Here is a 72,089-nt window from a genome sequence, read left to right as displayed (position 1 = left end):
CAAATACTACCCAAGGTGGATGAAAGGAACTAGCTATGTTTTATCTTCAAAGAGGCCATATAATTGGGGTCAGGGGTTATATGGGGTGGGCATAATATGTCTGCTAAGCTCACACTTCTGTTGAGTAGCAATCTGAATCCTAATGGCATTTAACCTGATTCAGGCAACCCTGGCTCCCAGCTCATGCCTATTATCCTGTAGTTTTTAACAGCATGCCCTTTCACTCTCAAAAGTGCCCTAAGTTAGCAGTCAAATTATACCACCATGGTAGTAACTCAAGAAGGGAAAGTCAAGCCCCATATCCATTCCCCACGGAGAAGTATGACCAAAATATGTTTGTTATTAAAATCTTTCATGTTAACATTTTGCTTCTGTGGGAAGTTGTAAATCTGCTGGAACTATGCAGTTCAACAAACATTGTTTCTGCAGGGCTTGTGTGAAGAGAGCAAAGGAGACAGAAAAATGAGTTGGATAGAGGCCTGCTCCAGAAGAGATTATGGACTGACAGAGGTGACACATAAAGAATAATGTGTGCTTGAGACACTAAAGGTTTACATCCTTGGAACTAAAATGCTGGAGCAGGAAGGGACCTGGGGCTAGTCTTACCTCCTCACTTTACAACTGAGGATGCTGTTTGCTCGGGTTCACATAGCCTTTAGGTGTGAAAACAGTCTTTGCCTGGGACTGTCCCTGTTTATGCCTATTGTCCTGCCATACCTACTAATAGTAGTCACTCAGTCATGTCTGACTCTGTGCAACCCCATGGACTGTAGTCTACCAGGCTCCTCCGTTCATGGGATTTTCCAGGCAAGAGTACTGGAGTGGGTTGCCAGTTCCTTCTCCAGGGTATCTTCCCAACCCAGGGATCAAACCTGGGTCTTCCACATTGCAGGCAGACGCTTTACCATCTGAGCCACCAGGGAAGCTCCTACTAATAGTATCCCCCTTCAATTCAGCAATGTCCTGGTTTAGATGATAAATGATATGGTTCCTCTACTCTAGGGAGTGGGGTCTCTTGACTCTGAACAGTATTTCTCCACTATGGCACTATTGACATTTGGCGCTAGATAGCTCTTCATTTTGAAGAAGGCAATGGCAACCCACTCCAGTACTCTTGCCTGGAAAATCCCATGGATGGAGGAGCCTGGTAGGCTGCAGTCCGTGGGGTCGCCAAGAGTCAGGCACGACTGAGCGACTTCACTTTCACTTTTCACTTTCATGCATTGGAGAAGGAAATGGCAACCCACTCCAGTGTTCTTGCCTGGAGAATCCCAGAGACGGGGGAGCCTGGTGGGTTGCCATCCATGGGGTCGCACAGAGTCGGACACGACTGAAGCGACTTAGCAGCAGCAGCAGCAGCTCTTCATTTTCAGGCGCTGTGTCCTGTGCACTGAAGGATAGTAAGCAGAATCCCACTCAAGGCCAGTAGCAGCTTCTATCCCAGCAATGACATTAAAATTGCCTCGAGACATTGCCAGATGTCCCCTGGGAGGCATAATCACCCTTGCTCTTCTCAAACAAGAATAGTTTATTGAGTCAAGCAATATATACTAAGTAGTTGCATGACAGGCTGCTCCAGTGCTGGAGATGCATTGGTGATCCCTAGTCACTATCCTTGAGATGCCCAATGTCTAATGGGAACTCCTTCATGGCTAGGTGGACAGCATTGATAACATTTAGCACATGGTGGTTCTCAGACATACACACAAGCAGCAAACAAACAGCCATCTGTAAAATGAGGGTGTGATTGTAAAGGCACCTTCAAGTTCTGATCTTTTATGATGATTTAAGCAAATCCAGGGTCTGGGTAAATCTTGCTGAAGTATCAGGATTGTCCTCTCTCTTGTTTAAATGCTAATGATACTTAGAAGACCCTGCCACCAGCATCATCACCATTTTCTTCATACCTATCAGTTGGCGAGAGGGTCAAACATGTATCCACCCTTCTACTTACTGGGATTATGAAAATTAATCTAAACATGGAAGTATGTACAGAACGAAAAACTTTAAATGACATCTTGACTTAAGGACTATTATTAAAGTTAAGTCCTCTCACATTCAGAGTGACTCAGTTCAGTTCAGTCATGTCCGACTCTTTGCGACCCCATGAATCACAGCACGCCAGGCCTCCCTGTCCATCACCAACTCCTGGAGTTCACTCAGACTCACCTCCATCGAGTCAGTGATGCCATCCAGCCATCTCATCCTCTTTTGTCCCCTTCTCCTCCTGCCCCCAATCCCTCCCAGCATCAGAGTCCTTTCCAATGAGTCAACTCTTCGCATGAGGTGGCCAAAGTACTGGAGTTTCAGCTTTAGCATCATTCCTTCCAAAGAACACCCAGGACTGATCTCCTTTAGAATGGACTGGTTGGATCTCCTTGCAGTCCAAGGGACTCTCAAGAGTCTTCTCCAACACCACAGTTCAAAAGCATCAATTCTTCCATGCTCAGCTTTCTTCACAGTCCAACTCTCACATCCATACATGACCACTGGAAAAACCATAGCCTTGACTAGACGGACCTTTGTTGGCAAAGTAATGTCTCTGCTTTTCAATATGCTATCTAGGTTGGTCATAACTTCCTTCCAAGGAGTAAGCGTCATTGTTGCAATCACCATTAAGCTGAATAGTTGGATCTGAATCCCAATTAGAACAGTGAGTAGAAAATAACATATGTGTGAGTTTTGTGACCACTGAATTTGAGGAATAAGAAGGAAGGGAAAAAAGCAAATGCTTTTCTCTCTAGAAAAGAGTGGCACAGGCAGAAATTGTCTTACTCTCTCCCATTACTTTACTTCCACTCTAAGGAGAAGCAGAGAGGAGCTTTGGTGACAAGGGGATAGAAAGGAAAGGAGGAAGACAATTTCTGCCTGGCATGGATATTATGTTTCAGGAAAGATATTTGTCTATTACTCTGCATTTCCCCTTCATATTTAAAAAAATCCTACCTACTCATCCTCTTAGTATCTGACCATTCTAGAAGCCTGATACACAATGATGATGCAGACTTAGCATCCTGATGAAAGCAGTACTAGGTACAGGTTCTAAACATGTTATTGGTAGCCTTATCATGCTCTGAAACTGTTAGCAAAGTTACCAGATATTTAAAGGGGGATGAACTGTCCAATCAGAATGAGTTGAAGTATCCTAGAACAATAATGGTAATAATATCAGCTGCAGATTATAAGACTTCACTGTGTATTCCTTTTTTGATAAGTGCCTTTTTTTACCCCTTTGGTTCCTCGGAGTATTACAGTGAAATATTGTAATATATAGCAAGGCTGAAAGCATAGTGAGTATACCATTTAAGACTACATTGACTACACTTAACAAAACTCAACTTCTAAACACCAGGTAAAGTGTGAAATCCTTTTCAAATATTGTTTTTTATCTCTACAGCAGCCCTGCAAGATAGTTTTGGGTTTTTTTTCCCCCAATAAGCACAGAGTAATTAACTAACTTGCCCAAGGATACCACCTTAAAATAATAACTTTGCCTGATACTTTTCAAATCATCAAAAGTTATAACATTGCTTAAGAATACAAAATTTCTAAATCAATACAGAAAATTCAGGACTAATTTCTATGTGGCCTAAAGAAAAGCTCAGACAGGCAAGTTCCTAAGTGGAACAGAGGCTCAGGGACAAGGTTATTGTTTAGTTAGGAGTACCCAGGGGATGAGTATTTTGTACTTATTACAAATAGATTCCTGAAGGTAAGGATTACTTAGAGATGGGGAGGGCTGGGTATAGGGATCACCTGTGTCCCTCTGTGGTATATAACGTAGATTGTCTCAACACCCCTTTCCAGTAGCTTTCACCCTTGCCTTCTTTTGTTATCAAGGCTATAGAGCTTGAAATCATCTTTTCTAATGAGCTATAAGTGGACATCTACTTAGGGTGGTTCTGGGAAAGCTTTGCTTTCTGAACATAAGAGGAGACCATCAGCTGCCATGGTCCTCTATCCTTTCTTCCTGCCAGGAATGTAGACTTGACATATGAAGCTGCACCAGCCATCTTACAACCATGAAGAGACTAACAGTCATGGAGTGGAGAAAGGTAAGAGCTGGGACTTTGGTGATGCCATCTGCCTTACATTGCCTACCTTGAACTGCTTGTCACATGAGAAAGATGAACTCCTGTTTGTTTCAGAAACTGTAAGTTGAGTTTCATGTTATTTACTATTGAATGCATTCCAAGTTGACATCCCATCCATGGGATAAGCCTCACCTTCCCCCATGATGTTTTAATATAATAGCCTGATGAACCAAAGGAAAAAATATTGTACCTGTCAGAAAAACAATAGAGAGTGAAGCTTTGTAATGTATAATCAGCTTTGTAAATTGTGAAGCACAAGTCATGCTTGCAAATTGTGAAACATAAATTTCTATGTATCCACAACAGTATAAGAATGATAAATGCACAGAAACAGACAAAAAGAAGAGAACGGCCTATAGATTAGACTGTTATTCACCATATATTCATTCTTTCCCACTCCATGTCCCCAAAACTCCATGGAAAAAGCGTATTTCCCTTCCACATTGATGTTAAACTTGGCCATGTGATTTGCTTTGGTCAGCGGGCTGTGGGCAGAAGTGACAGCCATAGTGTAGGCCTTAAAAGATATCAGGTGTTTGTGCTCTACACTCTTGCACTTCTGTCTTCACCATGAGGACATACCTTGAGTAAGCTGCTGATCTAATGAGGATGAGAGATCTGTGGAGCTGAAATGAACTGAACCGAGAGCTAGAGTCAAGCCCAGCCAGATGCTGACTGACTTCAGGACGCATGAGTAAGAAGTAAGTATTTGTTACATCACTGGGTTTTTGAGGGAGGTTGCTATGCAGCATTAGTATTGTAATAACTAACTGATACGCAACCCTGAGAGCATAATCTCACAAAATAAACTATAGTTATTTTAATTTTTAAACAAATATTAGTATTGTCATGACCTATAACAACATTCTATGCGCATGCTAAGTTGCCTCACTCATGTCCAACTCTTTGCGAGCCTGTGGACTGTAGCTCAACAGCCTCCTCTGTCTATGGGATTTCCCAGGCAAGAATACTGGAGTGGGTTGCCATGTCCTCCTCCAGGGGATCTTCCCCAGCCAGGGATCAAACTCACATCTTCTGCAGCTCCTGCTTTGCAGGAGGATTCTTTACCACTAAGCCACCAGGGAAGCCCAACAGCATTGTAAGTGGAATCCTATTTATTAATAAATTAAAAGCCAGTGTTTACAAAGACATATTTTTACTCACTAAATTATTCATTTGCTTAGTCCCATTACTTCAGAAACTAGGTATCTCCCTGAATTTAGCCAGGTAAAGTGTATGTTCTGTTTCTTCCTCACCAAAACTTTAGCTTTATTCTTTTGATCTGCTTTTGTCCTTGTTCTGTTAGTTATGCTGTGATTAATAGTACCTATTCTTTAAATCTTTAACTAGGTGAAAGAAAGCCTCTCTTATAAAACAAACAAAAGCAAACTATTGGACATAGAAATGTTTTCTTTGCTTGAAAGTAGTATTTGTTCTAAATTCTGCTGCTGCTACATCACTTCAGTCGTGTCCGACTCTGTGCAACCCCATAGACGGCAGCCCACCAGGCTCCCCCGTCCCTGGGATTCTCCAGACAAGAACACTGGAGTGGGTTGCCACTTCCTTCTCCAATGCATGAAAGTGAAAAGTGAAAGTGAAGTCAGTCGTGTCCGACTCTTCGCAACCCCATGGATTGCAGCCCACCAGGTTCCTCCGCCCATGGGATTTTCCAGGCAAGAGTACTGGAGTGGGTTACCATTGCCTTCTCCAGTTCTAAATTCTATTCATTTTTATTCAGTTCAGTTCAGTTCAGTCGCTCAGTCATGTCCGACTTTTTGTGACCCCATGAACCACAGCCCGCCAAGCCTCCCTGTCTGTCACCAACTCCCGGAGTCCACCCAAACCCATGTCCATTGAGTCTGTGTAACAAATTATCCTAAAACTTAGAAGATTAAAATAACAATAAACAAGAAGCTGTTTCAGTACATTAGGGATTCAGGAGTGGTTTGCTGGGTGATTCTGGCTCAGGGTCTCTCATGAGGTTGCAGTCAAGATGTCATCCAGGAATGAACTTCCAGGAATAGCTTCACAGGGGCTGGAGGATCCACTTCCACTTACGGTTTACTCATAATGCTCTTGCCATGTGGACCTCACCATAGGGCTACTGAGTGTCCTCATGACATGGCAACTAGTTTCCCCAAAACAAGAAATCTCAGAGCAATGTCTCTTATGACCTAATTTAAAAAATCATTTTGTCTCAGTTCCACAGTATCCTATTGGTTACCCAGTCAGACCTGTTAAGTATGGGAGAGGACTCTGTAAGGGTAGGAATACCAGAAAGCAGGATCATGGGGAGCCATGTTAGAGGCTAGCTACCACACTTTCTAATACATGTTTTTCAACACAGTCTCTCTCAGACTGCTCCAGTCATCTTCTCAAAATAGATTTACAGTTTAAAGTAGAGGTTATCAGTCCCCCTTCTTGGAGACATTTGGCAATGTCTGGGCACATTTTTTTGTCTCCTGGCATCTAGTGAGTAGAAACCAGGGGTGCAGCTAAACATCTTGTGAATGCAAAGGACTTTTCCCCACAACAAAGGATTATTCAACACAAAATATCAATGGAGGTAAGGCAAAGAAACCCTGCATTTAAGCTATTACAGTCTGTTAAAATTTTAAACACTTTCCCATTACAAATCCTCCAATATATCATATAAACACTGCTTTTCATTCCAGTCAGGTATAATCAGATTAAGCAAAATTGAGTTATTGTAGTGTGTGATCAAATTGCAGGTGCACAACCAGAAGGGAATGAACAGGAGAAATGAATTTGGCCAACACACACACACACACACACATACACACACACCTCCCCAGAAAAGCTGGGGTCGAGGGAAGGCTTTCCCTTTCGTGTGATATACTTATTAAATTTTCCAAAAAGAAAAAAAACCCACCAAAGAATTGCTATTTCATTGAGAACTCCCTGCCAACAACTAGAAACAGCCCTAGCTGAGTGACACTGTGAATTCTGAAAGTCAGTAGAGGATTTTAAAGACAAGCAGGAGAAGAATAAGAAAATGAATTTAATAGAGTTTTATTGACAACTTACACCTTATAGAGCTTTTTCTATAACTCTTGATAAGTCTTCTTTGTATCCAAGGTTTGTTTGAGTGCTTAAAAGGGGCTGAGATAATAAATTCACAACACAGTAACTGGTAATGTCTGAGACTGATCTCTTCCTTTCTTAGAAGCCAGGGAGGAGTGATTATTAAGCAAACTGCTAGATTTGGAGACAGCCTGAGGACTTTTTGTGCTCACCAACAATTAGGGAGATAAGAAGATCAGCCTGAACTCTATAATCTTCCTTGAACAAACCATGAAAAACTGAACTGGGTTCTGGGCAATGTTCAGAGCCACTGGGACAATGGGAAAAAGTGTCAGATTACACCAGATCCCCTGAGGGTCCCTAGGCTAGGACATGGGTAATGGTTCTTCAGGAAAGGAAAAATATTCATGTATCTTTGCATTGAAAGTTCCACTGCTTGATGAATATATATGCCTATATTCTTATACTTGTTTTTAAAAATATGACTTCATAAATAACTGTAATATATAATACATATACTCTCTCATATATATATATATATATATATATATATATATAATGATTTTTTCTTTTCCACATTAGAAGCCATGTGAAGCATTGGGAAAAATAAAATAATTCTTAGAGATTCCCCTACAATGAGGGGAAGCCATTATTTCACTCCCCAGTTTGGCATCTGCTTCAGCAGCAGGGGTGGGGGTGGAGAAGAAGAGAGCAGCGTTAACTTGTATGGAGACAGATTGCAGATGTGATTGAGCTAAGGATCTTGACAATATCACTGGGCTGAAATCAAGGTGTCAGCAGAACAAGACTCTAGGGATGGTCCATTCCTCACCTCTTGGAGCTTCTGGAGACTGCTGGCTTCCTTGGTTTGTGGCTGTATCATTCCTGTCACCGCTTTTGTGGTCACATTGCTTCCTCTTCTTTCATCTATCAAATCTCCCTCTACCTCCCTCTACATATGATTGCATTTAGTGCCCACCCTGATAATCCTGAATATCCTATTCAGCTCAAGATTCTTAATTTAATCACATCTGCAAAGATCTTACTATCCTATAAGGTAATATTTACAAGGATCCAGAGATTAGGACCTGACATATTTTGGGGTGGTGGGATTTTTCAGCCTACCACACCCAATATCTTGTCCCATCCCTGTTCCTTCCAGGGTTCAGCCCTCCACCTATTTATCTACACACACACACACACACACACACACACACACACACCCTCTTTCTCCATCTCTTCCCCTTTTCTTTCTTGATAGAGCTGATGACCCAAATCTTTAGCCTTCATCAGCCTGGCAAGCTCAGATCTGTGCATGCATTCTACCTGTAGTGGCAGTGCTGGTGGTGCAGTAGGTTTTGTATATACTTCTAATGCAGCAAAGAAAAGGAGGAAACCAAAGGATAAAGTTAACTTCCTGTATTGAAAGAAGTTAAATAGTGTTGTTTTGCTATGTGAAGAAATTGCATGGTATAGTTGAGAAGTTGTTATAAAAAAAAGTGAGTACAGAGACATCTTACCAGGGTAGAAGCTGAAACTCCAGTACTTTGGCCACCTGATGTGAAGAACTGACTCATTGGAAAAGACCCTGATGCTGGGAAAGATTGGGGGCAGGAGGAGAAGGGGATGACAGTGGGTGAGGTGGTTGGATGACATCACTGACACGATGGACATGAGTTTGAAGAAGCTCTAGGAGTTGGTGATGGACAGGGAAGCCGGGTGTGCTGCAGTCCATGGGGTCACAAAGCGTCGGACACGACTGAGTGACTGAACTGAGCTGAGTGGTGAAAGCACAAGAGAGCAAGTGGATGTGCACAAGGCATTTGAATGTCTGGATTTGGAAATGAAACACTTGTTTCTACCCAAATGTCATTGCCTAAAGTAAGTTACATGGCCAAGCTCAAACTCAAAGGGCAGGGAAATACTCTCTGTCCACAACGAGACCCTGCCAAGGGTATGGATTTAGTGTTGGATGAAGAAATAGGGCCAATCATTTACTCATCCATGCAAAATTTGCCTAAAGTCAAAAAACTACATAATGTCTCAGTTAGAAGACTATAATTCTTCTACACTGCACAACTAGTTATTTATTTGATCTGGATTTTTCTCTTTTCCAGCCACATAATTAAAAGCCATTCATAGATTTCTATACTTATTATCCGCAAAGGCATATGACACATTGATGCATGTTAAACATGGCCCTGTCTTCATTTAATGTCAACCCAAGTATCTCCAGCCTGTGAGTGTTAAACTGGTCACATTAAAAAGAAAAGTCCAAATGTCACTGGTTTTCCAAAATCCCTTTCTGATGGCTCATGAGAGGCCGTCTCGTCTTCTTCCCCTTTACGCCTCAAGAATATCTGGGTTTGGTACTGCTCACTGCTACACCAGCCCCTCTAGGAGAGCTGATGTCTCAGGTGCCCCGGAACTAGGAACCGTCAAGTCGCCCAAGTGACACTGTTCCCTGTAGCCTTCATTCACAGTCCTCAGTAGGGCTGCAGTACAATGTGGCTTAGATCTGCACATTCAGAATCTCTCATAAAAATGAGCTCCTAAGTTTCCTTGTTATCCCATCTCCTCAGAGAGTTCAGACATGAGTACAAAGGGCCAGGCTAGGGACCTATATTCAAAAGATCATTTCTGACTCTAACTTCCTTTTCCTTCAACTAAGGATGTAATCCGTTTATAAATATAAATTCACCAGACATATCTGAACCACAGTTAAAGCCTAAACTAAAAGATGAACTCTCAGATTAACATTAAAAATATTGTAACCCAAAATGAAATTCAGCAAAGGTGTAAGTCAGTCATTTCCATTAGAAAAGGGAAATTAATGATGAATAGCTGATTTTAGTGACTTGCTTTGTAGCTATCTTGTTTTTCCCCCTTAGAAATTACTATTTGACATTTTTAAAATGGTTTCTAAACTGCAGTGTGTAAGAAACTTCTCAGTTTCATGGGGCATAGCTAAATTGAATTGGAACATGGTAAACCCATTTAATTTTACTGAGAATGCATTTAGAAACTGAGTCTTTGTGCTAAATGCTTGTACATATTCCCAAAGGTCACTTTTTTCTTGCTAAGATAAGCTCTCAACTTGGCCCTAAAGATGTAGATGAAATGGGAATTTAAACTTCAGCTTTCCTTTCCAGTTGAGAAATCTGCACGTTGCTTCCTCTGTTTAGAAAAACAAAATGGAAAGCCCATGGTAGCAAACGCTTTCCTCCTTAGGTACTACTTTGCCTAAGATGCTTCTGAGGCTCATCTGTCCCAATGCTGTACTTTGATGCTGAACTGTCTTGAAAAATACTGTCTTCTCTAATATATTCACCAAAGAGATAAAAACAAAAAATATTTTTATTTTCTAAATGTAAAATTATATTAAGTATGGTTTTACAGACTATACATGTCTACCAGATATTCTGATTCACCCTCATAGAAAAGCACGGCCCTCCCACAAATCACTTTATAAATGCTTCCTAGAAGATTCTACTGGTGAAGCAGATGTACCTCACCCATATCTAGTTGGGCCTTACCATTTTAGTGAGCAGATCTGATTTCTAGCTGCAAAAATCTTGTCTCTTTTTCTAAGGATTCTCTCTGGACACTGAAACCCTCTCTGTCTATGTACATTTCAGGCCAAAAATGCCAGGAAATCAATACCTCCTCTCCCAAGAGCTGTCCTTAACCAGCGTCAGATAGGAACAGGTGTGTGAATACCCCAGCTTCCTTGCCCCTCTAGTAGGATAGTTCTGAGCCATGTATTCTACATGGTTCCTTAGTGTGATTGAGTTCCAGTTGCCCACTGTGGAAAGTTGGCTGGTAACATACTTTTTATTCATTCGTTCCCTTCCCTGGCACATTTCCCTACTCACGTGCCAGACTTTTCTGAGTTACCTCACAAATGAATTATTTGCACTAAAATTCATGTCTTAGGGTCTGCTTCTGGGAAATTAAACAGGTCACATAAGATCAACAAAGGCATTACATCCTGAGAATAGCATTGAGTAGGATACTCTGGCCACTAGGAATATACAGATATGTAGGATATGGTTCCTCCTCTTATATTGTTAGTCAAGTAGGGAAACATGGACCAAAGCATTTAAGTACAGTCTTTTGATACGTATTAACAGAGGTGCTGCATAGGATTTAAGGTCAGTTTCATCACTTTCCAGACCTGTGACCTCAGGTTCATCATCTGAAAAATGGAGGTAATAATAGTAATTACCCCACTGTGAGTATTAAATGAAACAATATGTATAAGGTGCCTACGGCAGTGCCACCTGGCAAATGGTAATGGTTGAACACTAAATTCTCAACTCATGCACTGACATACCCCTTGGGCACTCTAGTAAATTCTCAAGGGTGAGGCAGAATATTTTAATGAGGGATAATTGACAAATAAAATTGTATATGACTAAAGTATACAATGTGGTGATTTGATACACATATTCATTGTGGAGCGATCGCCAAGATCATGATAACTGACACATCTATCATCTCCCATAATTAACTTTTTAATGTGTGTTTACATGTGTGTGTGTGGTGAGAATGTTTAATATCTACTCTCCACAACTTTTAAATATACAGTACCATCTTATTAACTTTAGTCACCGTGGTGTACATTAGATCCTTAGAATGTATTCATCTCAGAACTGGAAGTTTGTACCGTTTGACCTGTTTCTCTCTATTTCCCCCTCTGCTCAGCCCCTCATGACCACCATTCTATACTCTGTACTCTCTGTTTCTATGAAATCAGTTTTTTGGTTTTTATTTTTTCCAGATTCCACATGTAAGTGATTCTATACAGTATTTATCTCTCTCTGTCTGGCTAATTTCACTTACTGTAGAACCACCCAGGCTCATTCATGTTGTCACAAATAGTAGGATTTCCATGTTCTATGGCTAAATAATATCTCATTATACATGTTTATGTTGTGTATATATGCAACATTTTCTTCATCTATTCATCCATCAGAGGACATGAAGATTGTTTCCATGGCTTGACTATTGTGAATAATGCTGCAGTGACCACGGGGGCACATCTGTCTCTTTAAGACACTGGTTTCCTTTCCTTTGGATATACCCAGGAGTGGAATCTGCAGGATATTTTAATTTTTTTAGAGAAACATAGGGCTATGCAATGTCCTTTGGACACTGTGCAAACTAATTTCTTGATGTAGTTCACAGTTTCAACATTAGATCTAGTGACAGTACTTTTGATAGCATGATGTCTTTGTGAAACTGGCTGTTCAGCAGCTGCTGTGGTAGAAAACAAATACTAAGTGAAAATCAGTGTAGAACAGAGCATGAGGGTGGTGGTGACCAATCTGACTCCAAGGTTTGAGAAACTATACAGTGCCCAGCAGGTACACCCATCCCATTGGGAAGCAATTGTGATTATTTAAGAATGAAATTCTATGATAAATATATATATTTATATTTTATTTCCATGCATTGTTTTTTTTCACATGACTACTAAGTTGTTAAGATACAAATATTCAGGAAGCCATTTGAACTTAACTATTTAATGAACGGAGTTGTTAGGTGTTTCTTATGGCCCAGTTCAGTTCAGTTCAGTCGCTCAGTCGTGTCGGACTCTTTGCGACCCCATGAATCGCAGCACGCGAGGCCTCCCTGTCCATCACCAACTCCCAGAGTTCACCCAGACTCACGTCCATCGAGTCAGTGATGCCATCCAGCCATCTCATCCTCTGTCGTCCCCTTCTCCTCCTGCCCCCAATCCCTCCCAGCATCAGAGTCTTTTCCAGTGAGTCAACTCTTCACATGAGGTGGCCAAAGTACTGGAGTTTCAGCTTTAGCATCATTCCTTCCAAAGAAACCCCAGGGCTGATCTCCTTCAGAATGGACTGGTTGGATCTCCTTGCAGTCCAAGGGACTTATGGCCCAGGGAGCCCATGAAAAAATTGTATAGACACAGATTGTTGTAAACTGAGAAAGTTTTGAAACCTTGGGTTTAGATATTTTGTCTATTAGATAGCTAATTGAAAGTTGAACTTGATTAAAAATATTTGGCACATGCAACTTTGTATCAGCCTACTACTTAAAAATCTCAGTGTCTTCTCATGCCTACCAAGAAAACACCAAGTTTCCCAGACCATTACTGCAGACCTTTCATGTGTTCTTTCATGATTCTTTTCCCCTCCACCACCAACATACTTTTTAGTGTTTAGTATACTTCTATCACTATCATCTGACTAAAACAGAATATTCATCATTCCCAGAGTTTTAATTTGCCCTCTCTACCAGCCTCTTTCCCAAAAATGCACTCTCTTCTGTTAATGGTATCCTGCCAATTCTTTAAGAATCTACAAAATCCAAAGTATTAATAAATTCTGTCTCTTTCATTGAAGAGGTTTGTCTTTCTCTTCTGTCAGGTATGAGTTCTCATGCTTCGCAAATCTGTAGACATACAACTCTCAGGAGCCTTTCTCATATTTTCTCTTTTCTTTTTTCCCCTATTGAATGGAAATTTCTTATATGGCAAGGACCATTTCTTATATGTGTTTATATGTACTGCAGTGTTACTCCCTAGAGTTCAAGGATTAGTGGAATGGATGGGTGAATAGAAGGATGGATGCATGGGTGAATGAATGGCTGGATAATAAAGTAATGGATGGATAGAAAGATGGATGCATGGATGGAGGATAGATGAAAAATAAATGGATGAGTAGATGAATTAGTACATGGATGAGTGAATAGATGTGTGAATAAATGTTACAGCAGTTTAAAAACCCATTTTTCCCTAATATTTTAGTCCCTCATAGTCATAGATTGCCCAGGAGTTACATTCAATCAATAATTCTTTTGCCATTCCATGCCTTATTAGTACTCTAACACCCCTTCTCATCATATCAAAAATTTGAAAAAAAATTCTCATACTCACCAATAAGCTTTACTTCTCACAGTCAAATGTACATATAAGCTTCCTTATCAAATCATTTGATTTGTGTATTCAAAAGTAACAATAGTGATTATGATATATTTTATCGTATATATAATTTATGTTTCCTGGAGAAGGGAATGGCAACCCACTCCAGTATTCTTGCCTGGAGAATTCCTTGGGCAGATGACTCTAGCAGGCTACAATCCATGGAGTCGCAAAGAGTCGGACATGACTGAGCAATTAACACACAACACATACTTTATATTATATAATCACATAAAGGCAGTGTGTTTATAGATAAAAAATCAAGTCTTCCCATAAAATATAGGAATTAGTTAATTGTATACAATGTGATTCAAGAGACTATAGTGAAGTTGACTGTGAATTTCAAGCACAAAATTTGTCAGTAACCTTGAGAAAGGGAACTAATGTTTATTGAGCATTGCTGTGTGTCATTTAATTCTCACAACTACCTTGTGGGTTAGAAATTATTATTCCTGTTCTGTAAATTGTAAAATAGAACTACGTGGAGGGTTTCAATCTTGCCCAAGTTCACATATCTCATACATAGCAGTAATTCATTGTAGCTCAGACCCATGCTCTTTCCCCCTCATGACAGTGAAATGCAAACATGGGCACCCAGCAGTAAGAACTAAGAAGAAATCACATTGTTCCTATACCAAAGCTTTAAACAGAGAAAAAGTGGCATAGGTGTGTCCTCCACTCTCCAATCTGCAGACCCTTATAACAGTAATTTCTGTTTTCCACTTTACATTTCAAAGAATCAAGGAGTAGAAAGGAGAAGACTGAGGAGAGAGAAAAATAAAGGGAGTAAAAGTTAAGAGGGCCCTGGGAAATATGCAGAATTAACTTTATCAGCGGGAGAAGCAGAGAGTCTTTCCCTCTCACTCTTTCTCCTGCCAGGCCTCTAAAGTATTGCTCAGACTTAATTTCAAGTCATTTACTTCTTAAGAGGAGATGCCTAGGAAAAAACAAGAATAGGACCTGCTATTTCATGGAATAGTTCTCTAAAATCTGGAGCTTGAATTCTAGCCCCATTCCTTTCCAGATATGTGACTTTAACCTCTCTGTGCCTCTGACTCCTCATCTGTAAAATGGGTACAAAAATATTACCTACCTCATTGTGTGGTTGTAAGGATCAAATAGAATATTCAGATGTAGTTCTGGCAATAGGTAGTATTCAATAGATGTCAATAGTGATGATGCATGAGAGTGGTGATGATGCTCTGGGACAGTTCTGCCTGGGGGACTCCAGGCAGGTTTTATAGGACTGATATTCTAGAGGAGAGAATGAAGGGGATTCAGAGCATTTCAAGCAGCATGTTTGAATAATCATAGGGCAGCAAAAGAGCCTACCTAGAGAAGAACAAGAACTTCTCTGTGGTTAAATTCATTGCATTCTTAATTGTTTTAAGAATTTCTTAAGAGGAGAATGTTACGTTAAGAATCACCATGGAAGAGACTGTTGAAAGCACAGTGTTGTAACTTAGTATTGAGAGATCTTACATGTAAGACCAGAGAGAGGAGCAAAGGCAGTATTCAGAACAAAACTCCTTTGATTGTTTTCTTCCACTTACAATGTTGGAAGTATCAAAGAAGTTGATTTGGTTCCTGTTCCTCTTGGGTCCTCCTCAGAAGGTGACAATGAAACAGCATTAGGTGGGGAAGAGATGTGCTGTGGAGGTAATACCTGTGAAAGATACAAGTGGAAGGAAGAGGGAATGACCTGTGAGAGCCTCAGACCATGATGCAGCTCCCACAAAGTCTCCACCAACCCAGTGGGGAGTTCTGGGGCAAAGATTGCCCATTAGAAGAGTCCTTCATTGGGCAGAAATGACAGTTTTAGTGTTCCCACCATGCTGGGTCTTTGGCTGAGGGCTGCTAAGAAGCGCATGGCCTCAGATCAAAAGTTAAGTTGGATCTTGAAGATACTTATCAACTGGAATTTCTCGCTAACTGTATTCCTGGTAGCTGAACAGGGAAGATCAGAGAAATGCATCTCTGTGGATGGATGCCATGGTTCCTTTGATGAAGTGTCTCCTAAGAGAGCACTGTGAATGGGAGGTGGAAGAAGAGAAGTTAGTAAGCTCCCAGAAGACCTAGTTTCTGACCCGCAGTCAACATTAGTTTACTGTCACAGCCTCTTAAATATTGCTGGTTTTAATTTTCTCAGCTAGGAAGGTGAGGAGATTCTGGTTGAAATCTAGAATGTATTTGATTCCAGATAGCAAGAATTCTTAATCCGAAATCCTATGGAAGGAGAAATCCCATGGTATTAAGAACATGGATTGCCTGAATTTGAAATCCGGCTTTAGTTGTGTTATTGTTGTTGTTCAGTTGCTAAGTCGTGTCCAACTCTTTGCAACCCCATGAACTGTAGCACGACGCCAAGCTTCTCTGTCCCCCACTGTCTCTCAGAGTTTGCTTAAATTCATGTCCATTGAGTCAGTGATGCTGTCTAACTAACTCATCCTCTGCCTCCCCCTTCTCCTTTTGCCGTCAATCTTTACCTGCACCAGGGTCTTTTCCAATGAGTCAGCTCTTCGCATCAGATGGCCAAAGTATTAGAGCTTCAGCTTCAATGTCAGTCCTTCCAGTGAATATTCATGGTTGATTTCCTTTAGGATTGACTGGTGTGATCTCCTTGCAGTCCAAGGGACTCTCAAGAGTCTTCTCCAGCACCATAATTCAAAAGCATCAATTCTTTGGCACTCAGCCTTCTTTATGGTCCCACTCTCACATCCATACATGATTACTGGAAAAACCATAGCTTTGACTCTACACACCTTTGTCAGCAAAGTGATGTCTCTGCTTTTTAATACTCTGTCTAGCTTTGTCATAGCTTTCCTTCCAAGGAGCAAGTGTCTTTTAATTTCAAGGCTGAAGTCACTGTCTGCAGTGATTTTGGAGCCCAAGAAAATAAAATCTGTCACTGCTTTCACATTTTCCCCTTCTATTTGCCATGAAGTGATGGGACCAGATGCCACCATCTTAGATTTTTTAATGTTGAGTTTTAAGCCAACTTTTTTCACTCTCCTCTTTTAGTTGTGTAATCTTGGGTGAATTATAAAATCTCTCTGAACCTTGCTTTCCTCATCTTTAAAATGGGAATAATACTAGTAACTACCTAATAGGGTTGAAAATCCAAAAAGAAGAGAGCATTTAGAATAGTGCCTGGCACATGGTGAATGAATGCTCAGCAAATGCTAGTTGGAACTCCAATTCCCTGTTTATACATGTTCCCACATACAGATACTCTTGAAAGGACCCAGACCTTAGAGTGAGAATTTAAGGAGTGAGTGGGTCCAGGTTAAGCCCAGCAGCAGCTAAGTCTGAGGCAAACTTTAGCTCTGCTTTTTTTTTTTTTTTTAATCTCCTTTCTGATAAAGTGTAGAAAGTAGTTTTCTTCCAGAGCGCAGTTTGTGATGCTTCTGGATTGCATAGTAACAAAAGCTTTTCCTCACTCTTTTTCTGATCTGATTGTTTACAACTCAACAATTTTTTCAATGGAAGGTTTTAAAAAAAATTGTTGAGTTCTGCACCCCTGACCATTTGAAGTCACTGCATCTCAAACAAAATGCTTCAGAAGCCCATAAACACCATTGTTTGTTCTAAACTGCTCAGTTATTAACTGTCTATTCTTTTATTTTTTTGGATGCTTGGCAACCAGACTGTCTTTACTGTAGGCATAATGAGATGTCCCCCTTAAGTCAGCCTCGCAACTAGGGGATTGGTAGTGGTGGGGAGGTCTGCTCAATCTCTTCTCAAAGGCAGTCTCCCATACTTTCAGACCTTTGATTGAAGAAAGAGAATGTGCTTGGAGAGTTGATTCCAATAGTAGAAAACCCAAAGAGCAAGACTATTGTCGGTCATAATCATCAAAAAAAGACTTTATACATGAAGGAAGAGAAGTGGATGTTTTTTAATGACTCGAGTGATGTCTTTCTCATCCCAGCAGTACAATTGAAACTGTTCATTTTCAAAGTTGGTGTCCTCACTGTTGGCAAAGGAATGCAGAAGTGGAATTGGTACTATTAGGAGAGTCGGGTATGTGAGAGGGGAATACAGAATGATGTATCAAGCCTTGCTCTGAGCCCACAAGTAGCCTCTTTGCCAGGAGATCAGAAATGGGGGCATGTACACTGTTATGAGTCACCCCAAAGCCTAGCATTGTTTTCAGCAAAGTGGTGCATAATTTGCTTCATGTTTCCATGAGGATGTTTCATCTTGTTTATTAAAAGAGGAAGCACAGTTGAGGTCCTGTCACCGTTGGGAATCAGTGAGTTTCTTTTCTCTATTCTACATCTTAAATTACTTTGATATTAAAGAAATGTGACTGTAGACATGAGACAGGAACTGAGCATCCTGTTTGTTTCCCTAGAGGTAAAAACCCAAAAAACATAAAAACAAAAACACGGGACACTATTGCCGAGGAAGAAATAGAAAGCACAGCTGCTAGCCTCTCTGTGGTTTTTTTCCACTAGTTGTTCAGCTCCCTAATTATCCCTAGTTCTTACTTCCTTGTGTTTCAGCACACATTTCCCCTCTTTCCTATTTGTCTCTTTTACCTCCCATGAGAACTCCAAGGTATGACTGTCTCTCTGCTGCTACCCTTTGTTCCCTGAGAGGCGTGTGGTCTAGTGGTTAAGCACCCAGTTACCGGAACACATTTATTAACTGTGTAAATTTAGGCCGGTTGCTTCCCCCTCCCTACACCTCGTTTCCTCATCTGTAAAAGGGATATTAACAGCGCTATATCATAGGGTGGGTGTAAGAACTCCATGAGGGAACACCTATAAAGCATCTGGAGTCAGTGTTGGTTCTTTCTATTATTGTATCCTCTGTCCTTGCCCCTTCCTATAGATCCTGTACTATTCATTATCTGGCAATTTAAAAGAAAAGGATGAGAAAAGTCGCTAAGAGAAGTAGAAAGGTGAATGCTGATAGTAGCTTTCAAGCAGGGGAAAGTGTTCAGTTGTCATTAAAGTATAGGAAGGTCCTTTTGAGAATTGTAGCATAAGGGTCAAAAACAATCATTTGAGCTGATATAACTCATACAGGAAGATAGGGATATAGTCTTGATAAAAAAAAAACCTAGGTTAGGACACCTTGTCTTAAAAGGAAATTTGGACTAAAAATTGATCTCGCATTTTTGACTTCTGTAGGACACAAGCAGAATTTAAAATACACTAATGTGGCCATGGAGAAGACTAAGAAAGGATGTGTGTGAGAGAGAGAGGGAGAGGGTAGTTAAAAAAAAAAAGGAAATCGATCCATTTCCCCACTGTATCTAAGAGCCGTTTTCCTAGACTGACAGTCCAATAGCCACTCTGAAATCATTCCCATCCCAAATCATGTGTACTCCACGCTGCTTCAATTTTGGGTCTCCAGATTAAGGTGGAAAGAGACAAAATGCATGAATGGCCAGAATGATGCTGCCAGCCTCTGGGAAGCTCCCCTCTATGCCATCCAGCCAAGGTCTTAGAGATATATGTATAGTTAGTTGTTTGGCATTGTTTATCATGTCAATAATAAATTATATTTTTTATACTATTTGAAATAGTGGAGAATTTAAAACATATACAAAATAGACTCACAACATGAATCCCCACCTACCCTCACCTTTCTTCAACAATCATCTACTTGGCCAATCCTATTTCATTTTTGCCCCTACTCACTTCTCCACTTGCCATATGATTTGGAAATCCTGGCTGCCATATCCTTTCACCCATAACAATTTCAAAAGTTTCTCAGAAACAAAGATTGGCAAACTCTGGCCTGTGGATCAACTTCCTGTTTTACAAATACATTTTGTTGTGACACAGCCTCCCCCATTCCTTTACCTGTTTTCTATTGACTGCTTTCCCAGAGACCTGATGGTCCACAAAGCCTAAAATATTTACTGTTTGGGCTTTTTAGAGAAAGCTGGCTGCCCCTGCTCTAAAAGATAAGGACTTTAAAAGTGTATCTATAATACCATTATCACACCTCAGGAATGAGCAATATACACAGTAACTTAAAATTGTTTAGGAATCTATACCTTTTAAATGTCTTCATATTTGTTATCTCATTTGAATCTCACAACAGCTCTCAGAGATAAAGATGGAAAGCCTTAATGCCATGTAAATCCTTTTTATACATGAAGAAAATTGTAAGCACAGAGAATTTAAAAGTGACTTTATCTAAGGTAGGCAGCTAATAAACAATTTGAGTGAGATATTGCCTCTGATATATTGCGGTAAGGCCAAGGGAAGCTTGAATTCTGTGGTATGTGAATGATAAATGCCCTATGTATTTCTCAGTTGTTCCATTTTGAGAGTATTTGACTTGAAGAACCTAGTATAGGATATATATTTCAGACATGACTTGGAGTTAATTTGAGGTGAGTCCGTTTCAAACGGTAAAAATAACAGTTTTTATGTTGAGTGAAAGTTCCCATGGAACCAGTCTGAGTTTGAAGTGCTATAGTGGCATCTAGAGAAAAATCTATGGGTAATCCTATTTCTTAGCATCTTCCTTAGAGAAGAACATGCTGTATTATTTCACAGCCCAAAGAAAAAGGGTGAAGTGTGAGGTGTAGAGATTCACTTTAGTTACATGAGTGCTTAGAGTCTAGGGGTGCATTTCAGCTTTGTTTGTCCCATAAAGCTGTCTGGATACAAAATAAAAGCCAGACTTTCTGATGAGAAGCCTGATGGCATTCTTACTGGTTTTGCCCATGAGATTATACTTCATCTTTGAGAAAATTCAAGAGAGAATATCAAAGTGGAAAATGGTCACAGAATGTCCAAGTGAACTTCAGAAACTACAAGAAAATTAGTTTCCATTTCACATCATGCAAAACTCTCTATACAGTTAAAGGTCATCACCAAAACGGTGTCCAGATTGTTTAAACGAAAAGCTTGTTTATGTTTATAGACTTGCTTTCTTTAAAGAAATTGGAAATGTTGTCCTAGTTAGGCAATTATCTCCTTGAGGGTAGGGACCATTGTTAATTTTTGTATTTCCAAGGTCTAGAATTGGGTCTGGTAGTGAATGGCACTTAATGTAAGTAGTTTTGCATGGTTACATAATGTCAACATCTTTATTTTGGGTGTGAATATAATCATATTTCTGGTAATTAAAAGGAATCTATCCCACCTAAAGAATCACTTTACAGTGGAGAATCTTGGCCAACACAGCCTTAACCAAGGGATCAAGATTAACAGGGCCAACTGATAAATCACATGAATATCAGCATTGGCTGAGTTATGGCCCTCAGTGATATCCAGGTCCTGATCCCTGAAACCTGTGACTATGTTATTTGGCAAAAAGGACTTTGCAGATTCAGTTGAGATGGGGAGATTATTCTGGATTATCTAGGTGGGCTCAGTGTAATCACAAGAGTCTGTAAGAGTGAGGCAAAAAAGATTTGCCTATGGAAGAAGGGAAGGTAATGTGATGAGGTAAACATAGATTGGAGTGATATGGCCACCAGCCAAGGAATGGTGGGAGCCTTTAGAGCCTTCAGAAGGAACCAGGCCTGTAAAATGTATTTCAGACTTTCATCCTTCAGAATTGTGAAAGAATACATTTCTGTTGTTCTAAGCAAATAAATTCATAGTAATTTGTTATAGGAGCAACTAATACATACTCCCTGATATAATGTGATGAGAAGAGCACCTCACTTCTATGCTTTTTCTCCCCCAAATTCATATCCTTAGTCTCAAAATGAAAAGATATCACTCAAACCCAACTGGAGGAATATTCTACAAAATTCCTGACCAGTACTCTTCAGAAGTGTCAAGATCAGGAAAAATAGGACTGTCTGAGAAACTGTCACAGAAGAGAGGAAATTAAGGAATCGTGGTGTTTAAATACAGTGTGGTGTCTTGGATTGGGTCATGGAACAGAAAATGACTGGCAGGAAAACTGGTGAAATCTGAATAAAGTCTGTAGTTTAGGTAACAGTCTTGTGCCCATGCCAATTTCTTAGTTTTATAGATGTTAACAATAGAGGAAGCTTTGAGAAGGGCATCCCAGCAACATGTTGGTTTGTGAGACATCTATTCGTGGATACAGGCATAACACAGTGATGTGTTTCAGGGGGCCTGCCGTCTCACTGATTGGATCCTTCCACAAGAGAGAAAGAGCTAGAAAGAGAGATGGCTGAGGGCAGAGGGGAAGGTGCCACTTTACATTGCCTTAGGTGCCACTGGGTGATACTGATGCCTCAAGTTGTTCTGAAGCATAGGCCAGGGGAAAATGCCCTGTATTTTATGGAGGAGGAATCTATGGCACAGAACAGTTCAGTGGCAAATACTGTTCACTGAATTGATTTGACTTGCCCAAGCTCACTTAGCAGATGGAAAAATGGGATATAAGTAATCTAATTTCCCGGTACATGTTGGCTAGTCAAGAAAGTTCAGCTTATTTATATTTTTTTTAAATACATCTGTTTTATCCAGGTAAGAAAATTTGGTGGTACTGAATAACATGTGGATTTGTCTCCTTAACTTTTCTAGATTTGACCATTCTTTGCTTCACACTCTATTCAAGATTCAACCAGTTTATAGTACTTGCCTTTTCTGATATTCTTGTTCTATTTTCTTTTGTCATTTTGGTGGTCCCCGCCCCTGCCCTGGCCCCTTCATCCATTCTGTTTGCCAGGTGTTATGTACTACTGTGTAACGAGCTGCCATAACTTACAGTCTCTGTGGATCAAGAATTCAAGAGTGTTGTGACTGGATGGTTCTGGCTTGGAGTATCTCTTGAGCTCATAGTCAAGAAGTTGGCTGGGCCTGCAGTCATCTGAAGGCTGGACTGGGGCTGGAGGAACCATTTCCAAAATGACTCACAGAGCTGTGGATGGGAGTCCTCCATTTTTCAGCCTGTGGTCCATTGAGTCTCCTAACAACATGATGGCTGACTTCCTTCAGAGACAGTGCACAGAGGGAGCTGCAGTGTCCTTTGTCTTTTAATCTTGGAAGTTACACACTATCACTGCTGCCTCACTCTGTTAGAAGCCAGTCACTGAGTTCAGCTCACATTCAAAGGGAGGGAAACTTATCTCCACCTTTTGAAGGAAACAGTACCAGGAACTGGTGGAATATGTTAAAAACACCATGTGAGGTGTCCTCTCAGCCTTGAGTCTGACTGAGGGGCTGGTCTTCCACTTCCAGGCCTTCTCTGAGCATCAACCTGCAGCTTCATGTGGCTCAAAATGAAACTTGACTCTTTCTTTCAAAAGACTCCCCCCATCTCTCCTAAGTTTCCAAGCACCATGAAAAGTCACAGACTGTTAAGAAAAGAGAAGGGAACTTGAAGTGATCCCAGCATTACAGGATCTGGATATAGTCATCTGTCTCTTTTGTTCCTGCTGCAGCACTAAAATTTGACATCTCTGATTCTTCTCAAGCAAGGGTTGCTACAATCTTTTCAGCAGCTTCTCCATGGTGCTGCCACAAACATATATTGCAGTCATGTTCGGTACCCACTAATTTTCAGCACATGACTTTTTCCTCAAAGCGTAACTTCACTTGATTCTTGGCGATTTCTCTGTGCATTTAAACTGTTGTCATCCGACATCCTGGTTCTCAGACAGCCCTTCTAATTATTTACCTCTTTGCTTCCAGACTTCAGCAATTGTTTCCGTTGGCTTTCTTCCTTCCCCTTGTTCATATAGTGAACTCAGTATGCCTGAAACCAGATTCAGCATTTCCCTCCACAGTGGCTTCCCCCTTGTTCTTGCTGGACTGAGTCACAAGCCTAAAAAATTCATCATTCTGGGCTTCTCCATTGCCTGTATTCCCTATATTTGTAATGGGATTCTGGCCCCCTGTCTTGTGACAAAAACAACTTGCCTGCCCTGCAGTCTGGGACAGTTCCCAGCCTTATCAGAGATATCAACAACCCCAAATCAAGGATTCTTCATTCAGCTTCCAGTTGGTCCACTTGCTGGTTTCATTCTGAACTTGAAATTCCAGTTTCCTATCTGTTCCCCTTTTCTGCCCTGGTTTCTTAACCTTTTCTGCCAGAGCTCCCTAACCACTAGATCAACACTTTTCAGACTTTAGCGTGCATATGAGTCCTTGGGGAACTTCTTAAAATGCAAAATATGGGGACTTCCCTGGTGGTCCAGTGGCTAAGACTCTGAGCTCCCAATGCAGGAGGCCTGGATTCGATCCCTGCTCAGAGAACTAGATCCCACATGCTATAACTAAGAAGTTTGCATGCTGCAACTAAAGATACTATGTGCCAGCTAAGACCAGTGCAGCCAAATATATAAATACATTTTTTAAATGAAGATTATGATTAAAGAAATCTGGGGTAGTGCCTGAATTTCTGCATTTCTCATAAGCTCTATGGTGATACCCAGGCTTCTGACTCAGGGCCCATACTTTGGGTATCAAGGGCCTGTACTAACAGTCTCCTAAATCTACTTCCTTGCTCAGCCTCTCCCTCCACAGAGGGAAGGCACAAGGACTGTCATGTTGCCATGATCTCTGGGATAGCAGAGCGCTGCAGTCCCCTTGGGACCTCATGAAAAATAGTGATTCTTGGGTTCTATCCCTGGATCTCTGATTCAATAGGTCTGGGGTATGGCCTCAGAATCTGCATTTTTAAGAATCACTCCAGGTAATCTTGATGAAATTTTTTTAATATATATAAAAGAGCCAGTGTTTTATAGCCTAAAGTCCAACCAGAAACCTAAAATGTCAAGTCTTCCCCAGCAGATCCAATCTCCCTTTTCTCATTTATTACTCCCCTGTACAGCTTTGTTCCAGACAGACTCTCTCTTAGACCCAAAGCATCCCTTTCTCTTTACTTGGGTTCCACCTACAAGTTCTACCCACTCTATAATTAATTTACCTTTTCTGTGTACGTTCATTGTCAGTCTACCAAGAGTACCAGCTATTGGAAGCCGCAGTGGTGTGCACATAGCTGGTGGAAAGAGACTGTCTCTACTCTCTTTGGTCCCATTGAATCCACCCATCCTACCAAATTCTACCAAGGGACTGTGCCTCTCCCCCATATTTAAAAAAAATCCAGTTTTCTGGAAGAATGGAAAATGTGACTCTTTAGCCTGAAATAGAAGTGACACTCCTGCTCCAACACATAAGAAAGGATGCTGAGTCACACTCCTATTCAGAAAGGAGTCCCTGAGGATGGGGACTTTGTATTATGTTTGTTCTGTCTCATTTTCATAAGTCATAGGCATCTCATGCTCACCACTAAATAAAAAACGAAGCAAATTTTTAAGTATGTTTGGTGATCTGCCAGAAGGTAACACATAATGATCGGGATGGAGAGTCATTATAGCTAATTAGTTGAAATGCCATCAAAATTTTCTAATGAGCTTTTTAAAATAACCTTGCTCCCCAAAAATATTAGGTGTTGAATTTTATTATATTTTCACTTCTAAAATACTACCGTAACAGTCTATCGTGTTGTGGAACACTCCATACCACCAGCAGCCGTGAGAAATCATGGCTAACTATAAGCTTATATGGGGAGAAACACTAAGGGCCCAGCTGGATTTACAAGGTGAGGTTGGCCCAGCATATGGGATGTCTAAAGAAATAAAAGGAGACAACAACATCCAGGAGTCTTCTTTGTGAACCAGAATTATGCCTTTCAGACCAAACTTCTTAAAAAGAATCCAAGATCCATCACAGTGTCACTCAAACCTGCCTCAGGGTGCTTTTCACACTGCTCTTTCCCCATCCCCTCTTCCAATCTGGATGGCCTTTTTGGACTTGAAGTTGTCCCCTGCTCAGTGCCACGTTCTTTCCTTTAAGCCTCCATCCTAGGGGCATACTGTTTTCTCTGTTCAAAGGATTCTGCCAGACACTTAACCTTTAAGATCAAATGTCACTTTCTCTGGAGAAAAGGTAGTTGCTTTATTCTAGGGAGGGGATGGGGTCTAAATGTTGTGATTTTTTTTTTTAATAAGCCGGAGTTTATTTCTATTTAAACAATACTCAGCTTTTAACTTTCAGAAGGTTAAAAGGCCCAAAGATGCCCAAGTCTAATATAAGAATATAGGCAGGTTCTGGCTATTGGTACCTTTGTTTCAAAATCCTCAGGATGAACCCAGGTAGTTCAATGCCTCACCAATTCTTCTAGTCCAAGAGTGGTGAATTTCTCTGAGTTTTGCCATAGTTCCTACAAGGCTGTCCCTCTAGTAATGAACAAAAACAACACCAGAAGCAATCATTGTCATTGAGAGGAAGAAAGGTAAAGATCAGAGAAGAAAGCCACCATAGGAATTTCAAGAAGCAGAATTGTTAATATGGTATAGAATAAACAGAAGCATTTGCAGTATCTATGTGAAAACCCTTCTTGAGTTATTCTTCGAAACCAAGTCCTCTAAGTCTAAGCTTGAATAATTGGGGTCATGACGGATCTCATCATGTTTATATGTGCTCAGTCGCTTAGTCATGTCTGACTGTGCGATCCCATAGGCCACAGCCTGCCAGGCTCCTTCATCCATGGGATTTTCCAGGCAAGGATACTAGAGTGAGTAGCCATTCCCTTCTCGAGGGGATCTTCCTGACCCAGGGATCGAACCCGAGTCTACCCATGTCTCCTGCATTGCAGGTGGATTCTTTACCGCTGAGCCATCTGGGAAACCCATAATAACATGTATCTTCATCTTATTTTTCTCAATCCCTTAGCTCTTACACAGTGCCTGGAACCTGACAATTGTTTGATGTCTTTCAAGTAGATGGAGGACTAGTTGATTCACGTGTATGATAGGACCTTTTGCCTATTGATCTTGATGTCAGTTGCTATTCTGACTTTATTGGGCTTTTCCAAAGTAAAATCACAAAAATAGTCTCTTTCAATCACAGTGATAATGATAGTTATAATAATAGCAGCTGATATTACTTGAGTACTTACTATGTGCCAAATTCTATGAAGTCTTAACATGGATAATTTCATTTAACTTTCACTTAAATTATCCCCACTTTACAGATGAGGAACTTAATCTCATGAGGAGACACTTAAGACACTGAGTGACTAGTCTAACTTGCCAAGGTAATGAGTGAAGGAGCCAGGACTTAAGCACAGAGTCCATGTACAGCATTAACCTCTGTTGCCAACAGCTCATCAACACCATTAGGCTCATGGTTGTTGACTGATTACTGGTGCTATTGATCTCCACTGAGAAGCTCTCCGCACTCTGGGCATGTAGCATCAGATTCTACTACTACTGGCTGAGAGGAGCAAAAGCCCTTGGGTTTATAGAAGGAACATGGCAGCCACCTTGGTTTTGTAACCTGCCTTTGGAAATTTCCATGACAACACACTTGGAGGCTTTATTAGTGGGCCCCGGCATGGTGATGAGTGCAAACTTCTTTATTCCTTATGAATCCTCAAAAACCAAACTTTTGGTAACAGTGCCCGCTAGTAACTGGCTTCCTGCAATGTATCTGGAAGAGCTGGCTGCACATAAAGTCTTAAAGATTCACCTATGTATGTTGCTAAAGATCAAAGTTGACATCTAATAGTACCGCCTCAGTAAAGCCTTTCCTGGCACAAGTTAACTCTAAGTTATTCTTTCCACTCCCCAAATCCTCAGTATGTTATCTGTAACTACTTCACAGTTCATTTCCCACTCAGAGCTTATGAGGAAATTTGCTATAAAATGCAGCAAGCATTAATTAAAAATTGCAAATAGCTGCATCAGAATGCCAATTCATGTATTTTTTAGATCCAATGAGAAAATACCCATTCTTCTGGAAAAGACTGCTAATCTGTGAGAGTTAAAAAATAGCTGGCTTTTGATTTTTTTCTCTCTGGTAAAGGGAACAGGAATGGCCTGGCCCATCTACAGGACAGAGCATGTATGTGTCCTGCTTTCTACTTTTCCCAGATGTCAGGTGCTGAAGGTTTGCTCTCAGAAACGATCCCCATTCAAATAGGCAGCAGGAAGGCTGCGTGGGACCACTCACATGTGGATGCCCTGCGTATCTGTGTGCAGTTTGATTCAGGGACAGACCTCATTTTATAGCAGCCTTAACATGTTATATTCTAATGTATTGGAAAAGATGAGAGAATGGGCTGTGAATCTGGATATGGAAAATCTTTCTAGTATCAGAAGGATTTCCAGTGCTTTGCATAGTGCCGGCAACACTTAGGAAATACCTACCAGAAGTGCTGCGTCTGAAAAGTGAAGCCCAAATTTACCTGCTAAAGTTGTCGCCTAGGACCCGCAGACTGCTGTGCGAGTCTCATCTGGGCAGAGCAGGCATCCGGGCAGTGATTGAAGTGTCCAGCAGGGGGCTGGCATTGTCTGTCTGTAAGTAGCCCTGGTTCCTCTTCAGAGCCTCTGCTCAGCAGAGCTGCGGTTTGCTGGTGAAGATGGTGACGTATAAAGCATTCCCGCCTATGGTATTTGAGGCTTTCTCAGTGCAGTTTTTTTCTACCCACTTTAAACCTTCAGGTTCTAAATATCAGGAAAGACAGCAAATGCCGTGTGAAAATAGCAGGCCCAAAGTTCTTAGTAAACTACAGCCAGGGAGACTCGGACTAGACCAGAGGTAAAAGGTGTTGGTACAGAGCGGGTCTGATTCTAAGCCTTTTGGGGGCTGAGTTTTTGTGTTTGTTTTGTTGTTAACTTACTCAATTTAGAGATGTATTACACTGGTCATGTAAAGAGCAGAGCAGCACCAGCATCAAAATAGTGCCAGGCAGTTTTGAATGCCACAGTATCTATATTTTTATTCAAGAAGATAAAGAGCCCAGCATAGATTCTGTCCTCATCTTTACCCAACTGCAAAGTCAAAAGTTAAGAAACAGCATCTCAGGGCACTTTTTTAGGTGGGAAGGAATCCAGAGGATGGCTCTGAATGATTGTTTGCTTCTGAACTTGGAAGTGGACCATTTCGTGCACTGCAACATTTCTAATCATAGTGTGGAGCTCCCCATGAATGACGACTGGTTCCACCCCGGGATCCTCTATGTCATCCCTGCAATTTATGGAGTCATCATTCTGATAGGCCTCGTTGGCAACATCACCCTGATCAAGATCTTCTGTACTGTGAAGTCCATGAGAAACGTGCCGAACCTGTTCATCTCCAGCCTGGCTTTGGGAGACCTGCTCCTCCTGGTAACCTGTGCACCTGTGGATGCCAGCAGGTACCTGGCTGACAAATGGCTGTTTGGCAGAATTGGCTGCAAACTGATCCCCTTTATCCAGCTTACTTCAGTAGGGGTGTCTGTCTTCACACTCACGGCCCTCTCAGCAGACAGGTAAGTCCTGGAGGACAGTGACATTCTCGCCAAGGGTGGTAGATGCCTCAGTAGGTGAGCTACCACACTGGGAGATATGGGGCTGTTTGCACAGGGAAGTTCTTCTCAAACTCCAGTTCCCTTCCGGGCATGTTTCTATGCTAGGGATTACTTCTTGAGTTTGATATATTGGTTTAAGAAAGAAAAGTCAGTGCATGGCAGGGGAAAGGGGGAAAAAAAATCTCTGAGAATAAGATTGAGGTGCATTTTCTGGAGACAATTGATTTAGCCTTGCCTCTTCCTAACTTCTTGTTCCCTGCAAAATTAATTGACTGGTGAGAAAAAAAAAAAAAAAATCACACCTAATAGAGTTTAAACCCCAGGCAAATGTTGCTTGGAAGCAAAGTCTTCAAAGAACAGAAAAGTCCCACTGCATTTCTTCATTAAATATTCTTTCAGAAATAACCAAGAGGAGAAAATAAGCAGCATTTCCTTGAAATCCATTCTCTTCAGACAGTTTAATGTTTCTCACAGCTGATGTTGTATTTGGTTCTCTGGAACTGAACAGTTTGTGTGCTGGTTTTTCTAAATATCTCTTAAGTGAAATCAAGCATTATTAGGATTTTTTTTTTTTTCCATGAGAAAGCTCCATTCAAGGTTGATTTCAGATTTTAGTATGTTTTTTGATGTACTTCCATATGTAATACCTTTAGGGCTTTTTCGGGGGTGGGGGGAGTGGGTAGGGAATCCAGTACAATGTTTTATTCTGGGAAATATACATACTTGTGAACTGCATTTCTTGTGTGAACATAGTGCTTAAAAATTCACATTTATCCATTCTTAAACATTCATATTCATTCTTTAAGCATTTATCAGATGTCTGTCACATAAAAAAACCTTGCTTGAAATAACCAGTCAGGAAATATCTGCAGGTTCACATAAATTGCTGAACATATCTTATATACTTCTGGGCTCTAGAACTTGGACACAGTAATGGATAGGCTCCAGACACATAGTTGACCATATGGCCAAATTAAGAAAAACTGGTGCAAGGAACCAGAAATAATCAATTTTTATTTTAAAGTCTACTGTATGTTGTGGTGTTAAAGATACATGGGGATGTAAGAGTGTACTGAGAAAGGCATAGAAGCAGCTCTTGAAAATGTATACCCTGAAGAAAATGTCCCACATTTTAATACATATGGGGGGGCTGGATTCTCACTTTGTAGGGGAACAAACAGTCCCCAGGTGATGTGGCTTTGTGAAGTAATGGACAAATAAAGATAGTGTTATCAGTATTTGGAGACATGTGTTTATACTTAGCTGCCTGAAGTACACTGCTCAGTACCCACAACTTTTTCACAGACTGAAAAATAATAGCCCAGGAATGAGGTTTACACATGGCACCCACTGGACAGGGTTTTTCACTTCCCACCACACATCCTCAGCTTGCTGTAACCCTGATCATGTGCCCACCAGGGCCTCATGACCACAGGCAGTCTTACTGTTGGGCCAGGGCAGGCAAACTGTGGAGTGGCAGCAGGTAGGTAGCTTGTTACCAGTGGCCAAGGGTACCTCAGGATGACGATCATTTTCACGATAGGAAGTGAGATGAGATTTTGGTTTCTGGGTTGGTGAATGCAGTGCTACAGATAGTGTTTCCTGTCTTCCTAGGGTGGAATCGGGAATGGGGGGAGAGGAAAGTGAGGGCGTGCAACAAAAGATACAGCTGCAGGGAACTCTTCTCCAGGGTTTCAAAGCAGACCAAATTCACCATCAGCAGAAAGGCTCTCTCAAAAGCTGGGCTGCACCATTAAGTTAACAGTTATTGCATGTCTTTTCCAAATTCAGAAATTACTTGTAAGCTTACATATAACTAACTTTTTGTGTTTTGCTAAGGCTTAAAAAAACTGACAGAATGCCTGTATCACAAGTAGTGCTTGTAACCAACTTCAACAAGAATCAGTATTGAGCTAGTTAAAATGTATGACTGTACTTATCTATGTATCTCATCTTTAACACATATATATGAAATCTAGAAAAATGGTACAGATGAACCTATCTCCAGGGCAGGAATAGAGACAGAGACAGAGAGAACAGACATGTAGACACAGGGTGGGAAAGGGGACGGTGGGATGAATTGGGAGATTAGGAGTGACATATATGCACTACCATGTGTATAACAGATAGGTAGTGGGCACCTGCTATGAAGCAGAGGAAGCTCAGCTCAGTACTCAGTGATAACCTGGAAGGGTGGGGAAGGAGGGAAGTCCAAGAAGGAGGGAATATATGTATACGTACAGCTGATTCACTTCATTGTACAGCAGAAACTAATACAGCATTGTAAAGCAATTATACTCCAATAAAAAAAGAAAAAAAGAAAAGCTATTGGAGTTTTATAACAACCTCATAAGGTTGGCAAGGAAATATACATACACACACACACAATACCTGTATTTTTTCTTATCAACAAGGTCAATCTGTACAGTAAACTGAACAAGTACAGAGCTCAGTATTTTTCACATATTCTATATAACAATATAACCACCACCCAAATAGAGATATAGAACAATTGCAGCACCCTAGGAGTGTATTTTATGTCCCTTTACAGTTAATCCTCACCCTCAAAGAGAGGCAATCATTATTCTGAGTTAAATTACCATGTATTATTTTTGCCAGTTCTTTAATCTTATGTAAATAGAATCATACTTCTTAATGCTTATCATTATGTCAGGAATAGTCATCCACGTTGGTGCAGATAGCAATGGTTTATTATTTTCAATTGTTGTGTAGTGTTCCATTGTATGAATATACCTCAGTTAATTTATTCTTTTTACTACTGATGGATATTGGATTGTTTCCAGTTCAGGGTTGATAATAACCTGCTCTGGGTATTCTTATTCATGCCTGTTGGGCAACGTAAGTGAGTATATGCCTGAGAGAGGAATTGCTGGATCATAGAGGGCAGGTATTTCATAAATATTGTCAAAGAGTTTTCCAAAGTGGTAGACTGTATCTGATGGATTGGTAAAAGGGTGAACCAGAAGACCCTCCAAACTTGGTAATCATTGCAGTCACTGGGGAGCTTAAAAATATGCAGATTCTTAGTTCCCATTGTAAATCTCCTGACTCAGGATGGATGCTTATCAGCCCACTGTGGGTTGACCAGATACGCAAGTACTCATCCCAGCCACCTTTCTTCAGCTTTCCCTCCCCAGGTGAATTTGTCTTTGTTTATATGAAAAGCAAAGCATTTTTTCTGGAAATGTTTATACTGGGGCATGAAAGGGAGACTTCAAGGCAGTCCCAGGATTCTACGTTTCACACCACTGACCAACTGCAGATTTATATTCAAGCCCTTCCCTATTGGTCCTGCTCCCCGACCATGCTGTCTTCCCCTCCTCACATATATTGACATCCTCATACATGGTCATTACACCCACAAGTTCCTGGCTCTGCTTCCTTGCTCATGCTGTGTCACTCCCATTCTCCAGAATGCTTTCTCCTTTCCTAATTAGAAGACCCTTCTCCCCATCTCATGCGATGCATGAAAGTTGAATGGGCATCAAGAACCCTACATTTTCGTTTCCTGCCATTGCTACCCACATAAAGGAATTGAACCAAGTCTCTTATCTCTTTGACCTTAGTTGAATCATCTCTAGTATAATAGGCTTGAGCTAGATTATTTCTAAGGTCCTTCCAAATTTTGATCATGATTTTTATCTGTCATCTTACCCATCACTTGGATTCTGGCTCAAGCCTTCATCTTAAAGCCCTAAGTTAGACCATTCTAGCCCAGATTTTTGACCCTCTTCTAAACATGAGGCTTATTATCTGAGACATGAATTATCTCGTGATGCCTTTCATCTTACTGTTTTGAAGCATTAGTCATTTGTCATTTTTTAGTCTCTCATATATTCATTACTTTGACTTTGTAAACAACATACTATTAGGAGTGTTAAGTATGATTAATCATCTGAAAGCATACTCTTAAAAACATGTCACTCCATCACCTATTTCCTCTCTATTCCTCTCCATTAAGCTCTCATTATTTGGGCAAATGAGAGAAAATCTATTCTTTGTGAGTCAGCAAATCACAAAGGGGTACAATGGGTAGATGGGTAGATAGATGGATGAATGGAAAGACAGGTGGATGGAAGGATGAGTGGATAGGCAGATGGATAGACAGATGATTGGAGAGATAGGTGAATGGTTGGGAAGGATGGATATATTTTTTACATACTGATCTTTCCTACAAGATGTCCATCTGTACTAGGTGCCTCAGTATTATGTAAATGGATTTTTAAACCTAACAGGAAAAGGGTAAGGAGAGTTTGTGTTTTCTTTTCCAGCATAAGTGCAAAGAATAAAGCTGAATTTAAGGTTAATAGCATTTATATTATATGCTCAAGTTATATTGTTTCTGCTTCAGTATTGTTACTCAGTTTTATTTCCACTAGAAGGGGGCTGACAGAATAAATCCCAAGGACTGATGTGCTCCACCGTACTGTGATCCTTCTTTGATTCCATGGAAAAGACCTTTCCTAAGTTTTTCCCACCCTTGTGATTTGGAATGTGTAAGTGCAAGCTTTTTGAAGTGCAGATTCTTTTAAATCATTGCAAGGAATTTATGAGATAATGTAGTTTTCAGCCTTTCCTGACATCTAGAGCTGCAGAGCCAACATGGGAGCTACTAACCACATGTGGTTATTTAAATTTAGATTTAATTTTTTATTATTATTATTTTAGCTGTGCCACATGGCTTGTGGGATCTCAGTTTCCCAACCAGGGATTGAACCTGGGCCACAGCAGTGAAAGCCCAGAATCCTAACGACTATGCTATCAGGGAACCCTCAAGATTTGATTTAAATAAAACTAAAAATTCAATCCCTAGTCAAACCGGCCACATGTCAAGTGCTCAGTGCCATGTGTGATTCTACTGGACAGCACAGATACAAAACATTTTAATCATTGGAGAAAGTTCTGTTGGACAAAAACACAGAAGAGCATTTGCTATGTGCCTTGGAGTCCAAATCTCTTTCCAGGATTCATGTTAGCTGCTCTCGTTCACTGAAGGTATCAGGAATTCCTCAGGCAGATATCAAATGCTCCAAGCTACATGGGCTCTTCCTGTCTATAAAATATCTTCTATTGGAAGATACTCAAAGATGAAGAGGAAAGAAAACAGGCAACCCAATACAATCACCAGTCACAGGCTTGGGGAATTCAGGCATCCCACTGATGAGGTTTTGAGACTTTCTAAAGAATACCTATGGGATTCACTTCCCGGGTATGTGCTGTGAACTTCTGTCTAATCCTTCCATTCTCTTTTGCCAGGCCCTCTTCCATCTACCAGCCTATCTTTTTACCTTATCTCAAAACTCACCAGAGCAAACACTGCTCTAGTTACACTCTTATCGCCTCCTACACCTGCCACCTGACTTCTCAGCTCTTCACTTCACTCCCCCCTCCCTGATGACTAGGCTCTTCCCTCCATCTAGCCAAATGCTACCAATCTTTCAAGGCACAATTAAAGCCCTTCTCTTTTATGAAGCAGTCCCCTTTTGCTTTCATTGATTTTTTTTTTCCCCCTTCCTAAGAGGCTTTCGCCTGTACTGTTAATTAAATATCGAATTTATCCTACCTTGTATTACTGGGTCCTTTTTAAAAAAAAAAAAAACTTATTTATTTTTTATTGAAGGATACTTGCTTTACAGAATTTTGCTGTTTTCTGTCAAACCTCAACATGAACCAGCCATAGGTATACATATATCCCCTCCGTTTTGAAACTCCCTCCCATTTCTCTCCCCATCCCACTCCTCTAGGTGGATACAGAGCCCCTATTTGAGTTTCTTGAGCCATACAGCAAATTCCTGTAGTCCATCTATTTTACATATGGTAATGTAAGTTTCCATGTTACTCTTGATGTGTTTTTTACTCCCTTCGTCCTATGGGAAGTTCCATGGGGTCTATACCTGCTACAACGCTAAGGCCCACCTTCCATCTAATAAGAGGACAGTACCTACAGCTTGGTTGATGTTTGAGCAGCGACACGACAATAAGTGCAACAGCCACAAGTTCATACCCCTATAAATGGTGTTCTGAGGCTCAATTTCCAACACTGGGGGAATTTCCACACATCCAACAAGCAATTCTCGGAACACCAGCTACGTGTCTGAGCATTCAACTCAATTCTGGCACTATCAAACCAGAGACAGCATTGGATTCCACACATTGACGCTTCAGTCCTACAAGACTGTACCACCCGCCATTCCCATTTTAGATGCCAGTCACAAACCTGTACTTCTGACCAACTGGCTAAAAATCAGAGGTCCCCATGACCCCCTGTCCTCAGGTTCCATTAATTGGCTAGAATGACTCACAGAACTCAGAAAAACACGTTATTTATTAAATCACCAGTTTATTGTAAAAGGATATAATGCTTTTATCCTCAGGAACAGCCAGGTGGAAGAGATACAGAAGGTAAGGTATGAAGAAAGGGACCTTCCATGCCCTCTCCAGGCACCACAAACCCTGCATCTCCACGCGTTCTCTAACCCACTCTCTGAATCCTGTCCTTTTTAAAAAAGGTTATTTATTTTCAATTGGAGGATAATTGCTTTACAACACTGTGTTGGTTACAACACCGTGCATCAGCCATAAGTGTACGTATGTCCTCTCACTCTTGAACCTCCCCCCACGCCCCACCCCCATCCCACACCTCTAGGTTGTCAGAATATCAGATTGAGCTCCCTGCATCGTACAGAAAATTCCCATTAGCTATCTATTTTACATATGGTAATGTGTATGTTTCAATGCTACTCTCTCAATTTGTCCCACCCTCTCCTCTTGCTCTGCCCACAAGTGTGTTCTCTATGTCTGCATCTCTATTCCTGCCCTGCAGATAGGTTCTTCAGTACCATCTTTCTAGGTTCATATATATGCGTTAATATACAATACTTGTTTTTCTGACTTACTTCACTCTGTATATCAGGCTTTTCAGTTTCATACACCTTGCTAGAACTGACTCAAATTCCTTTTTATGACTGAGTAATATTCTGTTGTATATATGAACCAAACTTATTTATCCATTCATCTATCGACAGACATCTAGGTTGCTTCCATGTCCTAGCTATTGTAAATAGTGCTGCAATGAACACGGGGATACATGTATCATTTTGAATTCTGGTTTCCTTACGCTATTTGCCCAGTAGTGGGATTGTTAGGTCATATGGTATTTTTATTTCTAGTTTTTTTAAGGAATCTCCATACTGTTCTCCATAGTGGTTGCATCAAAAAACATGGAACACTTCATGAATTCACATATCCTCCTTGGGTAGGAGCCATGATAATCTCTGCATTGTTCCAATTTTAGTATATATGCTGCTGAAGTGAGCACTGTCCTTTTGGATTTTTATGCAGGCTTCATTACACAGGCATGATTGATTAAACCATTGACCACTGACAGCTGATTGAACACACAGCTTCTCCCCAGAGGTCTGGAGCTGGGAGTGAAAGTTCCAGCCTTCTAATCAGGCCTAGGGGCTTCCCTGGTGGCTCAGACGGTAAAGTGTCTGCCTGCAATGAGGGAGACCTGGGTTCGATTCCTGGGTCGGGAAGATCCCCTGGAGAAGGAAATGGCAACCCACTCTTGCCTGGAAAATCCCATGGACGGAAGAGCCTGATAGGCTACAGTCCATGGGGTCGCAAAGAGTCGGACACTTGGAAACCAGCCCCCATCCTTAGTGGCTTTCCAAAAGTCATCTTATTAACATAACAAAAGACGCCTTTATGACTCTCAACACACTTAGGAAACTCCAAGGGTTTTAGGAGTGTGAGCCAGGGACTAGAGGAAAACCAAATGCATATGAGAAATATATTTCTGAATGACCAAATATGTATTTCTTATAAATCACAATATCTTACCTTGTTTGACACAGACACCAAAAGAGGTGCTGGAATTTGGCCTTGTCACAACAAATTCAAAATGGAAGTACACTAGAACCCTGCTTTCCACATTCAGGTCCCAATGCCTTCAGGGAAACTGAAAAAACCATCCAAAGTCTGATTCCATTTCCCTTCTCTGGACAGTGGGAGTTAAAACCCTACTGTTCTGAGGGAAGATGTCCTGAGTGATTCCAAATTGGTCCCCTTCTGAGGGGATCACCCCAGTGATTACAGAGCTTCTCTACTGTTCTAGAGGCCCAGCTTCACTGGTTCCCAGGGGATTGGCCTTTTCTCAAAAGGGAGGACAATTTAATCTCTTGTAAGCATCTTTCCTAGAAAGTCTGTGTTGGAGGAGTTTACATGAGTCACCAGTCCAAAACTTCTATAGAGTATGATTCTTCTGAAGCATATGCTGCCTCTCCTGAAGGAAACTCAGCTCGTGTCTCCCCACAATGAGGGATCTGTCATAACTGCTGGCTGTGGGAGTGTTCAGAGGGCAGCTGCAAGGGAAAGGGTTGGGGGTGGGGGGGTGGGGAGTGGGGGGGAGGAGGGGGGCTGGTTCCCAGCAAGACTCTTTGAGTTGGAGTGCTCTGCAGATAAGGGCAGCAAAGAACTCTGACCTTGTCTCTCACACATTATCTTTTAAAGTCGTAGACCTTTATATGATTAATTATCATTTCTGGCAACTTAAAATGCATAGAGGCAAAAAAAAAAAAAAAAGGCGCATAGTTAATCATGAAACATAGAGTATAGACTGAAAGGGCTCCCTGGTGAGGTTTTTTGAACTGTGCTTGTCAATACAGCCTTTGAAAATAGACTGAATTTGCATTTTTGCACTTGTAAATCCTCCTGGTGTGTGGGGTTTGCATAAATTCTCTCTTAATTAAACACATGGTTTGCAGAATAAAAGAAAAAATTTTTCTCCATTCCTTTTTCTACTTCCCTGTAGTAGATCAAGGGATCTTGTTTGTTATAGTAATCTTTGAAATTCTGATTACTGAGTATTGGATTAATATCTGGTATTTGCTGCTACAAGAGTAAGAGATTGCAGATTCATTTTACCTATTAAATGTCACCTTCTGTAGGAGGTCTTCACTGATCACTCAGTCTAAAGGAATGACTAACACTTTATTCCATCATCCAGTTTTTTCTTTCAGGTTGATTGAGGTGTAACTCATATACAGTAAATTTTTAAGTGTGCGTTCTATGAATTTTGACAAACTTGCACAGTCATATAACCACCACCAGCACAATCACCTGCTTCCCAGGTGGCGCTAGTGGTAAAGAACACGCCTGCCAATGCAGAAGATGTAAGAGATGCCAGTTTGATCCCTGGATCGGGAAGATCCCCTGGAGGAGGGCATGGCAACCCACTTCAGTATTCTTGCCTGGAGAATCCCATGGACAGAGGAGCCTGGCGGGCTACAGTCCATAGGGTCGCAGAATCGAACATGACTGAAGCGACTTAGCACTCACGCAGAGCACAGCACAATCAAGATATAGAACATTTCCATCAGCCCCCAATTCCTTTATGTCCCTTTGTAGTCTATTCTCTTCCTCCACCCAGGAGGGGATTTTTTTTCCAGATCCAAACTTTCTTTAGTTTATAACCTCCCTTACACACTAAGTTGTTCTTACAGAAAATAAAGCTCCTAGAAAAAGGAAAGAAAGAAAACAAAGCTCCTGGCAGCCACTGATCTTTTCCAAAATATCATATGAATGATATCATACAGTGTGTAAGCCGTTTGAGTCTGGCTTCTTTCAGTTCATGTTGTTGCATGTATCAGTAATCTCTTCCTTTCTGTTGCTGAGTAGTAGTCCATTGTGTGGCCAGACGGCAGTTTGTTTATTCATTCTTCAGTTAATGGGTATTAGATTTGTTTTCAGTTTTGGTGATTATAAATCAAGCTGTCTCCCGTACAGTTTTTGTACGGATGTATATCTTCATTTTTCTTGGGTAAATATCATCCACTTTTTTTTTTTTTGAGAATTATTTTGTTCATTTCTTGGTTTACTTGCTTACTTTCTGTTTCCTATCACTATAATATAAGCTCAAAAAAAAAAGGGGGGGGCAGGGGAGGCTATGGCGTTCATTAGTGCATTATCTGACACTAGGACAGTCTCTAGCCTGTAGTAGGTGCTTGATAAGTGTTTGCTGACTACATGAATAAATGGATCCATGAAGGAAGGAACAAAAGAATGAATGAATTCTGGTAGGTTCTACTATCTATGTTGCTGCAAATGGCAAATTGTCACTTTTTTATGGCTGAGTAGTATTCCATTATATATACATATACCATATCTTATATTTTTAAAAAACTTAAACTTTTTATTTGTATTGCAGTATAACTGATTAACAGTGTGGTGGTAGTTTCAGGTGAACAGTGAAGGGACTCTGCCATACATCTACATGCGTCTATTCTCCCTCAGACACTCTCCCACCCAGCCTGGCACATAACATTGAGCAGAGTTCCCTGTGCTGTACCACAGGTCTTTATTCGTTATCCATTTTAAATATAGCAGTGTGTTCGTGACCTTCCCAAAGTCCCTAACTGTCCCTTCCTCCTGGCAACTGTTAGTTCATTTTCTAAGTCTGTCAGTCTCTTTCTGTTTTGTAAGTAAATTCATTTATATCATTTCTTCTTAGATTCCACATATAAAGGATGTCATATGATATTTCTCCTTCTCTGTCTGACTTACTTCATTCAGTGTGACACTCTCTAGGTCCATCCATGTTGCTGCAGATGGCATTATTTCATGCCTTTAAAGGGATGAGTAATATTCTATTATATATATGTACCACATCTTCTTTATCCATTCTTCTTCTGCTGCTGCTAAGTCACTTCAGTCGTGTCCGACTCTGTGTGACCCCAGAGATGGCAGCCCACCAGGCTTTGCCGTCCCTGGGATTCTCCAGGCAAGAACACTGGAGTGGGTTGCCATTTCCTTCTCCAATGCATGAAAATGAAAAATGAAAGTGAAGTCGCTCAGTCGTGTCCAACTCTTGGCGACCCCATGGACTGCAGCCTACCAGGCTCCTCCATCCATGGGATTTTCCAGGCAAGAGTACTAGAGTGGGGTGCCATTGCCTTCTCCGATCCATTCCTCTATCAATGGACAATTAGGTTGCGTCCATGTCTTGGCTATTGTAAACAGTGCTGCAGTGAACACTGGCGTGCATGTATCCTTTCAGATCATGTTTTTCTCTGAATCATGTTTAGATCATTCCTTAACTCCATACACAAAAATAAGCTCAAAATGGATTAAAGATCCAAATGTGAGACCACACACTATAAAACTGCTAGAGGAAAACATAGGCAGAACACTCTATGACATAAGTCACAGCAACATATTTTTCAATCCGTCTCCCACAATAATGGAAATAAAAACAAACATAAACAAACTAGACCTACTTAATCTCAAAGGCTTTTGCACAGCAAAGGAAATAATAAACAAAATGAAAAGACAACCCACAGATTGGGAGAAAATATTTGCAAATGATGTGACGGATAAGGGATTAGTCTCCAAAATTTCAGTTCAGTTCAGTTCAGTCACTCAGTCCTGTCTGACTCTTTGCAACCCCATGGACTGCAGCATGCCAGGCTTCCTGTACATTGCCAACTCCTGGACTTTACTCAAACTCATGTCCATTGAGTCAGTGATGCCATCTAGCCATCTCATCCTCTGTCATCCCCTTCTCCTCCTGCCCTCAACCTTTCCCAGCATTAGGGTCTTTTCCAATGAATCAGTTCTTCCCATTCAGTTCAGTTCAGTCTCTCAGCCGTGTCCAACTCTTTGCAACCTCATGAACCGCAGCATGCCAGGCCTCCTTGTCCAACACCAATTCCCGGACCCTACTCAAACTCATGTCCATTGAGTCACTGATGCCATCCAACCATCTCATCCTCTGTCGTCCCCTTCTCCTCCTGCCCTCAATCTTTCCCAGCATCGGGTCTTTTCAAATGAGTCAGCTGTTCGCATCAGGTGGCCAAAGTATTAGTTTCAGCTTCAGCATCAGTCCTTCCAATGAATATTCAGGACTGACTTCCTTTAGGATGGACTGGTTGGATCTCCTTGCAGTCCAAGGGACTCTCAAGAGTCTTCTCCAACACCACAGTTCAAAAGCATCAATCCTTCAGCACTCAGCTTTCTTTATAGTCCAACTCTCACATCCATACATGACTACTGGAAAAACCATAGCTTTGAGTAGACGGACCTTTGTTGGCAAAGAAATGTCTCTGCTTTTTAATATGCTATCTAGGTTGGTCATAAATTTTCTTCCGAGGACCAAGCATCTTTTAATTTCATGGCTGCAGTGACCATCTGCAGTGATTTTGGAGCCCAGAAAAATAAAGTCAGCCACTGTCTCCACTGTTTCCCCATCTATTTGCCATGAAGTGATGGGACCAGATGTCATGATCTTCGTTTTCTGAATGTTGAGCTTTAAGCCAACTTTTTCACTCTCCACTTTCACTTTCATCAAGAGGCTCTTTAGTTCTTCTTCACTTTCTGCCATAAGAGTGGTGTCATCTGCATATCTGAGGTTATTGATATTTCTCCCAGGAGTCTTGATTCCAACTTGTGCTTCCTCCAGCCCAGCGTTTCTCATGATGTGCTCTGCATATAAGTTAAATAAGCACGGCGACAATATACAGCCTTGACGTACTCCTTTCACGATTTGGAACCAGTCTGTTTTTCCATGTCCAGTTCTAATTGTTGCTTCCTGACCTGCATACAGATTTCTCAAGAGGCAGGTCAGGTGGTCTGGTATTCCCATCTCTCTAAGAATTTTCCACAGTTTGTTGTGATCCACACAGTCAAAGGCTTTGGCATAGTCAATAAAGCAGAAATAGATGTTTTTCTGGAACTCTCTTGTGTTTTCGATGATCCAACAGATGTTGGCAATTTGATCTCTGGTTCCTCTGCCTTTTCTAAATCCAGCTTGAACATCTGGAAGTTCATGGTTTGCATACTGTTGAAGCCTGGCTTGGAGAATTTTGAGCATTACTTCTCAAGCATGTGAGATGAATGCAATTGTGAAGTAGTTTGAGTATTCTTTGGCACTGCCTTTCTTTGAGATTGGAATGAAAACTGACCATTTCCAGTCCTGTGGCCACTGCTGAGTTTTCCAAATTTGCTGACATATTGAGTGCAGCACTTTCACAGCATCATCCTTTAGGATTTGAAATAGTTCAACTGGAATTCCATCACCTCCACTAGCTTGGTTCATAGTGATACTTCCTAAGGTCCACCTGACTTCAGATTCTAGGATGTCTGGCTCTAGGTGAGTGATCACACCATTGTGGTTATCTGGGTCATGAAGTTCTTTTTTGTATAGCTCTTCTGTATATTGTTGCCACCTCTTCTTAATCTCTTCTGCTTCTGTTAGGTCCATACCTTTCCTGTCCTTTATTGAGCCCATCTTTGCATGAAATGTTCCCTTGGTATCTCTAATTTTCTTGAAGAGATCTCTAGTCTTTCCCATTCTATTGTTTTCCTCTATTTCTTTGCACTGATCACTGAGAAAGTCTTTCTTATCTCTCCTTGTGGGACTTCCCTGGCAGTCCAGTGGTTAAGAATCTGCACTTCCATTGCTGGGAGCACAGGGTCAATCCCTGGTCAGGGAACTAAGATCCCACATGCCTTGTGGAGCAGCCAAAATATAAATAAAAATAAAATTATCTCTCCTTGCATTCTTTGGAACTCTGCATTCAAATGGATATATCTTTCCTTTTCTCCTTTGCCTCTCACATCTCTTCTATTCACAGCTATTTGTAAGGCCTCCTGAGACAGCCATTTTGCCCTTTTGCATTTCTTTTCTTTAGGGGTGATCTTGATCCCTGACTCCTGTACAATGTTCCAAGCCCCTGTCCATAGTTCTTCAGGCACTCTGTCTATCAGATCTAATCCCTTTAATCTCTTTGTCACTTCCACTGTATAATCATAAGGGATTTGATTTAGGTCATATCTGAATGGTGTAGTGGTTTTCCCTACTTTCTTCAATTTAATTCTGAATTTGGCAATAAGGAGTTCATGGTCTGTGCCACAGTAAGTTCCTGGTCTTTTTTTTGCTGACTGTATCGAACTTTTCCATCTTTGGCTGCAAAGAATATAATCAATCTGATTTTGGTATTGACCATCTGGTGATGTCCATGTGTAGAGTCTTCTCTTGTGTTGTTGGAAGAGGGTGTTTGCTATGACCAGTGCATTCTCTTGGCAAAACTGTTAGCCTTTGCCCTGCTTCATTCTGTACTCCAAGGCCAAATTTGCCTGTTACCCCAGGTATGTCTTGACTTCTTACTTTTGCATTCCAGTCCCCTATAATGAAAAGGACATCTTTTTGGGTGTTAGTTCTAGAAGGTCTTGTAGGTCTTCATAGAACCATTCAACTTCAGCTTCTTCAGCATTACTGGTTGGAGCATAAACTTGGATTACTGTGATATTGAATGGTTTGCCTTGGATACAAACAGCTTATTACACTTAACAACATCAAAACAAACAACTCACTCAAAAAATGGGCAGAAGACCTCTTCTTCAAAGAGGACTACAGATGACCAATAGGCACATGAAAAGTTGTTCAACATCGCTGGTTATTAGAGAAATGCAAGTCAAAACTACAATGCAATATCACCTCACACCAATCAGAATGGCTGTGATAAAAAAAAAATCCACAAACAACAAGTTCTGGAGAGGTTGTGGAGAGAAGGGAACCCTCCTACACTGTTGGTGGGAATGTAAATTGGTTTAGCCACTATGGAGAACAGTATGAAGATTCTTGAAAAAACTGAGAATAGAGCTACCATATGACCCTGCAATCCCACTCCTGGGCATATATTCAGAGAAAAACGTATCTTCTTTATTCATCCATCAGTTGATGGACACTTGGGATACTACCATATCTTGGCAATTTTAAATAAAGCTGCTATGAACATTGGGATGCGTGTGTCTTTTAAAATTAGTTTTTTTGTTTGTTTGTTTAGATATATACCCAGGAGTGGAATTGCTGGGTCCTGTGATAGTTCTGTTTTTAGCTTTTTGAGAAACCTTCATACTGTTCTCACAGTGGCTGCATCAATTTACATTCCCACCAACAGTGTACAAGGGTTCCCTTTCCCCTACATCCTCACCAACATTTGTTATTTGTGTTCTTTTTGATGATAGTCACTCTGACAGGCATTGTAGTTTTTATTTGCATTTACCTGATGCTTAGCAATGTTGAGCATCTTTTCAGGTGCCTGTTGGGTGATATGCTTTTCTATAGAGAAATTAGAAAGATACTTCAGTCTCCTAGCATGGTTGATTCAAATTGACTTATTAATGAGAGGCTAGAAAAGTTTCAGCTCCATAACTCATTACTGGTAATGTCATATAAGTGTTTAAGATTATTATCAAATGTTTAAGATTATCAGAGAAAGCCACTGTCAAGTTTCTTTCCTATAAGGGCTGTAAAATTTCAAAGTTTTTTTGTACCTTGAGTAATCTTAGATACTCATTTATTTGATGATGCCCATTAACCTATTTGCCATGGATGTCTTTGCATTACAGATGTTAAGTTACTTTCATCAATGTTGGTATTTTGTGGGTATGCATAAAATGAGTGACTAAACAGAAATGTCTTTGCTGTTTGTAACTTGGCTATAGATTTCTGCCCTATAAAGTCAAACATTCTGATAACGTCGATTTGCTGATATGTTTGGGTTTAGATCTACCATTTTATTATTGGTTTTTGTTGGTTTCACCTGTTTCGTAATCCTTTTTCCCTCCCTTCTTTCCTTCTTTTAAATTAATTAAACATATAAATTATTCTATCCTTCCCCCCACCCCTGGCATGAATTTTTAAATTATACAAACTCAGTGTTCTTTTAAGGGTTACCCTTGTGTTTACAATATGTATCCTTGAATCATTTAAATTTATTATAAATTAGAACTTTCCTGCTTCCCAGACAAGGGTAATAGGACACTTTAACTTCATTCTAATTCCCTCCTGTCTTTTTCTTTGGTGCGGGGGGAAGTCTTGTTATTCTATATTTCAATTCTCTCCATACTTTAAAACCTATAAGACATTATGTTTATTTTTATATTTGCTCACATGGTTACCTTTAGACTTATTCACCATTCCTTACTCCATCTCTGTGACATCATCTTAGATTATTTTACTTCTGCCCAAAGAATATCCATCAGTATTTCACTTCAGTTAAGTTCAGTTGCTCGGTAGTGTCCGACTCTTTGTGACCCCATGAACCGCAGCACACTAGGCTTGCCTGTCCATCACCAACTCCCAGAGTCCACCCAAACCCATGTACGTTGAGCTGGTGATGCCATCCAACAATCTCATCATCTGTCGTCCCCTTCTCTTCCTGCCCTCAATTTTTCCCAGCATCAGGGTCTTTTCAAATGAGTCAGTCCTTTGCATCAGGTGGCCAAAGTATTGGAGTTTCAGCTTCAGCATCAGTCTTTCCAATGAACACTCAGGACTGATCTCCTTTAGGATGGACTGGTTGGATCTCCTTGCAGTCCAAGGGACTCTCAAGAGTCTTCTCCAACACCACAGTTCAAAAGCATCAATTCTTCCATGCTCAGCTTTCTTCACAGTCCAACTCTCACATCCATACATGACCACTGGAAAAACCATAGCCTTGACTAGATGGACCTTTGTTATCAAAGTAATGTCTCTACTTTTTAATATGCTGTCTAAGTTGGTCATAACTTTCCTTCCAAGGAGCAAGCGTCCTTTAATTTCATGACTGCAATCACCATCTGCAGTGATTTTGGAGCCCCCCAAAATAAAGTCTGACACTGTTTCCACTGTTTCCCCATCTATTTGCCATGAAGTGATGGGACTGGATGCCATGATCTTACTTTTCTGAATGTTGAGCTTTAAGCCAACTTTTCCACTCTCCTCCTTCACTTTCATCAAGAGGCTCTTTAGTTCTTCTTCACTTTCTGCCATAAGAGTGGTGTCATCTGCATATCTGAGGTTATTGATATTTTTCCTGGCAATCTTGATTCCAGCTTGTGCTTCCTCCAGCCCAGCATTTCTCATGATGTACTCTGCATGTAAGTTCAATAAGCAGGGTGACAGTATACAGCCTTGACGTACTCTTTTCCCAATTTGGGACCAGTCTGTTTTTCCATGTCCAATTCTAACTGTTGCTTCCTGACCTGCATACAGGTTTCTCAAGAGGCAGGTCAGGTGGTCTGATATTCCTATCTCTTTCAGAATTTTCCACAGTTTATTGTGATCCACACAGTCAAAGGCTTTGGCATAGTCAATAAAGCAGAAATAGAACACGTGTATACCTGTGGCAGATTCATGTTGGTATATGGCAAAACCAATACAATATTGTAAAGTTTAAAAAAAATAAAAATAAAAAAATAAAAATGAAAAAAATAAAATAAAAAATAAAGCAGAAATAGATGTTTTTCTGGAACTCTCTTGCTGGTTTCATTTGTTTTTATTTAATGTATTGGAAGAGGATATTTTTACTGGGCATAAAATTCTAGGCTGGCCATTCTTATCTTTCCCACTTAGAAGTTGCCATTCATTGTCCTGACTTCCACTGTGAATTCAGATGTCTGTTTCATTCATTTTAGAAATAATTTAAAATTATTCATTTTTTCCTCTCTGACTCATTTTAAGATCTTTCTCTTTATCTCTGGTTTTCAACAGCATTACTATGATGCACTTAGGTATGGTTTTCTTTGTATTCTTCCTTCTTGAGATTCATAGCTTTTTTCTTAAATCTGTGACTTGATGATTTCAGTAATATTTGGCAAGTTCTCAGCTATGACAACTTCAAAGATTGTTTCTGCCACATTCTTTCTTTTCTCTCTTTCTGTGTGCTATCTACATATAAATAGAATAACTGCAGGTTTACTTAAAGCTTCTTCATGATTTTTTTCTCCTTTTGGTTGTTTTTGGTTTTACTGAGGCAAACAGTTTCATACTTGGCTCAGGCCTCTGTGATTGGGAACTATTTTAAACACAATTTCATTTCACCTATATATTTTATTACCTTTTCTGTATTTTCCATCCTTTTTCCTCACTGTACTTCAGTCTGGCCATTTTTAGCTCACAAATTCTCTCTTCAACTGTGTCTAATCTGCTTCTGAAGCTTTCATTTAATTCTTAATTTCAGTTACTGTTTATTGCAGTTGTGGAATTTCCATTTTGTTCCATCTCATCACATAATTTCTTGAATTCATCCCAATATATTATAAGGTCCCTCTTTGGTAACTCTAACTTGTGGAACTCTATAGTCTGTCTCTATTATATAGCCTCTTGTTTTTTGACCATTTTGTTTTCTGGTATACAAGGCAATTTTTGTTTCACTACCTGATTTTGTATATGAAGAAGTGTAGATAATTTGGGGCTGGTATTATCTTCCAGAAAAGATGAGCTTTTGCTTCTTGTGGGCAGGTAGAGGTGGTGGTGTGACTGACCCAATCAAAGATTGAACAGATTGGAGGCTGGGCTTTGATCTTTGTGAGAATTGGTCCATTTCTGATTCACCCCAACTCCTAGGATGTACCTCTTTGGACATCTCAACTATAAACCTGGGGTATTTACCTCAGCTTCTCTTCCTTGGTGGGCCCCGAACTCCATTTATTATTCTCCTTCATCCTGAAACTGCTAGAAGCTCTTTTTAGCTTTTAGTTTCTCTGCTGCTGTTTGAAATTTGGTCAATTGGAAAATGATGCTGAATAACAGCTTCATCTCTTTGCACTTACTTCTCTCCAGGACTCTGGTCCCTCAAATCTTTACTGTCTTGGTATTTCTCAGATGTTTTCAGAGGGATTTTCTAGTTTTTCATTTCTGGAGAGTTGGTCAGCAACAAGCTAGGTTGCTATTATCAAAAAGGGAAAATCCTCTGCTCCCTCTCTTAAAGACCTAATGCGCTCCCCACCAAGCTGTCCACATTCCAGCTGCTCTAAAGAGGAGTCCAGAACTACCAAGTCAGACCTATGGGATCAGCATTCAGAGCCTCATATTAAATCAGCAACTTAGATTCAGAGAAGTGAGCTCTGGCTAACCTCAAAGTGAGTAAGTCAGGAATCTCAACTGAGGCCCTCAGCAGTGGACACTGCCAAGTATTATAGGAACATCAAAGCCTCTGGGATCTTTCAACTAGGCCAGGTCTCTTAGCCCCAATAAGCAGGAGCTAGAGCCAACACGTAGTTATGCAATGATTAATAACAGCTGAAATTTCATGGGAAGGACAGCACCAAAGTGTTGCTAAGATACACTTCTTTAAAGTTCTCTTCTTCATTACTTTTTTTTGTATTGTACTCAGACCGATTGGCCAGTGGTGATAGCTAAAAGTTACATAGTAAAGAAATAGGGGGGAAATGTGAAATGCAGCACATAAAGAAATTTATTTCCATTGTGAGAAGAATTTACTGTGGCAATAGATAATACATTCATGTGACTCACTTATTTCTATGCTGTCTACATATAAATAGAATAACTACAGGTTAACTTTAAGTTTTTTGAAGTTTCTTTTTTCTCTTTAGTGGTGTTTGTTTTTATTGTCAGGCTGTTTCATACCAGGGTCAGGCCTCTGTTATGAAAGATACTTTATAAACATAATTTTATAAGAATATGAAATTATTTAAAAACAAAATTACAGTAGTTTCTCTGTCAGGATATATGGGAAATGCTTATTTATTTTAACATAAATGGTGATCAAAACAGATTTTTAAGGATTTCATTTTTATCTTTTCCCTTTTCCCTTTAAATGATTGGAAACATCATAGAAGAACAGAAAAGTCAGAATTTGGCATCTTTTCTTTCCTAGATTGTCAACAGAGGTGAAATTGAAGGTTAAAATGATGGCTTCAGGAATACATACATATACTACAGGATGAAGATAAATGTAGTCAATATTTAGTTTTAAGCATTCTTCACTTATTCTTTAAAAAGTCTGCAAGTCCAAAGTGCTGCAGACAAATACAAGTGACTGGGGGATCCAGAGATGGATGTTCTAGTCTTGGTTCTCAGCTAACCAGCTATGGAAACTAGTGGGCACCAGTTTCCTCTTCTTTAAGTTAAGGAAATGCAACTTTAGGACACCTAAGTTTTATGTTCCGTGTGTGTGTGTGTATGCTCAGTCACTCAGTCATGTCTGACTCTTGCGACCCCATAGACTGTAGCCTGCTAGGCTCCTCTGTCCATGAGATTCTCCAGGCAAGAATACTGGAGTGGGTTGCCATTTCCTTCTCTAGGGGATCTTCCTGACCCAGGAATCCAACCCAGGTCTCCTGCATTGCAGGCAGACTCTTTATATTCCATAGTTATATTTAAAGCAGGTTTGGTGACTCAGATAGTAAAGAATCCACCTGCAATGTGGGAGACCTGGGTTTGATTCCTGTGTTGGGAAGATCCCCTGGAGAAGGGAATGGCTACACACTCGAGTATTCTTGCCTGGAGAATTCCATGGACAGAAGAGCCTGCAGGATATAGTCCATGGGGTCGAAAAGAGTTGGACATGACTGAGCAACTTTCACTATAATCAAACATATTCTCTTACGTCTGTACCATGGTGACAACACTTTGTGTACTGGCCTAGCATCATCTGTTCTGAGTGTTCCATGAAGGGGAGTATACACGTGAGTACCATTCTCTTGTTCTACAAGAGCCTCCCCTGGGTATATCTCACTCCCTCAAGCAAATTTTAAATTCTTGGTGGCCAGGGACTTTTATATCCATAGTGCCAAGGAGAGCCTGAAATACTAAATTAGTATTTTAATGCGCTGATAAATTGACTAAGCATCTTGAGCCATGAGTGTTTAACACTGGAAGACCAGTGGCAGAGGTTAGTGGCCTGTCATCTTCATTATCACAAATTAATAAAGCCTAACAGGCAGTGCTGCGTGTAATGGAAGATGGGCTTTCCTCCGTCTAAAGAAGGAACCAACAGCTCTAATACGGACAGGCAGAGAGAAACAGAAACGTGAGCACTGATCACACATGCAAAGCACACAGGCCAGGGACCAGGAAACTTTCTGTAAAGGGCTGTGTGGTGGATATTTTTGGCTTTGTGGACCATGAGGGCCAGGGCCCTGTTGCAACCACTCACCTCTGCTTTTATGATGCAAAAGCAGCCATCGACATGATGTCAGCAAATGGTCATGGTTGAATTTCAGTACAACCTTATTTATGGACACTGAGATGGGAATTTCGTGTAATTTTCACATCATAAAGTATTCTTTTTCTTTTGATTTTTTTCTCTAACCATTTAAAATGTCAAAACCACTCTTAGCTCGTCTGCCATATGAAATAGGCAGAAAGCCAGGTTTGGCCAGATGACCTTAGTTTTCTGTTCCTGATACAGAGACATATACTTGCTTGCCAAAGTGGTCATTTAGTAGAGAGTTTTCAATTTAAATGGAGTAGGACCTTGGGGAATCCATGACCCTTGTCCAGTTAGCCAGGATAGATTTCCTAGGGGATATCATACAGACAGATCATACAGCTGTGTGATGCTTTACTTTATGAGGCACCATCATGTCAGACACAGTAGCTTTTGGATCATCAAAAGCTTGAGCATCAAGCCAACATCTTTAAGCCATGTGTCTTTTCCAGCAAGTCCTGAGTCCTCTGTGATGCTAAAAATTATTTAAATAAAGAAAATGAGAGTTTTAAATCCTGGCTTAGTCAGTTCCAGCTCCCATGGGAGGTGGGCATTGGGGCAGAGCCTTCCTTTGGGGAAAGTAAAGATAGAAACATACACTGTGCCTCTCACCACTTCCTCCTAATATTCCACCATCACGCTTGGCACTGCCTCTTCCAAGGTCTTCTCATGATAGCCTCATGTAAGCAAGTCACCTTAAAATTGTTACAAAGGGAAATTGTGCTCAGGGGGAATCATTGCCTCAGTACCCCTAGGGATTCTTCTGGGCTTGAAATGGTTAGAAAAATAGGAAATGTTTGCGTCATAAGAGATATCTTGGCAAAAGCCTAATAAGATGGCTTCCAGAGTGGTTTGGGGATAAGTGAACTTTAAAGGAGGATTTGGCTGGGAGCGTGGCAGTAGAGGAGTGGGTTATTTTGAACATCGTGAACCCATTTCGTTATCTGAAAGTAAGACAGTACAGGCCAGACAAATTGGGTGTACAGTTCAAGATTTTAAGTTTTAATTATATATTTGTTCAATAAATAAAATAGGCATAAAATGAACAAGACATAGACCCAACCCTTAGAAAGCTTGTAGTCCTGTGAGCCAGGGTGTATGAGCCTTTTTAATTTCCAGGATGGAGTGAGAGAAAATGTCACTGAGTGTCCAGGGCTTGTGCTTCTCTTCACCTCATCTGTCTGTACCTAGTACAGGACCCTGCAAAAGTAGATGCTTAAGATACGCTTTTGACTATTAAAAGTGCTAGCGCTTGAGGAGTCAGGATGCTTTGCTTCATTTAGGTGGGATGTGTTCCACTGCAGCTAGCCCTAGGAGGGATCTGTGAAGGCTGGAGCCCTGTCCTCTAGGGACCCCCAGGGCTCCTCGGAGCTAAACAGACATGGTGCCCAGAGAGGCCAGCTGGCATCTGCAAAGTGCTGCCTGCTGGCTAGAGGGGTCATGGGCATCTCAAGGCTATTAGACCCTAATGAAAGATACAAAATTGTATGCTCTGTACAAAAGACAAAGGAAAATTGGAAAGAAATATACCAAAACATCACATGTAAGACTTCTGGATGATTTTCTTCCTTTTTTTAAAAATTCTGACTAAATGTCTACAATGAGCTGTTAATGCTTTTGTATTAAATTTTTAAATGAAAAATGTTCAAATGAGCTAATTGCCTCTCAACCACCTTCCTTGACATTATCTTTGTTGAATCAAAGCAAATTTCCAATTGGTTTTTATGACACCCCCCCCAAATTTCATGGTGACAAACTTCCAAACTCTTTTGCCCGCCCGCCCTCCCTCCCTCCTTCCCTCCCTCCCTTTTCCTTCCTTCCTTTCACTTATTATGTTTTGGAGGTTCACATTTAATAGAGCACTATTTATAGTAAAGTGAAAGTGAAAATCGCTCAGTTGTGTCCAACTCTTTGTGACCCCATGACTATACAGTCCGTGGAATTATCTAGGCCAGAATACTGGAGTGAGTAGCCTTTCCCTTCTCCAGGGGATCATCCCAACCCAGGAATCAAACCGGGGTCTCCTGCATTGCAGGCAGATTCTTTACCAACGGAGCTCTCAGGGAAGCCCAATTTATAGTAAGGATAACTTCAAAAGTACTGAATTTGGTTGAAGAGATGTCTGAATTTGAGCCCTAATTTTTCTAATGATCAGCTGTGTGACATTGGGCAAATTACAGGCCTCAGTTTTCTGATCTGTTAAAAGGGGATAGGGTATTTACTTTTCATAAGACTTATAATTTTTGTAAGAGTGAAATGAAATAATGTGTTGACTTCTTTATGAAATGTTAGAATTCCCAGTCAAAAAAGTGAGTGTACCATTAGCATGATTGTTGTTCATGTTCATAAGGGAGCTGAGAGGATGTGGTTGAAATTGCAACTGATTGATGTTCTAGTGGACAGTCACTTGAAAAGTGTTGGGAGCTGTACCAGGCGCACAGGGCTAGTAAGTTTGGGTTCAATAAAAATTAAAAGATTAATCTACAAAGTTGGCCCACCATTTCCCCCTGTATAAAACCTCTCACAAAAGGTAATTTAAATATAGTACTCATATTTTTGTAATTATACACAATGACTCATATGCCATGATGGTATTTTTGAGCTTTAATGATTCTTATTTGAAGAAGAAAAAAAATGATAATGTATTTTATTGAGATAATTTAGAAACTTAGAAATTCTATTTTTATTCTCAATAATTTGAAATATACTTAAAAACTGAAATTGTTTCATTTTTTGTGTATATATTTGATTTGACTGGATCAGAGGAAGAGTTAACATAGTGAATGCTGTTAGTGGTCCCTGGAGGTCACTTACAGATCTGGGCTTCCTGTGTTTCTCTGACAGAGGGTGATCCTGTCCAAGGTAAGATTTGGGGCAGGCCAGAGTATCCCCAAATTAATACTGCAGGACAGTTCTCTACCAAAGATGAACAGGAGTCAAGGGGTAAACACCCCAACCTCCTCACACCTTGGTGGCAAGTTCTGGAATGTACTCACCATAGTCTCTCAGGGGGTCCCCAGCCGGCCTGTGATTCAGTTGCCTTGAGTGATACCCTTCATTGCCTTTCATCCCCTCCCTGTGCCACTTCCCCACCCCTTCCCCATGCTACCAGGGAGCCCCTCCCAAATAAACTACATGAACCCAAATCCTTGTCCCAGGCTCTGTTTGGGGATGAATGACAATTTATACAGACAATTTATGACCCAGAGCCTATTATACCCTCCACAATGGCAACCCACTCCAGTACTCTTGCCTGGAAAATCCCATGGACAGAGGAGCTTGGTAGGCTACATTCCATAGGGTCGCAAAGAGTCAGACACGACTAAGCGACTTCACTTTCACCCTCCACCATAGAGCATGGGTGATTTTTCTTCTGAATTCTCTGTGTATCTTCTATGCCACACAGTAGAGTAAATGCAGGCCATGTCTAAGAATAATTTACAGATGGGACTTATAAACGTTCTTCAAACTTTTTGGCTCATAAATTGCTGAAAAAAGTCTTGCAAGTTATAAATATATGTTCCTCTCTCCATAACATTTTTGAGGAATGGCCTTCGAACAACTTGTGCCAGGATGTTTGCAAACCTACTGAAATTTAACTGGGTTACTGCTTTCCTTTGTCATTTTAAACATACCCACTGGCAACTGTAATGTTTCATCCTGTTTATACCCCTTCCGATGGGCTCCCTTACAGGATTAGCACCTAGCTTTGGAATTAGATCATCCCACTGAAACTCGTTTTTGGGCCCAGGTCTATAGTTGCTCAACTCTTTCTGCCAAAACACCATCAGATGTCCAACAGTCACTTGCGTCTCTCTTCCAATTTTATACCTCAGCTTCTACATCCCTCAGAACCCCTCACTTCTGAAACCTTCCCCATGTCCGTGGCTCTTTCTGTAGCCTCCTTCCAGCCTTTGGTTTTTAGTCCTTCCCTGATGCCTTTTCACTTCTGCTCCAGTGTCTCACTAGGATGGCCTCTTTAGGCCCTGAGGACTCTCAATATACGAAGAATCCAGGCCTCATTCTGGCCTCAGGCCATGGAGAACATCAGGGTGTACATATAAGGGTGAAAATGCAGGCAATTAGGTATAGCAGACTTGAAGAGGCAGAATATGAAATTTGTGTCTGTCTAGAAAGACACTATTTTCCCCATGGCTGTAGCAGGCAGGGAACAGACACCCTGATCCTTTCTTCGGGTTTCTTTCTTATTTCTAGTACCAGTGAAGGGGAGCAAAATTTGCCCCAAAATGTGCCTCATTGGCATAAAAATAATTTTAGACTTTTTTTTTTTTAAAGAAATAGCACATATAGGAGAAGCTCTTAAAAACTGCATAGAAGTTACCCTGTTATAGGAGATATTTACATTTATGAGGGAAATCTCCATTCTAAGGTGATCTTTCTCTTGGTACCAGGAAAAAGAGGATGACTCTGAATGTCTAGAAACTTATCAGTGTAGAAGGTATGGATTTAAATCTGTATAATGAGCTTGTTCTTACTGTGCTCTGCCTGATAAACTCCTATAACTGGCTCCCCTATCCACATCTTTTTGTCTTTAGGTGGAGATAGTATTTAAGGCAATGGCTTGGGCCTTTTCAGGGAGTTACTCAGTTTTCTTGGGTCTCTCCCATGTTGTCAAGGAGATATGCATGCTTAGTTGCTCAGTCATGTCCAACTCTTTGCAACCTCATGGACAGTAGCCCGCCAGGCTCCTTTGTCCATGGGATTTCCCAGGCAAGAATACTGGAGTGGGTTGCCATTTCCTCCTCCAGGGGATCTTCCCGACCCAGGGATCGAACCCACGTCTCTTGCATCTGCTACATTGGCAGGCAGATTCTTTACCACTGAGGCACCTGGGAAGCCCCCAAAGAAGTATACATGTTGTTAAACTTGTTTGTTTTTGTCTTGTTAAGCTGTCTTTTATTACGGGGGTCTTAGTCAAGAACTTAGAAGGGTAGAGGGAAAATGATTTTTCCTTCCCCACACTTGAAAGCCCACGTTGTGTGGTTAATCTCAGGACCATCATTATAGGAAGCAGTAGGGCCTGGTGGTAGAGGCTTAGGGGACAGGCTGCATGGGCTCCAATCTTGTATCCAATGCTCAGCACTGATAGCCTTGGGAAACTTACTTCATGTCAGTTCTCTCATCTGTAAAAGAGCGATAATGTTAGTACCTGCCACATAGAACTGCTGTGAAGATAAAAAGCAACGTTTTAAACAAAACTCGTAGCATAGTCACCTGATCCATACGAAATCTCTAATAAATTTTAACTACTATTATTGTTTTTAACAAAATTGATCTAACTGAAAACCAGGTACAAAATGGTCTTGTTCCTCTGTAGTCTGTTATTAGAAAGAAATCCCCACTTGGTAGCTGCAGAGTAAGCCTTTGAAGGAAGTGAAGAGGTAGAAGTCTAACTACTTGCACCCCAGATATCTCTTCCATCTGCTGGAGGAATAAACAAAAATACCTTTATTGGGAAACAGAGCTTTCCTTCCATAATCAGAGGTAGAACTGTACATACAGGGAGGTGATCTCACTGACTTCAGCCCATACTAAAGAGCAAATGACTGATGTACACTCCCTTCCTCAAAGCAGGGCTTGATGTCAGGCAGACAGTGGCCTTCTACAGTGGGTGAACACAGTGGAGGGGAAATTTTGATTCACAGAGAAGTAACTTCAGGATTTTACTCAGAGGTGGTCCTGCGTGGATCCACAATCTGTGTCTTGGTCTCTTGGAAGAAAATGAGAAAAAGAAAAATCGTGATTACACTTTGTCGCATGGATCTTGATCCTCTGTCTTGGTCTGAGTTTAAAGCTCACTTCCTCCAGAGACAAGACAGTCTTCACTGCAGACTTAGGAAATCTTAGCTTATTAAGACCTTAGAAAACCTCCTGAAACCTTAGCTAAAGCTTCTGGAAAGTGTGTTTGGGGACATTGGACCCCACAGTGGAGTTTACTTCTACTCTTATTTTTATTTAAAAATAAGGATGAATTAAAAGTGAATAGCTCACCCTGTCACTGAATTCACATCAGAGGATCCCTTGTCATGTGCAGCTGAGGCAGCAGGGGTGGGTGCCCACTGTGTATAAGTCTCTATAGCAACTTGACTCTTCCCGGCACTTTCCGGATAATGGTGAGGAACTGCAGACTGGCATCTGATTGTGCATGACCTAGTTTTAATTAACCTCCCTAAATGAGCACATAGCTTAAAAATAATACTGCCAAAGCAAAGCAGAGCAAAATAAAATCCAATAGACTGTAGATGATACTAAAACCACAAGTCCAAGAGAACAATATAAACATAACAGAGAAGACGCTTCCTTCATTCCTGGTGGAGACTCGAATTAGATATGACACATTCAATTACATTAAAATTATAATAAAGTCTTTCCGATGACAAAAGGACTATTATTAAAATATATAACACATTATTTTAAGATTGCTACTTTACTCTTAGCTCATCTTTTACAAACTCTATATTTTAATGTAAGTTTTCTCCCCAAGCTGTTTATGAATTCCTGTATAATACCCACCCACATTCCACAATGAACATTTCCTAGATTTTATTCTTGCTCTTTGTAGCATATATGTATGTAAAGTATATAATAATAATATATATCTACCATATATATATATATATTTGTTTGTTTTGTTTTACTTTGCTGAACTCTAGAAAGTAAGGTACAAACATTCTGACCTTTCGCTCCTAAGTATGTTTGTATATTTCCTAAGAACAAGGACACTCTTCTATATAACCCCAGTGCTGTTATCATACCCAGTGAAATTAACAATAATTCCTTCAGTTCAGTTCAGTCGCTCAGTCATGTCCGACTGTTTGCAACCCCATGGACAGCAGCACACCAAGCTTCCCTGTCCATCACCAACTCCTGAAGAAGTTTATACGTATGTATTCTATATATTGTGGAAAAACATTACTTGTTATATCTCTTTCACCTCCTTTAAGGTAGAAGAGTAGCTCCCCTACATTCTTCTAAAACAATAATGTTGACTGTTTTGGTGAATCCAAGCTAGTTATCTACTAGAATGTGCCAGAATTGGATTTGTCTGATTGTTTCTCCATGGTAGATTCAGGTTAAAAATTGGAGGCAAGAACAGTTGTAGGCAATGCCATGTCTTTCCCATTGCATTGTATCAAGAGGCACAAGATCGCATATTGTCCCACTGTTGGTGATGGTAAGTTTGATCAGGGCCACATTATGAATTTCCTGGGCCCTTTGCACTTTTACCTTCATGGGATCCTTTCTCCATAAAAAGCATAAAAATTTTTATTTTATAGTTGTATTGGCACAAAGATAACCATAATCCAAGATAGATTGTATTAAATTATTTTCTTCTGATTTTAAAAGGAATTAAGATATTCTCTTGAGCCTCTAAAAATATCATGGGCCCCAGACCTATGCCTGTTCCACCTAATGGAGAAGTTCACCCTGGGTTTGACCACTTGATTAGAGGAGTAACCCCCAGACCTCCCCTACATAAAGGTACATTTTCCCTTTGTAATTAAGTAGTAATATGTGGGGAGCTCTTTGAGACTATGTGAGTATCTTGTTCCCCTAAACCTCTCCCTCAGTGGTTTTATCATTTTTGCCTGAATCAGTCATTACATTCAAGGTTGTAGGAGTTATATCCTATTCAGGGATGAGAATAGTGAAAGTGAAAGTATAGTTGCTCAGTCATGTCCGCCTCTTTGCGACCCCATGGACTGTAGCCCCCCAGGCTCCTCTGTCCATGGAGTTGGCTAGGCAAGAATACTGGAATGGATTGCCGTTTCCTTCTCCAAGGGATCTTCCCGACCCAGGGATGAGAATACTGAGGTTCCGAGAGTCTGTGATTTGTCTGAGATCATAAAACTAGTGGCTAGAATCACCATTAGGAACTAGGTCTCTGCTCCCCAATTCACAGTAGAGCCCTGAGGAAACTGAAGTATATTAAGAACGAGTGAAAAGAAGCACTGGAGTTTTTTGGTCCAGAGAGAAGAAGAGAAAAGGATGACTGTAATCTGTTACATAGTTAAATATAACGGTTGGATGGGCACCAAGGAGCAGCAAGCTCTGCATTTGCAGAGTAATGGCTCAATGGAGGTAAGACTCCGTTGCTCTGGATTATTGTCATTTTACAAACCAGCTAATAATTGCCTCACATTTCTTCAGAAAAGTTCTTGGTGTTATTCTCAGGAGAAAATAAAGCCAAGGTTTAATAGTCTTGTCAAATCTTATTAGGTATTAGGATTCTAATTTAAATGCCGACACTGTGTCAGTTACCCTAGAGACCTTTTAGTTCATTTTGTTTTCTCTTCACCTCAGCCCTCTCCAGGTAGCGTGCATTAGGATTGTGATGGAGGTTTTAAAATATTGTCGTTCAACAATTCCTACAGACCTCGGTAGGTAATTATGAATACATAAGGGCTGAACTGCTGGATCCTTAAACATAAACAAACTGCCCATGTTTGAATAAAAGACATACATTTCTGTGGGCAAAAGTTTCCAACCGTGGGTGTGGGAGCCCACTACTTCCACTTGCCAAGAACCCCTTTGACACAATAATCTGGCACAGAGGACATTTTTGACCTTTCCAGTGTTTGCATAAGAAAAATGAAGCACAGATGTTTTCAGAAGTGGGAAGCACTTTCAGCCCCCTCTTATCAGAGGAGTGAATCGGTCAGTCTGTGGAAGAATGATTCTTACTAGGTGTGTGAAAGTGAATCTGTTGTCACTTATTTATGTGAAGTTGACAATAAAAGACACATCTGCGAGTCACCTATCATTAATCTTAATTGATTAGCAAGTCATTGCTGAGCCTCTACTTTGAAATAAGTGGTATGCACAAGAGGGGACCTGGGGCATTTTCAATGATACAGAAGACAAGAAGAGGAGAAGATATAAACTTTTGACCTCAGAAACTTATGAAAAAATTATGTAGAAAAGACATGCCCATGGAAAGCTAGAAGCAATTGAAGGTAATGCAGAGGAAGCATAAAATGAGAAGAGTAAAATCAGACAAGTTAGAAGGAAAGGGAATCATCGATGTCTCGATTGGTCAGCAAAAGCTGTAAGATGGTACTTGTAAGCTGGAATTTGAAAAGATCGCCTTAAGATGAATGGAGCCTCTGGGATGGAGCATGAAGAAAGGAGGCGGCAAGAAAGTAATGGTGGATTTAGGAACTGGTCTGTGTCTTGAGAACAATCGAAAGTTGACAGCTCATTCTTTCAGAGGACAGCAAGCAGGGGATAATTTATGCAAAATGACCCTGGAAATAAAATCTGATGATAGCTTTAAATGACCAGCATGTCTAATTGTTCTAGATAAGGCTCTTTTGTTGATAGCGAATGGTGGCCACTTAAACCAACTCAAGTGAAAAGGGAACATGAGAATTGTAAGATTATAACAGGACACCTCTTGTACATTCAAAAGTAGTTCATGGGCCAGGAACCAAGGACCCTCTGTAGGACTCAGGGCCACATCATCTCAGCTTCTTCTTTTATGTTTCCCTCATTCTCCTTCTCTCACTCTACCTACTTTGGTTATTCATCTTGCCCTGATTGCTTCCTTGACATCATAACCTTTTATTTGTAGCATCTATGATTGACTGATTACATCCTCTCAATTTTTCAGTTTAAATGCTTAAGACAAAGAGAGGCTCTCTGGTAGCTGGCCAGACAGTTTATTGGCTGGTTTACAATATTGAGTATCCACCCTAGTTCAGCCGGCCATCACTCCTAAACAAGAACCACCCCTTGGGGATCTCCCTTCACTGGGAGCTCCAGGCAGAGCAGTCTAAACCAGAAGATATAGACTGATATGTTCCATGCTCTACAGAACCATTAGACTTCCAAGGAACATTTGGTATGTTACATACACAGTTGTGAAATGGCTGATCTGTTTATCTCTAGGAAGAATTTACCCAGAGCATTCTTCTGAAAAAGCTGTAGTATCCTGAACAGACTTGGTTTAAATTGAATATTGACCTCACCACTTCTGAAACCATCTGCATTTCATTCAGTTTGTCACTGTAGAGTAGGGATAATAGCACCTACCTGTTAAAACGTAAGTGAGATCACGTAGATGCTATTCTCTGCCTGGCATAAGTCAAGAGCTTAGTGAATGGGATTTCCTTAATTTCTTTGAAATTTTATTAATATTCCATAACAAAATTGTTTGCAATGCATTTTTACTTATTTTTAAATTATACAAATGATATATGAATATTTTAAAGCAAACCCTAGATAGATATTATATTATTTCATTGGTAAATATTTTAGGGTGTGTTTTTAATAAAGTATTTTTTAAAACAGAATCACAATACCACTATTAAACCCATTACATTAAAAATAATTCCTTGATATCACCAGTACTAAATCTGTATTTTATTTTCTTCAGTAGTCTCAAAAATGTCTTCTTACGGTTGTTTGATTTGGATCAGAATCCAAAAGAAGGGATTTCCCTGGTTGTCCAGTAGTTAGGACTTCTTGTTCTCGCTGCCAGGGGCCTGAGTTCGATCCCTGGTCAGGGAACTAAGATCCTGCATGCTGCACAGCATGGGCGAAAAATAAACTAAATTTTAAATCACGCAAAAGAGGTCTACACATTGCGCTACTGATATCAGTCAGTCTGTAACCGTTCTCACTGCTTTTTTATGCCTTATATTTGTTGAAAAAAATGGGGTCATTATTCCTGTAGAATTTTCTGTTTCAGGATTTGACTGACTGCATTATCTAGCTGGTTCTTCTATCCCCACATTTCTTGAAAACTGGTACATAGATCCAGAGGCTAATTTAGATTTAGATTCAAATTATTTTTCTGACAAAGCAATCAAAGAAATGTTTTATACTATCTTACATGTTTTAAAAGTTGTGAATTTGAAATAGTAGCTCAATATCTCATGGCATTTTGCACTTAGGAATACAAGATTCCCAAGAGGGAAGGAGGGAAGCCATTCCCTCTGGCTTCCGCTTCATGCATGAGGGGATCACCTTCCCTTGGAGAGTTAATGGTACTTGTGACTGCCCATTTATCTCTAATTGATTTACCTAAGATATCTTTAATTATATACATCTTTGGCTGAGGATGTTCACATATCTTTCATTAAAAATATCGATTCCTTTCCTTCATTTTAAATTAGAAATTAAAATGTTTGAAATTATTAGTGACTAGAGAAAGCACCACAGGACTTTTGAAATGTTTGTTTTTTAAATTGTTTTAAGTGCACAAATGCAAATTATGGATGGAAAATCACACGCAGGTATACTGAAGCAGGACAATAGTGTTCCCTACCTGAAGTGGGAACAGAGAACTAGATATAAAAATGAGACAGATGATGATAAAAAATAATTGCTTCTCCATCTGATAAAGCTGTTTGGAGACTGTGACCTAGGTCCACAGCAATAATGGACTTGCAGACACCAACCGCCTGTATCAGAGGTGCCATTTTCCTAGTTAGGGGCACGTAGATAAGCACAGGCCAGGTTCCTTTTCTCAAACTCACACCCCCTTCCCTGGAGGGAGGCAGAAAGTGAGGGAGCAGTCAGGATGAAGCCAAGAATGGCAACTCAGTGGAGGTTTAGCCAACTTGGAAACAAGTGGAGATAACTGTACCTCTCTCACTGAAGGCCATGATACAAAAGAATATCAGAGGCCGAACCTGGTGTCAACACAGCATTTTTAGCATTGAACACTCACACTTAGATGGTTCCAACTCATGTCAACTTCTACACTATAGCAGCTCATGTGCAGTGGAACAAATGTTTGTACAGTGTGTGCAGATCTTGATAGATACCAAGATAGATAAAGACCCAGTCTTTGCCCACCAGAAGTTCATCTTTTAGTGGGTTCTCAGACAAGTGGGCCCAAAATAGGTGTGTGGCCCACTGTGGTAGGTGTTGTATGGGTAGCTGGCAACCTCCAGATGTCAGCTCCTTCCAGGTCCACTTCAGCTTTCAAGCTATGGTCATGCTCTTCTTGGGCACTTCCTGCCCAGAGACAGAACCAGGTAGCAATTGAGATCACCCTCTTTTTGGGTGGCCCCAGCCAGTAACCAAGCAAGGTGGTGCTACAAGGGCTTGGCCATTTCCACTGAGATAGGACTCCCCCACTGGGCAATCTTTGCTTCTGAGCTTCCCATTGGGCTGGTGCAGGGTCACCAGCTGTCACAGTTACTGGGACTGAGAAATTTCCTGGGATGTAGGACTTCCAGTGCTAAAACTGGGAAATGCCCAGGGAAACTTGGATGGTTGGTCACTTTGGCTGGTGTACACCTTATCAGGTCTGCCTCAGGGTCTGACAGCTCCCTCTGCCCAGTCCTGCCTCCTCCCCTTTCCCCATACGTGTTCATCAACAATAAACTCTTTGTCCTCCTGACTTCATCTCAGTGTCTGCTCCCCAGAGCTCTACCTGCATACTGCAAGAGAGGATAAGGCCGAAAGAGAGTAGGAGGGCAGGGGAACAATTAGTTTGATAATTACAGCGATGCATCTGTGTATAACTTTTTCAGCGAACTATGTGTTCTTCAACCTTTGAGAAAGAAAAGAGGTGTCTGTAAATACTCAGTGACTAAAGTTTCCTAAACTGCATTTAAATACTCAAAATGAAAGCTTTGCCCAAAAAACAAAAAGCAACCAACCGTCTTGTTCCAGTGTCCTTTGTTAAACAAGCTCTGTTATTCATTTCTGTGATTTAAGAAAATAAAAGAAGCTTCAGCTTTTCTGAGAAGTATTCTTAAAATCAAGAGAGAATGGGGAGAGGGGGACATCCTTCAGAGCCGGGCTAGGATGAGGTGAGCAACGAGCTTGGTGGGCAGCATTTAAGGAGGCGCTCACTATGAGTTCAGAGTTGGCCTTTGGATGACCTTTCTTAAAGTATCGCACCTTAGGGGCCTCCCTGGCCTTGCCCTAGTCCAGATCCTGGCTTCCAGTTGGTAATAGTATTAAGCAACTTCCCTCTTTTCTGCCCCAGGTACAAAGCCATCGTGCGGCCAATGGATATCCAGGCCTCCCATGCCCTGCTGAAAATCTGCCTCAAAGCTGCACTGATCTGGATTGTCTCCATGCTGCTGGCCATCCCAGAGGCCGTGTTTTCTGACCTACATCCCTTCCATGAGGAAAGCACCAACCGGACCTTCATTAGCTGTGCCCCGTACCCACACTCTAATGAGCTGCACCCCAAAATCCACTCCATGGCTTCCTTCCTGGTCTTCTACATCATCCCACTGTCGATCATCTCTGTTTACTACTATTTCATCGCCAGAAATCTGATCCAGAGTGCCTACAATCTCCCCGTGGAAGGGAATATACATGTCAAGAAGCAGGTGGGTGCTTAGGAGTAATTCATTTCCTCCTTGGGGATTCGATCCCTTGCTTATGTGTAGGACTCCATTGACAAGTTCCATATTTAGGTGGTCCTGCTGCCTGATTCTACAGTAGAAGAGGTGAGTGATCTGTGGCCAGATGGTAAACAGAGGCTCCTAGCTGCAGAAGACTCAGCATTCAGATGTCCCTTAGAATCTTGTTCTTTTACTTAAGGCTAGGTTTAGTGAGGTGCTGAGAACCTGAAAGCTTTGGAGTATGGGTTTGTTTCTGAGAAAAATCTGAAAAACATGTTGCTGCTGCTAAGTCGCTTTAGTCGTGTCCGACTCTATGCGACCCCATAGACAGCAGCCCACCAGGCTCCCCCGTCCCTGGGATTCTCCAGGCAAGAACGCTGGAGTGGGTTGCCATTTCCTTCTCCAATGCATGAAAGTGAAAAGTGAAAGTGAAGTCGCTCAGTCATGTCCGACTCTGTGCAACCCCATGGACTGCAGCCCACCAGGCTCCTCCGTCCATGGGATTTTCCAGGCAAGAGTACTGGAGTGAGGTGCCATTGCCTTCTCCAAAAAAAAAAAAAGCATGTTAGTGTTTTTTAAAAGATAAAATGTAGTGTCTCAGAGGATGTGCCTGCTTTAAACTCCAGTCGCATTCTTTGGGTAGGAAGATGGTCACCATATGTGATAAGGCAGAAAGGGCTGGAAAATGAGGGTGGTTGAAGAAAAAGAAGTAGTTTGATTAAGATGGGTTCACATTGATTTGAGTTCAAATCCAGGCTTCCTGACCTACTCATTTACCCTCTCTGAGTTTCTTACCCATGATGAGGGTAATAACCCTTATATTAGAAGGCTGTTGGAGGATGACAAGAGGAGCATATATACCCCCAGGTGGTCCAGAATGCAGGATGCCCTCCATCTGTGTTAGCCTTTCTTCCCCAGTCCCCCCATCACCCCCATAATCTCATCCTGAGGTATAAATGGTAGAAACCACGGACTCTGGCTTTCTCCTCTGTGGCAATTTTGGCCTTCTAGTCCAAATGTAGATCGAGTGGTATTTATGATGGAAAGACAGAAAGACTCTCCCCTCATTTAAAATGTGTAGCCAACTTAGTTGGAGGCTTCACCTCTAAAATTCTCTTTTTTTTTCCACTCAATTATGGGGGGAAAGCAGCAGTCCTCAGTGAAACTCTCTCCCTGTTTGAAGGAGCTCTCAGTGGAGAACATTCATTGTATCCCAAATTCTTGAAGGAGAATGATGTTTCCTCTTGCCGTAGCAAAGTGAGTTGGGAACAGAAGGAGAAGCTCAGCCCGCTTTTGTTTGAGACTCTTCCTATATTATATAGGTTAGAAATAACTTGAGATTTAAAAAAAAAAAGTAATAGGCAGTTATCTTAGTTTGGCCAATGGGGAAGAACAAAGCTTGGTCCTTTTTTAAGCATCAGAGGGAAGAAGAAATTATTAACTGTGGAGCCAAGGAAGACATGAAGTCATATGGCTGATAACTGCACCAATGCCCTCCTGAGGAAAAAGAGGGCACTTACTAGAATTTCATTGTGCAGTCCACTCAAGTGTGTAATCAACTTTGTTTAAAGAGCTGCTCTCACTGTACTCTGCTCATTCATTTCTGCTTCCTGGCATTTGCCTTTTTGTGTTTCTGACTGTTTTCTTTTTCTGTCTGTTTCTATTGCTTTTCTCTCCTCTGTTTCTCTTCTCTTCTCTCTCCTATGGAACTCATTTTCTGGGCCTTGTGAGCTCGTCCATTTCCCTAATGCATTTTCCCCTTCTTTTTCTCTGCCCACATCTTTGTCTCTGCATCCCCCACCCTGTCCCTTGGTCCCTCTGTCTCTCTGCGTGTGACTCTGTCCTCAGATTGAATCCAGGAAGCGCCTGGCCAAGACAGTGCTGGTGTTCGTGGGCCTCTTTGCCTTCTGCTGGCTCCCCAACCATATCATCTACCTGTATCGCTCCTACCACTACTCCGAGGTGGACACCTCCATGCTCCACTTCATCACCAGCATCTGCGCCCGCCTTCTGGCCTTCACCAACTCCTGCGTGAACCCTTTTGCCCTCTACCTGCTGAGCAAGAGTTTCAGGAAGCAGTTCAACACCCAGCTCCTCTGCTGCCGGCCTGGCCTGATGAGCCGGTCTCACAGTGCCGGCAGAAGTACCAGCTGCATGACCTCCTTCAAGAGCACCAACCCCTCCGCTGCCACCTTCAGCCTCATCAATGGAAACATCTGTCACGAGGGGTATGTCTAGACTCATCTTTGACCCTGCCCCCCTGGTTTTGCTTTATGGCTGGTGAGGAGCCCTTGTTTTGCTGGTTGTCTCTGTACCCTCCAAAGACCCTTTGGCAGGCTTGTGAGTGATCTGGGTGGGTAGAGGAGAGGCCCAAATGGGTCACTTGGAAGGCCTATCACGGCTTGCATTTTCCATTTCAACTTGTGGACGCTGCTTCGAAGGTAGAACAAACTTTCCCTTTTTAAGAAAAGGGAACAAATAGGAAATCTTTATTTTAAGCATTAAACCCAGATATACAGATATGCTCAACTAAGTCAGAGAAACTGCCTGAACAACCAGATTTATATAGCAGAGAAGTTGCACACTGACTGCTTTCTGAAAAACTGCCCCTTGCCATTTCTTTAAGCAGAAGCTAGTGCTTTATGAATGTGATTTGAGTCATTTTTCAGGAATATTTATAATCACAAACCAAGGCACTTATTTTTACACTTGTAATGGGAAAAGCCAACCCTCGGAGAGTCCCATGTATAAAGGACAGTCCCCAAATTGATAACACTGGAAGCCAATTTCAAACAAATCCCTGAGTTTCGATTGTTTTTAAAAGACATAGCTGAGGATATAGGAAAAACACTCACCACATCATTTTAAGGCAAAAACACAACCAAACACACTGACACATATATCAAACCCACATGTGCCTGTGGAGTGACAGCTCTGACTCAGTGCAGGTCCTTTTTGCTATTACCCAGTTATAATCATCTGTGGTGCCATTACCATATTAGAGAAATCCTTTGGCTGGGGGGTGGGTGGGATTGATTATGTTATTTATTCATCAAAAATTTATAAAGATGCATAATAAGTATTTATTTTAGGCATATAGGTTTTCAGCCAACTGTATTGACGTCTATTTGGCTGTCCTTTTCTGCTACGCTGAAGAATGTGAGACGAAAAGGATCATATTGGAGTGGAAATAGAAACATGTTTACATTTAATGTCTGCTTTAGGTAAAGTCTGTGGCAGGAAATGAATTCAATGTCAGTAATGTATGTTTCAGTCTCAGTATGTGTGAGAAAGTTGTAGGGGTCTCAGGTTTAAGAACTGACTGAAAGACAGATATATATACATTAAGTTTCTACTTATGAAGTATATTTATAAAACAGCCCATGTACAGGAAAATACTGGATTTAAATCTCCTTTGTTTTCCAACTGAGTAAAAGGATTTGACTCTCTTACTTTAGAAACCCTGAATCAAGTTTTTCTTTACTCAAGGATAGGCCAATTCTGCTAGGTTGCAAATGTGTTAACCCACTTTCAGATGAATCCAAATTCTGCAAATGTGCCCTCATGTGTAGCCCTCACACACTAAGACAGTTTTAGTTCCGTTTCTCTATCCAGGTGAGATAGAAGAGCCAGCTCTCTTTTCCACATGGCGTATTTCATAAGATTTTTGTTTCAGCTTAGGAGCTGGGACCAAGACTGTTGTCAAGATCCGTACCTATAATTGTGTTAGCTGGAATGAACCTCTGCACTTCTGTTTGCCACATGCACTTATATAGTGTACACACCTGCTTTCCTGGCACTCCATATTACATGGGGCCATTTGAAAAGAAGACAGGTAGTGTAGCTGAAAGAACCAAGATTTTTAGCTTGATGTCCCAGCTCTGTCTCTAGTCATATATGTGTGTGTGTGTATATATATATATGAGTATCATTTTTTAAAATCTCTAGAATGAGAAGACAGTTCCACCTATTGCTAAGATCCTCTGAGCCCCATCATCTCTAGGTCTGTCTCTAAAGCATGTATGTAACCACCTGCCCGCATTTGTCCTGCCTCTGCCACCTTTGCAACAATTCCTCTTGAGAAATCCAATCCTACGCCATTCTACACGCATGTTCACATTAGTGGAGTGGAAGGAGATAGAGAATTCCATCGCTTGGAATAATTTGTATGAATGACGTCCCATTAGCTTGCTGTATTTTGTAATTAGAGCTGAAAGAGACAGTAGAAAACACATTACTCGATCTCCTCATTGTGCAAAGAGTACTCTTCCTGTTCACAGTTCTTCACCCTCCATGCACCTGTTATCTTGAACTGCTGCTCACAGTTTTACCCTTAGCTTTCTTCAAAACTCTTGAGTCTAAGTGACTCCATACCTAGTTAGTTGCTAAAGTGTCTGTTTTCCTAGCATGACTTGTTCAAGCATCTCTGATCTACCTGCTTCCAAAGATGTTTTGGGAGTAGGACTTATTTTAATGCCTCCAGTTAACATCATAGGCATAGACTTTGGCTTCCTTTCTAGCTTCTGAATAAACAGAAGATTGATATCTAGCTCTAGCTATGTGTTCTTAGGCAAATCTTATCACCTCTTTGAGACTCTTGAATGAAAAGGTTGGAGGAGGTCTTTGCCAGGCAGTGACCTATAGGACTGGTCACATTATTTTGTGAATCAACTGATTGACCCCAGCCTTCTCAGTGGAATGAACTTAGCCAGGCCCTTCTCTAGAGAAGTCAAATTTTTATTTTACCTCCAGAACCTAAAATCACAGTGTGAGACACCCAAGCCCCCATGCGGTATCACGTCTGTGTTAGGGTTTAGCATGGCAGGGGCTGGAGCTAAGACATTTCACGCCTGGCTTCCAAAGATAATCACGTTTAGCACTATGTCTTTGGTGAGGAGGGAAAAAAATCAATTTTGGCTGTGGAAAACCATCTGTGTTTATTCAATTGACAGACACTACCTTTCAATCTATCTTAAATTGAGCCTCCCCGAGGCAGGCAGCTCAACAGTGATAGATTAAGCAATAAACAAAGCAATCTTCCCACCAAGGGCTGCTGCAGGCAGGGATTTTCCAGAGCAAGATGGTCCTCCCTGCCCTGCGCAGACAAGGCCCCGCCTTGTCATTGACATGATGATTCCCCATAAATGTGAATGGCCAAATCCTCTTCTTCTAGCTGCCCTCACGCTCCCCCACTGAACATGATCTTCTGCCTCATTAACAAGCCCTGGATTTCCCTGCTTTGCTCCACAGTTTGGTTTCCTCTAGAAGGATGGAGAAACCTTGGATAAACAAACAGTTTAGAGACTCCTTCGCACAAACCAAGTTCAGCTTGTTATGAAAATATACATTGAATAGAAATAAATGAACTTACCCACAGGGCCCACTTAAGTTAAAAGTCTTCATTTGTGCCCAAAGTGGCAGCCAGTTATTGCTTTTGGAGTCTACTCATGTGCCAAGTAGCTTTTCATAATAGTGATTAGCTTTGTTTGGGGACTACAAGAATGACATCCTCAATCTATGGACTGCTAAATCAAGATAGCTAAATCATTTTTCCCAGGAGCCAGGTAGAAACAATGCTCTGGTGACCTGACTGTATAAGAGTGGTATAATTGTACAAACTCTTGTGATTAGATGGGGAGGTACAAACTTTCTTGCCATTTGTGACCTTCACACCCACACCAGGAAGGAGCTGTCATCACAGAGTAGTTTAGAATTAACCCTGGGTTGTTGGGCAGAATGAAACACATTTGGCCCATTTGTCTAATATTTGACTGAATTTTCATAAAATGGATTAACAGATGAAAACAAAGGAATTAGTCACTCCCCTGGGACCAAACTTTGTGTGAGCTAGTCAATGAAACCAAGCCCTAACAAACTCTACTTCATTCTGAATCTAGATGGTCATTTCTCTGAGCCCCCACCTCAACAACCACCTCCTGCCCCACAGGCCCAACACAAACACAGTCGTCATATCAAGCAATCTCTTACCATGATTTTGGCCTTCAAAAACACCCATTTTTAGGTGAGGGCTAAGCATTAACTCTGGCAGTCAACAGATTGCACACTGAGAACAAGCTTTTCTCATGTGAAAGTTGACTTCAGAAATGCATTCGGTGGAATTTATCTAAATTTCTAAAAAGTTTCAGAAATCCTCAGTTGAAGTATTACATATCCACAATTAATTCAAAAAAGGCTTTGCAGTGACCTAGTGTTCATGGTCTGTAAAGCACTTTTATACTCATTGACTCATCTTATCCAAGCCTTTGTTGCTGGCCAGAGAGCTGCTGTACATCCTTTCCTGTGGAAATTTGTAAAGGACATTGACTCGTGACCGTCCACGATTAGATTAAAAGGCCTAGGGAACTATGAGGCTGAAGCATGAACCTGGCTATTGGCCCACACTGATGTTCAGAAAGGTGATTTCATGTGGTTCGATGTAATGTGATCTCATTCATTCTCATGGCCCGTTCTGTGCCTATTGAAGAACAGCTGATCATTGCCACCCATTTTACAGGACAGTCTCTTGCCCAAGTGAGTCTATTTAACTTGGCACAAGGGAGTGAGTGGTTTCATCACTGGTTGCCTCAAGAGAGGCATACTATTTGGAACAGCATTCTCCATCTGAATGGAGTTCTGCCATTCTAGAAGTGCTGGAAGGAAGGGGCTCAACTTCCCCGGGCCCCAAGGATGTGTCACATGCAGTGCTGAGCACATTGCTGTTCATCCTCACCAGCACCTTGAAGAACATTCAGAAGATGAAGCCGAGGTGCAGGGGGACTGATTCACGGCTCCAGGGCCACCTGGAACAACTGAATGACAGAGCATTAACCTGGGCCTGCCTCTGTCTTATGTCCTCATCCGTTCAACTGCTCAGTGTTGCTCCCCAAATCCAGGCCACATGAGAAGTTTGTTCATGGAACCTCATAGACCCACTCTGCATTTTGTCTAAAGGCCTGAACTAGTGATAATGTCAAGTAATATACAATAAGGGCACCAAAGATGTTTGTAAGCACGTAAGTTAAGGACAGAAGCTGAAGCACAGCACAAAATAAGTGGGCAAGGAAGTCCGTTAGCTCAGTTGCCCCCAGAGACACAATTCAGTTGCAGTTGGTGGCCCTGGTTCTGTGACTTACTGAGGAGGAGAAAACCTTGGTGAAGGGCCATGTTCACAGAGAGCACCCCAGTGAGAGTAGTCAGTCCAGGCATCCTTCTTCAGATCAGGGTTAGTTGAGGAAAAGGTGTCAGGAAGAGGTAGAGCCACTTACTTTCCCCAAGAAAGAGTAAAACATGACAGTGGATGGTTCCTGAAGTCTGGAGACACCGGCCACATGAATAGCCTTGAATACAAAACTATCTTCTGGACTAAGGGACCACGTCGTGGGCTCAGATGTGGACCTGGGTGTCTGGGTGCCTGACCTTAAGGGCCCTGTTATAATCCCAGATGCCTCTGCCTCTCTGCTGTCTCTCAGCTCGTGTTCTAGAAGATAAGATTATTTTCCTTTTCCCCTCAAATTTAAATTTCATTCCCAGAGCCATATAGTGCCATGGAAGGACGCACATAATTTTATGGTCTTTTAAAAGGACCATTTTAATGGACAGTAAAACCTCACACATTCAACACCTGATTAACTCCCAGACAAGCTTGAAAATTTTGGTATAATCCAGGATTTCAGTGTTCAGACTGCATTATATAATTGGGCCTGTAGTGAATCCAGATTTTTCATCACTTTACTTCAATTTTAGCTATTGATATTTACAACATTAAGGAAGTTAAACTCATTTTCTTAAAGAAAAATTTTTTCCTGTAATTTTGGCTTAACTGATTAAAACATGACTTTTTTGCATCTGAGTCAACAGGGTTTTGGTAATAAAATTTGTTTAAATGGTCAATTCAGTGAGTTGTAAAAATATCTGGCACAAACTTATTTAATGTCATTTTCTGTTTTGTTTTAAATATTAGATTCATATTTTGTAAATTATAATTGTACTTGTTACTCTTAACTGTAAATATTTATTGCATTAAAAACGTGCACTGTATTAAATAACTCGGAACAAGTATAAATAATGTCATGGCTTGGCTTTGCCTAGACTCCTAAGAGTAATGAATTATTTATAAGAAATTCACAATAATAATATAAATGATTCAGATCCTTTTAAATGTGCAAACTTAACTGTGTGACCTTGTAAAATTCTATCTATGAAGCGTGCTCATTAATTGTACTCTTATTTTTCAAGAAATGTTCCCAGTGCTTCTATTACATTGTACCTGGCCTGTATAACATTAAGTCAAATCCAATGTAGTAAGCTGAATATTCAAGTCACAGAAGATAAGAAATGTGTTTTGTTTCTTAATATAATAAAGCATAATTTATGAAATGGACTGATG

General features: G+C 40.9%; 1 protein-coding gene and 1 non-coding gene across 2 annotated transcripts; one reads left to right on the top strand and one right to left on the bottom strand.

Annotated features, from left to right (window-relative positions):
• Positions 1 to 28,367: 28,367 nt before the first annotated feature.
• GRPR (gastrin releasing peptide receptor) lies at positions 28,368 to 66,705 on the top strand. The gene is made up of 3 exons (XM_061408079.1): positions 28,368 to 29,307; positions 63,337 to 63,688; positions 65,552 to 66,705. The coding sequence occupies exons 1-3, from the start codon at positions 28,895 to 28,897 to the stop codon at positions 65,939 to 65,941; spliced, it is 1,155 nt and encodes a 384-aa protein (XP_061264063.1). The 5' UTR covers positions 28,368 to 28,894; the 3' UTR covers positions 65,942 to 66,705.
• On the bottom strand, positions 36,582 to 36,685 carry LOC133243574 (U6 spliceosomal RNA). The gene has a single exon (XR_009735129.1). It is a non-coding gene; the product is annotated as a U6 spliceosomal RNA (small nuclear RNA).
• Positions 66,706 to 72,089: the final 5,384 nt, after the last annotated feature.

Source organism: Bos javanicus, chromosome X (assembly GCF_032452875.1).
Source record: "Bos javanicus breed banteng chromosome X, ARS-OSU_banteng_1.0, whole genome shotgun sequence".
Lineage (NCBI taxonomy): Eukaryota > Metazoa > Chordata > Mammalia > Artiodactyla > Bovidae > Bos > Bos javanicus.
This window is presented reverse-complemented; position numbering and strand designations above follow the sequence as displayed.

Excerpts from the sequence above, each read along its gene's own strand:
- GRPR (XM_061408079.1), top strand. The coding sequence starts at position 28,895 with ATGGCTCTGAATGATTGTTTGCTTCTGAACTTGGAAGTGGACCATTTC. Across the intron at positions 29,308-63,336 it reads ACGGCCCTCTCAGCAGACAG|GTACAAAGCCATCGTGCGGC; the intron begins GTAAGTCCTGGA and ends TTTCTGCCCCAG. Across the intron at positions 63,689-65,551 it reads ATATACATGTCAAGAAGCAG|ATTGAATCCAGGAAGCGCCT; the intron begins GTGGGTGCTTAG and ends CTCTGTCCTCAG.